At 40.8% G+C, this 69,900-nt stretch overlaps 1 protein-coding gene across 1 annotated transcript; it reads right to left on the reverse strand.

Annotated features, from left to right (window-relative positions):
* Positions 1-11,468: 11,468 nt before the first annotated feature.
* On the reverse strand, positions 11,469-31,482 carry hs3st2 (heparan sulfate (glucosamine) 3-O-sulfotransferase 2). The gene is made up of 2 exons (XM_035180987.2): positions 30,506-31,482; positions 11,469-12,745 (listed from the first exon to the last, which is right to left on the reverse strand). The coding sequence occupies exons 1-2, from the start codon at positions 31,018-31,020 to the stop codon at positions 12,127-12,129; spliced, it is 1,134 nt and encodes a 377-aa protein (XP_035036878.1). The 5' UTR covers positions 31,021-31,482; the 3' UTR covers positions 11,469-12,126.
* Positions 31,483-69,900: the final 38,418 nt, after the last annotated feature.

The following is a 69,900-nucleotide window of genomic DNA, read 5'->3' on the forward strand; positions in this document are numbered from 1 at the left end:
TCTGCACTGTCTGTCCTGTCTGCTTCAAAGTGTATATGTGATGCAATTGTGAATATGTGGCAATATATATATTCACAATTGCATTATATATGGCATGGTAATGCACTGCACCTTGTCCATGTAATTCAAATTTTCTACAAATTTCCTACATATTGTTAATGATGTTCGTATTTTGTATTAAAATACTGTCTCTCCTGTTTAGATAGTGTGAGTGCGATGTTTGGTAATCTGTAAAAAATATCGACCGTCAATGTCTCATGGTAACCCCCCATGTCCTTCGATGAGACAGAACACGGTTCAATTCAATTATTTCAATTCAATTCAGAAAACACAGCAGAGAGAGAAAAAACATCCAAAAGAAGCAGACAGAGCGGCCATCTTCCTCAACCAAGTAGAAATGAGGGGGAGAGTGGAAAAAGATGGTGAGAAAGGGAATAGATGGAGACCTTTGACCCATAAACCATGCTTCAATTACATTAAAAAAGGAACACATATATATATATTTTTTTTTTACAAATATCTTTTCATTCTTTATATTGTGTGCAAAATACCCTAACATCAGCCAAACCAAATTTAAGAAAGAAAAATAAACTCCCTGATGCAGATGGATTGATGTTCTACAGTTTACTACTGCTAATAGTTGCATAGTAGTGTCAGATCTGGATCCTGCAGCTCTGGAGTCAGAGAAACCTGCAGAATGAGAGAGACAGCACAAAGCTGACGACATGTAGTATGGGTTACTAATGGGGAAGAGGGAGATAATGTTCCCCCAGCTGTCTAGACCTATAGCAGCATAAGTAAGGGATGGTTCAGGGCTCACCTGTTTATTCAACGAGGAAAGAGTCAAGTCTGCAGAGAGGATGTCTGCCTCCAAACCGGGGGCTGGTTCCACAGGAGAGGAGCCTGGTAACGAAAGTCTCTGCTTCCCATTCAACTTATGGAGACTCTGAGACACAATGGAGCTTGGTCCTAAGGGCTTTATATGTATGGAGAAGGATTTTGAAGACTATTATGGATTTTACAGGGAGTGGAGTAATCCTCGACAAGGACTGCAGGTGTACATCAACAGTCTGTCAATAACATAAGAGGATACCAGGGAATAGATAGAAAAGATAGACAAGTATAAACAAAACACAAAATGATAAAACAGATGTAATTCATATTTCCCCTGTTGCGCTACACATTCATACGATTTTGGTAGAATGACTGAGATAGTAGAGCAATACAGATTGGTAACAAAAACATACACCTTCAATTATTCCTTCACCTTAACCTACACTGCACTAAGATATTAATGTGGGAGTTATTGAGACATCCTGATAATAAGGATTTTCCGGTCTAGAAGTAACAAATACATGGATTCGTTTTTCAGTGACTTCTTGAGGATATTTCTATATTCTGTATATTGTACAGAGTGAAGAATGCTGTCCTTGAGACTTCTTTCATATTTGAATAGAAGGACATTCCTCACAGTCAAACCGGAGAAGAAGTCGAAGCAGTGCTTCTCAGGGAAACTTGTTTATAATCAGTTCTGTTGATTATCAGAAGCTTCTCTGACATCTGAAAAAACAACAAATGAGACAGTTTTCAGCAAATCGCACCCAAAGTAAGAGGATGATTAGTTACTGTGGGACTCCTGGTAACTTTCTATGTAAAAAAATGTGTTTGGTGACGAAACCCCTTCAAATAATGCCTTGTCTCATGGGATGCCTCGGAAGTATTATTTTTAACATTCTGTGTGACTGTGAGACGAAGCGTGAAAATGTCACTGTTTCAGTTGGTAGGTTTGAAAATAGTGTTTTTCGATTTCCATCCAGTAAAGTGTTTTAGAGCTTGATTAGAAATCATTTCTGTCAGTGCTAACACACCTGAAGATCACATCACCATTCACGTACAGTTGAATGAAGGAAAAGCTATGGGGAAAAGTAGAAGCGTGTATTTTCCTGGACCTACGACAAGAACCACAACTGTTTCTGAGAGTATGGTTTAGTAGTTCTTTGCATTCACTGGTAGTCGAGTTGTGACTGGAAGTTTTGACTGGAAGCGAATGTAAGAGACGGCGACATCCAAAAGCTGCAATGTTTCCAAAAGTCTGTATTTCACGGGCTTAATCATTGTGTGGACGATCCTTTAGGGAGCAGGAGCCAATCCCAGCTGACATTGGGCGAGAGGCGGGGTTACACCGTGGAAAGGTCACCAGCGAATCACAGAGCCAACATGCAGCGACAAACAACCAGTCACATCTACGGTCAATTTAGAGTCTTAAATTAACATAACACTAATCTGCATGCCTTGTGACATGTGGGAGGAAGCCGGAGTACCTGGAGAAAACCTACACAGACATGGGGAGAAGATGCAAACTCCATTTAAAATTTAAAAAAGTCTACCATTGCCGCCCTAAAGCGAAAGTCGTGTATTTTAAAACTAACATATAATAATGTGGATGTTGCCGTAGTGTGTCGTCTGTGATTTAGGTGGCTGGCCAGATCAAGGAAAAGAGCAAATAAGATTTCCAGCCTTTTTAAGATCAGTACAAGTCTGTATATTACAAGGTGAACTACGGGTTGATATCACGATTTGAAGGATGAGAAGTGTTTTTTAATAATCTGAACCAAACTGAAGCTCTGTGTTAAACTGCAGTTCCTGTCGACTTAACACGGCCCCTCTTTGGATGCTCATCAGGGCCTCGGCGCAGCGATATGTGTGACCTTTGCATGATAAACCACGAGGGGCCACGGTTCTGACATATCGTTTTGTCTTGGGAGTCTTTGGCAAAGAGGCTCAACTCTCCTCAGTGCAAGAATGCATGACAGCATTCTGGGATTTCTGAAAGGCCACTATCCGTTTCCAGAGCATTTATCAAGCAGCGGGGAATCACTGTATTTGCTTGGCCCCGCATGCATCATATCCGTTCACCCACATCAGACCCTTTATTTGCTCTATCGTGTTCTCAGCCTAAGGAGAAAGGAGGAAACATTTATGGCCGTACTTTGCTATTAACAATTGTATTCGGCCAATGTACTTCTATATTTGTTAATAGCCTGTAATGCAAGTGATGTAAATGACTGAGACTTGTTCCACTGCTGCACAGGGCTGTGGATGTGAGCATTATTTTAAAACCTGAAATCCTACAATAAAAAAAACATCTCTTCTTCTAAGTAGACATGTGTGTCTGTTTAAGTAAAGACAAGAACAACACCACTAGACAATGTTATAATATCGGTAGGGTTCTTGCCAAGACAAACAGACATCACTCCCAAAATGAATGAAAATACTAGAGACACAGGGCTGGAGAATGTGTATTAATGCAATAAAGTACTCAAATCACCAGTGGTTTTCTCAAGTATTTCATTTTAATTCTTGAATCCTAGACACTCCAATTACAATAGTCCATACATGCAGTAATACAGAGAGGAAGAACCAAACCACGAACCTCTAGGCTGAATTTATCTGCTCAAAATGTATTTTCATACCAATCTAAGAAATGATACCTCGAGCTGTCTGAAAAGTTGTAAAAAACAAATCTAACATACCATAAAACCTTTGAAAGTAACTGACAGTAATAATGATTATGTGATTTGTACATCAAATACAGCTAACACTGGCAAAAACTCCCATGTAGTTTTTGAACCTTGAAGTGCCATCAGAACATTCCTCTGTACCGATTCTTGCTTGCCGGATGCAGCTCACAAGTCATTTATTCTGAGCGAGAGAAAAACACGTTGAGAAACTTTCAGCTTCAGCGCCTTGAAGAGGCGCGGAAGCGTTGGCATGTCTAAAAGAATAAGACATTCACTTCAAAGTCAACCAACGATATGTGTCAAAGCACCAGCGTGACTTTGACAAACGGAAAAAAAGGCGGCAGCAAACAGAATTGCACATGCTTTCTCTTGACACTTTGTGGTAGGTCATCATTCGATGCTCACAGATGACACAGGGAATGGAAATTCGTTTAAAACCCATACCATTGCAAGGACATTTATGAAGCACTTTTTATAGATGTGAAACGCAAAGAGAATTAGAAATAGAAATCAGAGAGGAACAATTAAATAAAACTGAGATGCGAAGGATTAAAACACGAGATTAAACTGTGATTGTAACAGTTCATTTCACAGTATCTGGAAATCGAGTGCCAGCGTGCAGCCCTGCAGTGCGATTTCTGTCTCTGCATGTACAATATTTATTTACTGACGGGTTCACAAAGGTCTCTGTAATCGCTCACTGTAACTGAACATGTCCTCAAATGAATTATTACAGTATGAACTCGGATCTCAGTGTCGTTTCATTAGCAAAGCAGACCAACCAGTTGTCTAATAGTGCGCAGCATACTTTCTGTGCATGGAGCTATGCCATGTTTGACTGAATTGGATCAGACTGAATATTGGTGATGGACCGGTTTTAATGAGTCAGTAGTCAAACAACTTTGATGCTGTGAAACACAAAGGCTGACAATTCCAGTGGAGCTCAGTGCAAGTCCCAGTTAAGTCAGCAAACATTAATAATCCTCTTACATTTTGAGCCCATGTAGTGCAACTTGTCATGCATTTCAGATTGATTCTTTTGTTGCCTCCATATAGCTTTAGAGTCTCTCTGCCAACCTCACACCATTAGGCTGTGCCCATTTTGCAGGCTGACAGAACAGATGAGACCTGTTATGTCTTTTACTCTTTTTTTTCTTCTTCTCAGATTTTGAGGGTGTGTGTGAAGTCATTCAGATGTAAATTACAGTGCTTCCACCAGAGGAGGACTGTTAAAATCGGAGGTAAATGTTGAGTGGGTGATTTTCAGCAATTTATCACGAAGATGACAGGCTTGTAGATTTATGTTTTAAAGGTGCATTAACACACCATTTTTCAGTTATTGTCTCTTCCAGCACATCATTTTGAAAGAGTGTCTTACCGTCTGTGTCAGTGATGACAGAATGATGACAGATCACATTGCTCGACTTTGGGGTGGTAATCATTCTCTGACAGCAAAAATATTTGATATTTGCCAAAGGTAGAATGTCTCCCAGAATATCAATGATTGGGTTGTGGCCAAAACGTGTAACAAATGGAAAAATTTGAAGCCAACGAGCACATGCAGCTCATATTTAAAATACTGGGACTGGATTAATCTTATCATACATTCATGTTGACTGGTCAGGATATCATTTAGTGTTGCCTCTTTTTCTTGGGGACAGTATAACTAAGCTCGTAATGATGTTAAGAACTTTCCAATTTCACCCACTCTTATTTTGAAATTACAAACTTTCTGTGCTGTACATTGATTCATTTTCTCCTCTCTATTCTATTTATTCCTGCACTCTTTCTGTGCAAACAAAGCAAATTTCATCACCTATTATACTAATAAATTTCATTAAAATAATTTTTGATTGACTGTTCAAATGTTGTTTAATGCACATTTGTGTTTTATATCAAACATGTTGAAATATCACTTGATTGTCCGCCCCCCTGGCCCCTGCAAGACACCATATTTGGTGGCAAAGAAGAAGAAATCGAGGCAAAACAAAACGTTACATTGCTGTTGCTTTCCATCACTGAAGGCAGCTCTTAGAAATTAACTTTTCCTCAGGTAAGTAGGCTGGTGGAAGGTCAACCGTCATGAATGCTAATGCTGGTTTCATAAAAGATACTTACATTATAGCACATTTAAAAGAATCCTTCAACAATTAGAGGAAAAGTGCCAAAAGGATATAAAGGGTTATTGATTGATTGGCTAGCCGCTTCCCAGTTTCCCGTCTTTTTGCTGAGGTAAATTACTCACCATTTATTTTAAATGACAGATATAGGAGAGGTATCAAGTTTAACACTTTCCATCGGGAAGATTTCTGAACGTGTTATCACTCCAATTTCACAGAAATGTCAGTCACATAATGCTGCCGCAAAGTTTGCAGGAGACCTTCACAACCCTCTGTAAAAAAATAAATCTAATATCAGTTTTCCTTTTTAAGACTTGGTTTTTTTGCACATGCAGATTATCATTTCTTCATTTACAGGCATACAAACTCAAATGGCAAAATTGAATGAGTAAGTGAAATCAGAGCAGAGAGCCGGCTGGAGTGAGCAGGAAATATCCTAAAATATTTACTATGTGGGTTGGGGGCAGTTTGAGGGCTTCTGAAAGAGGAGACGGTAAAAGACAAGAGAAGAAGTGATACTGACTGAATGAGCCCATTGTCTCTGGAAGCCTGGAAGTAATGACACAATGGAAATGCTTTGATAAGCCACATTATACTAAACCAGGGCCGGTGTGATTGCAATGAGCTTCGCCACGATCTATGATAATTTCCCTCTGAGAATCTATCCCAGGCAGACAGAAGCAATCTCATGGTTTTGCACTCGCTGTCATTATTGTCTCCAGTTTTCCCAAAGTAAGGGCATTAGTTCCCCAATTTCACAGAGTCACGTTTACGAATGATTTACCATTATTTATTCCAAAATGCCCACACATTAAGGGTCAATGAGGCATCGTATCAGCAGTCCACATCCTTAATGCATGTTTACACCACGGATGGTATTTTATTCACACAAAACACTGACGGATTTATGATTTCATTTCATCAGAGATGCCAATGACTCTCAAATTACATCTGCATTAACAACACAAATGTGCAGTACCGACCAAAAACGCAAATTGAAGCATTATTCTTACAATACATAACTGTAACATAGAGACTATGAGGGTTTCAAAACTGTAAGTCTGCAAAGATTTTGTTTGTATCATGTTCTCAGTAGCTCATCTAACTAAAGCCCCTTTTCCACTGGTCAAAAAAAAACACTTATTTCCATTAACAGCCACTAAAATCTGGATTTTGTCTGCAAAAGGAAAGGATACATCGTCATTCCCTCCTGGGTCAAATGACTTCTCCTTCTACTTTATTTTGACCGTGTAGCCGCTGATGCTGCACCTGCATTAAACTTCTGGGTGTTGCCATGTGAAAATAGCCACGAACTTATATTTTTTTTCCATCTTGGGAACAACATGCATTAGCTATTTTTTCTTCATATCGTGCAAGATGCAGCACAAAGAGACGTTTGCAACATCGAACATGACCAGGAATAAAACACGAAAAGGCAATGGGGGAGGAGTCAATCGCAAAAACCTGCTAATTTTGGCGTAAAAGAGGTATTAGGTGGTCAACTGTTTTATATTTAATTTATAAATCTCGAATTTGCACATATTACACATGTATTAAAGTGATGACAGAATCACAAATAAATAAAAGCCAATATAAGCAAAGACCCCTGTGCCCTTGAAATGTATGATGGTGGAACTCGTGTCTATGTGGAAGTTACTGTTCAGTGACTCGCGGTAATACTCGATACTTTCCCATTAGTGGTTAAGTGAAACTCTTAGTGTTGTTCAGACTGAAGTACCAATGATTTCCACCACCTGCTGGGATTTTTAAAAGCTTCAGGATCTCTAATCTTGAGCCGCTTATAGCTGCATGAGGCCAGCGGGGTTTGGCGAGAGTGACAAAAGTGGTGAAAGTTTGTGGAAGTGGAAGTCATTTGGCTGAGATCCTTATTGTGTTCTGCTCTCCTGAACTTGCTGTTGGGCACAATCCCTCAGTTGAATAAGAGCTTAATTATCTAAGTTACAGACTCAGACTGACTGCATTTATCAGGCGTCCTGGAGAGGGTGTCTGTTATCACTGCGTGCCCCTTCTTTTCCTCTGGGGCTCCCTCGGGCGCAGTCCTGTGCACTGAAATGACTTCCTCTGTGATCCCACATTTAAATGGAAGGCAGCGGGCAGAGTCCAGCCCTCAGCCAACACTGAAAAAACTTGTTTGAATTGCAAAACTGCAGCCTCCATAACAGTTGTTTTACGTTATCATTTGTCTTCCAGTTTCAGCTTTCTTCTCCGGCAAAATGCCATCGGAATATAATGTGGTTTAGCGGATGACCCGCATGTGCCGGATACTGCTGCAGTGGGAAAATGGACGTCAACCAATGTGGTCTGATAGAAAAGTAAAACCACAAAGAAATAGTTCTTGATTTTAAGAATCATTGAATAACAGCAGTTGTCATTGATCAAAAATGAAAGCGAGGAAATATTGTGAGCGGAATCAAAGTTCAAGTGAGTTGCATCAAAGTTCTTGTCAGGGAACATTTGCTTTAATGAGATATAATCTGACAAAATTAGATTCCGCAGCTTCATTTCCTGGCCTTGATTAAAGTTTCAAAAGGCAGAAGTGTCGTATTTCAATTACTGAACATTTTCTTTGATTTGTGCTTGCAAACAGGAAAAGAAACTAACGAGAGAGTATGTTTTTACCGCCGTACGTATTCTTTTCCTGCCACGGCGTAGAGCTCTTTTATGTTTTGCATGAGAGCAATGCTATGCAAATCTCTACCTCGCTTGCATGTGAAACAATCTATGCGTTCCCCCAGAGGGTGGCTACCGACCACTGCGGTATCCCTGCGGCAGGTACGCACTTTCCACCACTGCTACTTAATTAGTTGAGTGCACGCCTGGAGACCTGTTCTGCACTTGACCTTTCTGAAGGTAAGGCAAGCAGCACATGCTCAACGGACCCAAAGGAAATGAGGTGAGGGGGAAAGGTTTTCACATCGGTTAGTGGTTTGGGTGTACATACAGTAGTTGTGCATGTGCGGCCGCGTTAGTCCATCTTTCCTAAAGAATACGTGGCTCCTTTAATGGATGGGGAACCTTTCATTAGTATGGCACAGAGCTTGTGGGTTGTATTACATCAAGCATGAAGCAGCACGGCGGCGACACAGGAAAATACCAACGTGCCTCTGCAGACTAAATAAATCAATCTTTCTGTAACATCTTTTAATTTAGAGACACAGCTTGAAGTGCGATGCTCCGTGATAGAACATGTTCCTGGGAAAAAGCAGGATGACATATTCAAAAGGTGCACTGATGCAGGTAGGGGTTAGCTCGCATGCCATTTTAGCATTTAATGAGATTTCCTCTGGAGGGGTTTCTGGCTGCCAGGTTTCAAATCATCCAAAGGGAAGTCTGCTCTTCTCATTGTCCATGGGAGAAAAAGGAGCCTCCTCATTATCCTCCATGGCGTGGCTCATTAGGGGGGGCAAGGAGGTGTCTCGATGCAAATACTTCAACCCCCAAATGGAAACTGTCTTGTGGGTGAAACCGCCCATTCCAGGCTGAAACAAGCAAACTTGATGCATCGAAAGCAGCGAGCAAATAAATAATGTAAGACTTGTTTTTTTTCTATCATGTTATTGATACATTTTTTTGAGACGGTATAAAGCTACTGTGTTTTCTGGGACACAGCACATTTGCAGCTGCTTCTCTTTGGATGCTGTCCCCACAATGCAGAGATTATAGACACGAGCTTGTAAAGTGTGCACAGTGTCAGGGTTGGCGCATCAGTAGAATTTCAATCGCTTTTCAAGGCAGGCCTCATGAAAGACCTCAGCAGTATTAGGAGTCTGTAATTTGAAGCACCCTTCATCATTTATATATATTTAATAAAAAAGTAAAATAAATAGACACTGTTGGATAATTTCAATAAGTGGAAGAGGAGTGTTATACCCAAGAGTCTTTGAAAGTTCATGACATTTACAACAGCGTCTTTGGTATTTGCTTTGAAGGTTAGAATGGTCAGTCTGACAGCTTTTAGTTGCCCGGTGAATACTTTGTTTTCATCTAATGAGGAGTAACTACATTATATACATCTGTGTTCGTGCGTTTCTCCCTTTGGTACAAGTACATGTGTGACAGTGCGGATACTGTGAAGCCTACAACTTTAATGATCACATGCATTCAAGGGAAATAATTGCAGAACTGTAAAGGAATGCCATTTTCCTCTCTGTAAATTTGTATTCCGTTGAGGAGGCATGAAGACCCCCCCCCCAAAAAAAACCTAATACCCTTCAACAAAAGTTACATGGATGGTCGCCAGATGCAGGACAGATAACAAATCAAAATATTCATTGGGTATTACACTGTGGCAGTGGCGTGGGAGACTTCATTTTCCGCCGCCATGTCATGAAGCCCTAAGCATGCCGGGCGAAAAGTTATAATTAACTGAGCTGAGATAAAGTTGAGCTTCTTGCTAAACTGGCATGTGTGGTGACGGCTCACTAAGTAGCAGGCAGTGGCAGACGGCATTGGCAGGTTAATGAAAAATTAATGGAGAATATCACAAATGACAGTTTAAATACGGCTGCTGGCCATCGGACATGTGCTGGAGGAGCAGTCGGAATGCAAGCGAATGTGTAATTTCCTTAATAGGTGGAGGTCACATTGTCACATTTGCACATTAGCCTAAGTGCGACTAGATAGCGCCGCGGAATTCGCCGCCCCGTAGCAGAGGACTTAACAATGCACTGAGGGAAACACCTATGCAAGAGGTCACAGAAACAGGTTCATACTGTTACACCATTAGCGTAGCATAGCATATTAACATAGGTGAAAAGATGTTTTCCTCGGATAATCGTTTTATCTTATCTAATATTTTCATTAAATAGCCCCTAAGAAAAATGGATAGCATTATTACATTCGTAAAATATAGTGTTGAGTGGCATCCCTTCATCACTCACAGGTGTTTGAAATATTTTAGAACGTGAACCTCATGTGACGCACTGACGTTAAAGGCTTTGACGATTCTACCAAGACGTCTGGTTGATTTAATGGATTCTTTAGTGAATGCTCAAATTATAACTATTCTGACACATCCGGAATAAAGTTGAGTGTTGATTCAGTGTTTCATGCTGCAAAAAAAACGCAGATTTGCCAGAGAGTAAAAAAAGATCACAATAACAATTCAGGGAAACAATATGTCAGCATTGATAGTTTTAGCAGTAATGGAATATCATATTGAAGTCAGTTAACCATAAAAATAAACTCTTTTTTACCCCAATGATTATTAAAAGCTGAAATAAATATCTTCCCTGAATTTGATTAAATAATTGCAGAGGTCATCGATGTTCCTAATCCTGTGCTATAACGACATTAATGTAATGTTCACATTAAGAAGGTCACAGTGCCCTTTTTGTCACATTTCGTAGAACACCGATTTGGATGGATTCCTTTGTATTAAAATCCCTTATTGCAAGGCTTCCAACTTTCTGTGCCGAGACTTTTGGAGGTTTCGTAGGGGAAATTGTCAATGACAACTCTGATTGGCTTTCAGGTGCGTATTAAGGAGGTTAATCTGGCTGCTTATCATTGAAACCCATTCAGAGAGGGAATGAAATCGAGTCCATCAAATGAGGACATTTTGAACATTAATGAGATCAATGACACGCATGGCAGCACTTGGTAAGAAACATTTTAGCTCTCAAGAGACTATGCAAACTTCTTGGTACTACATAGTTATAAATTCTGCAGGAGAGTGAAAGACCTTCTCATTCTCCTGTAATCATAGTCCCTCAACCTCAGGGTACACGTCTGATTGTACTCGGTTACTAGACTCTATAACTAGATACTAGGTTTTTTGCTGAGTCGAGAAAAAGTGGAAAATATCTCAAAGGAATACTTCAACCCTTTTGCCTTTTATTTCAATGATCACAACAAAAATACTATCACAGAAAAAAGCTGAATTGAATTCAACAAATGTTTAACTTGTATCATCTCTCTTTATACAGGTTCAATTTCTTTCTTTCTGAGTTACAGCACATTTATTATTTTTTAATTTGTCATTTGAGCTTGAGTCAACAATAAATGGATACATTTCATTGCAGAATAGCTGATAGGGTGAGTTTATTATTCATTTTTTGAGATTTTACCGCAACTCCAGGTTGAGATCTCATTTTAACCGTACACCAGTTGTTAATTCTGACTGGAAATTATGAATAATATATAAACAATCTAGATAATGAACATTCAAGCATTGCATTAATGTAGCTCTGGTGTTGGTAGTAGCCGGTTGATGAAGTCACATGTCATGTTCTGTTTACAGTAAAGAAAAGTCATTATTTCATCTTTTAAAGGAATGGCACTTGTTATCAGAGTAACTCAGCATTATATGAATCCATGTGTATGATTATTTTCTAATGTCTGAGCTTTTATATTCAGCTTGTCAAGATAAACATAGATCAGTAGATTTTTTAGCATTTTTACCCTCGATCGTCTACATTTTAAAATGTCTCTAGAGGTAGCCAGACTGTTTCTATATGGCACCCTCAGTCCCACTTGAAGTCCTGTCCCACTGTTTCATAGAATTTGGTATTAAATGGCCTATAAAACTCCTGCAGCTGCTCTATGACCTCCTCGTCGATCAATACGTGAGTCCTCCCCTTGGATTTGCCGAGGCAGCGTGGCTGGCTGCTGCTCTCCGGCTTCTTCAGACAGGGGAAGCCTTTGGTTCGATTAAAGTAGAAGTGCTTGTCCGTGATTATTCGTTTCAGTCCCAGGAAGTCCTGAACGCGGCCCATCTCCCCCGCCGGGTCGGTGATCAGCCGCTCGCCGCTCACAAAGTGCATCTGTGACGGGCGAAAGTACTGCAGCCAGTTCTCCAGGTGCAGGATGTACATTCCGATCCGAATGGCGTTCCAGGAGGTGTCAACGAGACCTAAACTTCTGTTCTTAAAGGCCAGGTCCTCAAACGTGGGAATGTCTGGCTTCTTGGAAAGAGTCTGCGTGTAGTCGGAGATGGCTCTTGTGACCGGGTTACGCACCACGACAATCAGCTTGGTCTCGCGGGACATGCTGGCGATGCGTCTGGGTGCCTCTCTGGTGACGAAGTAGCTGGGAGTCTTCTCTAACGTGATCTGGCTGTCTAGTGTTCGCGGCATCAGTCCCCTTGGGAGAGGAAAAAAACAGAATGAGACGGACAGGATGAGTCAGCAAGAGTTTTTATTTTCCTGAACAGGAGTGTTTCACATGGTGTTTCTGTTTTGTGGATGATAGTGGTTATAGAGATGTCGACGTGACCTAGGAAGTTTTAATTTTCATTAATCCCTACTTGGATCTCTCATATTTAAACACATGTATTTTGTGTTGTGATAAATGCAGATTTACCAAGTATTAGATTATATGGCTTTTCAAAAGCAATGCAACAATATGAGGGAAAACACACTAAAATACAGGTTATAAAATATTAGTATATTCTATGTTTCAAATGTATTTTGCTTTGACTCATGTTCCCATTAAAACGTATTCAACACTCACACTTCAGGTGCAGAGCTGTAGTTCTGTACTATGTACATATTACATGGCCAAAAATGTGAGTCTAACCAATGCTCTGCTGATGTTACAGGATGTTATTACCAGAACCCTTGTGCTTCAAAGTAGAATAACAAAAACAGAATCCTAACTACATGCGTTGCTTATCTTGTTAACTTAACACATTTAGAACACAAATAGACATGTTTACAATGGGCCTGTGGTGATGCTGGTTGCAGGTTTCCCTCTGTTGTAAAAGTGAGCTGTAGTAATTGCACCATGGCAAGTACAGGCCAACTGCTGGACTCAGTCCACAGAACCTTGAAGCGGCACCACTGCTGCTACAGACTGCTGGTCGCCTGTATTCAAAGCTTATTGATATTATCATGTCCAAATCGCACCAAATTCAACACTGCACTTCATTGGACCCTTAACAATACACATAGCAAGTGTGAGGCCGATAAAATGAACTGTTTTTGAGATTTCGGGAATTGGCTGTTAGATATAAAACATGACCTACAACCTTTCATCAAATAAACGTTAAACATTTACGTGAACCTTACTGTATGTCAAAGAAATATTCAGATCTGTTACTTCGAGGAAAGTATTATTACTTATAAATAAAGTTTAAGGATATATCAAAGAATTGAGAACCATCATTCCATCAAACTTCCAGCAAACACAGAATATATTCAGACCAAGACTCCCAAAACAAAATGTGATTCATTGATAACTGGACAGCTTGTACAACAAATACATGGATCATAATTATCGTCATAATACTGCCAAGCTCCTGGCTTTGAAAACTACAGGCAAATATTTACATTTGTCATGTGCGTTCCCCTTCCCAGCGTAATATGTCTTTCTGCCTCGGCACTCTGCTTCAGTTAAAGTTGATTAATGGCCATCTGGTGTTGGCTGAAGAGACACTTCCATATCATCCACTCTGTTTCCTGCTTCCTTTAAATAGAAAAGTGACTCCGCTGTAGCGTCAGCACAATCACTCTGCAGTTGGTGGAAGAATAATTCCAAAACGGGGGCCATTAAACTGGTCTTTTACTTTTATGATTACAGAGGATATAGCGGCTGGATTTCTCTGTTTCACAGCGTGTGAATCAGTCTCTGGATTTCAGGTATGTGACCGGGCAGTTCTGATGATTAAATACCCCACTTTCTTTATTATTACTGTGGGAAGGCTTCGATTAAAACCTAACCTTTCTCAAAGCATTCTCTCTCAAGGTAGGGGTAGCCATAGGTTACCTCTAAAGTCTTGGAAATATTGATCCATTTAGCTTTATTTATGAATCCTGAGTTTCTGGCTCGGGTGCCTCAGGGCCACTAGGCAACTATTAATCTTTTATGAGAACAGCACCTTTTTCGAGCAAACAGCTTTGCAACACACTAAAAAAACTCGCAGCCATCTTCCAGGAGGTGCAGAATCTGAACAGATCTTAGGTTGTCTGCTGAGGAAACTGTCTTCGTTATCTGCCTTGTCAGTTCCATATATTCTTGCCGTCCTCTGAGATGAAGATTGTGGAGATGAGAAGAATCTCCTGCATGCGCCGGTTCAGAAACTGCAAAACGGGTTAAGACCGGGCTGACAACGTGGAACCCATACAGCGAAAGGTCACAGATGGCTCCGCTTAAAATAGTGACTGGCAAATCTAACTTCATAAACTATACACCTAAGCATGAACGATGGATTGTTTCCCTCACACAGGATGTTTTTGTTTGGATACGGACTAAAAAAACTCTGAGGTGAGTGTGTCCATCAGAGGAACTTGCAACATATGCTAACGTACCTTGAGTTATTGATTTTTATAGCTGTTATGTTTGTTTACTCTGACTGAGTCTCGGCACCGGATAAAGTACGAGACTGTTACATGGAGGCTGTAGCAGGCGGAAGGGATTGATATAGACAAGATGGTAATAGAGGTGTAAAAAAACTCTGACTGGAACATGTGTGGTGAGAGCAGCGGCACCGATGGGATCAATTATCGCAGAAGTGTCAAGAAGGGTTAAAAATTATATAACACGGATTTGGTTTCATATAACAGACACTCTGCTGCTCTCACGGATTTCTGTCCAGTTTCCTTCTGTCCTGCTGTTGTTGTGTGAGGTTAAAATGAAGACTTGAGACTATCGCATTGTCTCAACCGAACAGTACATTGAACTTATAGTCCCAGGAACTGTTTTCAAAGAACTGAAAGGTACATGCACACCGCTGCACACTTGCAGAATAGCCTGCTGACGTATGAACAACACGGCTACAACAAGCCACCCCACTCCAGTCCACCAGGCGGCAGTAGTGCATCAGTCTATACAACAATAATGACACTATATGAATAGAGCAACACTACAACAACTGTAAAGATGGAGAGGATTCAAATCGAGCGGATTTTACCAGCTATAGCTGAGATCGACCAGCTACACCAAACCTCCAGGAGTATTTGACCAATTAGGTTGAGTACTGCGCTCTGCAAGCCTCACCCCAAAGGTTCCAGTACCCCCGAGGGAAGGGACTTTTTTGGGGGTAAAAAAAAAAAAAAAAGGTTTCCCCAGAGATTAATTTAGAGCCTGGTCCTTGCAGATGAAATGAGTTTCTGCAAAGGTTCCTATTTCCTGAGGATCGCTCCTATGATGGAAACATTGTGTATTCGAATGTAACTTTCTAAAACCACTATGTTCTGTCCAAGTTGTTATTACTTTATTATTATGTCACTTCTGTGTCCACAACAGTGGACATTTAGGTTAAAAACACGGTGTCAATGATCGCGTTTCGAGTCGGATTTGAATGTTTTTCTGTTCTTTTTTTTACGTTAAGTGGTCACCATTTACTTCAATTGTATAGGATTTGGCTGCAGTTCTGTTTACCCGTGAAGGGTTTTGTGGACTCAAACACTTCAACCATTGGCATAGTGGTGAGTAGATAATAAGTGAATTTTCATTGTTGGGTGAACTATCCCTTTAGCATATAGTCTGAATACCTGACTTAGAAAAATAGGTTTTTGTAAGGAAGTAATAAAAGAAGTCCTGACGGGATCCATTTTTGGGGGGTTTTCTGCTTAGGGTTGATTTTTGGGAGCAATGCGAAAATTTGTGTAAAAACAGATGGATAGAAACATTCTCAAAAACAATCTGCAGTAATTAAATTTAATTGTGAGTGAAGGTTGAATAAATCGGCGGAGTCTCTTCTGAGATAATTCCATCCGTGACAGAACTCTGCACGGAAAAAACAAGTTGTTACCAATTAAGTGACAAATTCATTGTATCTTCAATATCCATTCGCACGACATTAGATGAAAACAGAAGCAGACGCCGCTGCTGTGCATCATCTCGCCGTGACTCTAATCTCGCTCAGTGACTCATTAAATTGACACCCACAGCACCCATGTCCACTGTGCTCCCGGGTGTCTGATGTTTCACCAGCAGTCAGGTGTCCAATCAAAGGCTTGTTTAACTAGCTGGAACTGCAACCAAGGAGGACAAGGCGCAATCCGATGATCAAAGCATGGCGGTCTTTATGGTTTTTAGCCGAAAGCAGGGCCATTTATAACAGATGCTTTCATGAGAGTAGGTGCAGCTTCGACCAACAACTTCCAAGTCACCTGTCTTGGAGTGATGTTAATGAGGAACACTGCGGGGATGCCTGTTCTGTCTATAAACATGTTTTTTTTAAATCGAGCCTTGATAGTCGCGGCTCATATTCATATTCATTTGAGTGGTTATAAAAAAGAAAAACGATTTTAATGGCTACGCATTTATCCTTAATGGCCATATGTCCCCTTTTAGGTGATATAACAAGTAGGATGCAAGTGAGGAGATGAAATTCACCATTTTGAATACATACTTTTCTTTGCTGGCTCAGACACATGGCAGCAGCAGCCTCATTTAACGTATCTGTTCGTTACTGAGATAACAGGAATCAGCCCGGGAGGGGGACACGTGATACCCGAGGCCCGGTGTCTGAACCAGCCGTCAGAAATGTGCTTTTCCTGAATATTTCTTTTTTTTTTTTTTTTACTCCTATGCCCCCAAGAAAGTCTCAGCACTGCACACAGCATCTGAAACCAAAAGATAAAACCGTGGGGTCTTTTCTGTGGCAGGTTCTGGTGTGTTTTTTAGTTAAAGCTGCCCATATCTCACTCTGTAATAATTATTTGTAATTAGAAAACCTACATGATTGTAATTCCAGCGGAACTGCCTGGAGGATAATCACTGATCCTTTTCTCAGCGTCTTTGTGCACGTAGCAGTAGAAACAAACTTTAAAAACTCACTTTAATGTGAGGATGTTGCTTTTTGGGGACACAGGCGGTCCCCGACACACGATCCTTGATTATCTGACATTTGAGTGAAGTGCTCTGATTGATCACCACCTTCTCACACAGCGTCAACACTAAATTCCTCGGGGGTAATTTACAGTTTTCTTCACAATCCTTGGTAAAACTTAACGTCAGGACGCATTACAGGCCCGGGAGTGACATTTTAATCACTCTGGGAAAATGAAGTCAGGTGTGGAGGATCTGTTCAGTACTGTGGATGAGTCCTGTTCCTGGTTAAATAAGATAACATGGTGGAAAGCTGGATGCGTCAGCGTTGCATTTGATGCTGTAATTGCACAATTCTAGTGGTAGTTTGTGTAAGGAAATGGCAAATTTAGTTTTTTTAAGTTCTTTTTCAGTTAATCATTGACACATGTAGCTTTTATTTATCATTATCATATCTTTCTTTTTTTTATAATACTTATTCCATTAAATTAATATTCCTTAGTTAATATAATAGAGATAAAGCTGTGAGCAGCATTAATAATTAACCCTCAAGTATTGTTCTTTTGTTTTCCTTTGTTGAAATGCAGTCGACAGGAAGTCAAACAAAATGGGTGAAAGGAAACCACTGATGCACTGGGTGTTCTTTAATTTGGATACTTTAAAACAGGCAGGTATTAAAGTACATGTTCCAATTTGTATCAAACTATTTTATTGTAACCAAAAGTCGAATAAATGTTCAACAGGTTAAGCAAACACCGAAACTGAACAGACTTATTCAGAAGTGGCATTTAATCATCATTAATTATGACATTTTAACTAGAATTTGTAAGAAAAAAATACAGGACATTAAATGATCACATTGTCATCTTGGAATATACTTTTTAATTTTCTAACACTTCTGGTCTGTACAAATTGTATTAAATGATTTATGAGCTTTGTTGTCTCCAAGAGGAAGAGTAAAAAAACAATAAAACTATCACCCTTCTGCAAAGCTTATCTTCAGGTAGTCGGGGTCAACAGTGGAAACAGCCATTGCCACTCATTAATTTGCTACAGTAAGCCGTAAGCTAGTCTGCATATTGTAGTGACCCTGAAACAGCCTGCGGGCCATCTCACTGAACGATTTATCTCTGTTGGTGCAGTGGAAGCAGGAGGTCTGGAGTTCACACTCGGTTCCCTCTGGAGCTGCTGTATCATTATGGAGGAATACGCCACAAACATGGTCGTCTTTGTCTGAGAGGAGCAAGGACTTTCCATTATGCCCAGATAAACCATTTTCTTGCAGTATTGTTTTCCACTGGGAGAACACACTGCACTTTCTACTGCTGCAGCGTTAAAGCAGGACAACAATTAGGTTGGATATTTTTCATTAAAATGAATGCTGAAAATGTAAGTTTATAACATTTGAAGTACGTGGACTAGTAAAGCAAAAAGGAATCGATGAAATCAGTTTTTTTGTACTTCTGTAGAGAACTCTGCATGTGTCAGTGGACTGGTTTATAAAGGGTTAAATGAGCTCACACAGATCTGACGAACATCTAATCAGGAAACAGGAAACTGAGTCCTTAATGAGTTTCATGCATTAGTAGCTACCGCAAACATAAACGAATAAATATAATAAATCAATAAATCTACTGCTGCGATCAGAACGAGCTAATGTTCATGGCGACGTGATCATTATATGAAAAGGAGGAACAATATTTTAGCCTCTTGCTAGTGTCAGAGAAAATACTTAGAAGTCAAATAACATAAGTGATGAACATAATTTGTTCAGGGGGCAAAAAAAAGAGGGCAGATGAGAGGTTGTGATGGAATTAAAACAACAAATAAGAAACGTCACAGTCAGATAAAACGGAGATGTCCAATCAGAATGTGTATCTAAATGAGAGTGTATATGTATAAAGTTTATATATTGCTGCATCACTTCCAGGATGTAAGTTTTCTCAATGCAGTGAAACAGTCGACTCTTCGGCTCCAGACAATGTGTCTTGTTGAACCAGGGAAACTTCTAAAGAGCAAACGCGGGTTCATCGGGGATGCAGACCATCAGAACAGATAAAGGTCAGCTTTGAATCATCTGCTTGTGAACAATCAATGAACTCCGAATTTATTACTGTCATTTCACTCTGGTCTGAACTTAAAACAGAATGTTGCATATTGTGAGTCCGAGTTGTCAGTGGATGTTTGCAGCAGGGCTACGCTTGCAAAATGCAAGTTTCATCTCCAAACAACAAAGATAAGAGGTTGAACATTACACATACAGTCAAATATATATATGTGGTTTTCTCACATGTGAAATGAAGACATGTAAAAACACCAGTTTTGCATGTTGTGAGGTAAAGAAAAGGTTTAATCTTCTTGTGTTTTCCCAACTCACACCTACACTCATCTACTTACTCAACTGGAAACTGACCAGTGTTGAATGCGCATCATCTTCCCTATCACATACAATTAATCAAGTTACGTTGTGCAAACAGACAATTACTAATATTACAGTTTAATGAGTTGGGAGATTTCAGGCGAACGCTGGTCTGAGGAGGGTTTTACTCAGAAGCCATTAACCACAATGTGAAGTGTTTCTGCAAGGCCAGGGGCACGGAGATTTAGAGAATGGCCTTTACCTCCCACCGGACAATAAATGTTTATCATTACAAGGGCTAATAATGAACCCAGACCATTAAACAATATGCGGGCATATGCATAGGCTGGGCCGGAGAGAGAGGTCCAAATCAGAGTATCTATTACATGCTGTGTTTGTCCAGTCTCTGGAGTAATTTAACAGCAAAACAGTTACACAGTAAATTACAAGAAGAAGGCTCCTGGGCTCTCATTGCCAATGTGCTATCACAGGGAGCAGCATGCAGTGTAATGATAGTCAGTCCTTGGGTTATATACTGTACACAAAAGGCTTTGGTGTGGAGACAAAATGTTGCTTCATGGTGACATTTCTAGTACTTTAATATTTTTTATCAGAGGATACAAAAGGTGAAATGATCAAAATTGCATCTTTATGTTTACGAATCCTCAATTACAGCAGCACAAATTCATGCAGCAAAGTGCAAAAGTAAACCGCACATTGATGATGAACTCAGGAGAGAATATGAATATGCAATATATTTAAATACAGTGCAAAGTGGGACTTATTTGCAAAAAATATTGTGGTCTGGTTAAGAGCACATCAGGCTTATTAAAGTGTCTGAGTTGTGCACTGTCCTTAGACCCTGTCACAGCAACTTCAGGGTAATTGCTGTTCTTTTGGATACATAAGTAATATTTTTAATCGGAGCTTCCAACTGCTTGGAGTGCGAGTGAATTCTGTTTTTTGTTCATTTTTCTCAAATGATTATGTAGGATGAGATTTGTTTTCTACATACATGCAGAGTTAGATCCGCGGAGTGATATGATCTAACAGTGAGGTGATGTATCACGTTTGTTGTGAGTGTTCTGTTGTCCTCTTGTCGGAGCATTAAAGTGGAGAGTAATTCAGTATCAATTAAGTTTATAGGTAACACTACATTTCTAGAATATGCTGTCACTTTTTTATTGTTTGTGTGCTGGACATTATGTGCGGTGCTTTTAATAAACAGTCTATGGTGCAGAGTGAAGTTTATGTTCATCCTACCTGGTTTTTCTGCAATGAAGATTTTATAGTCAAGGTTTTTCATAAAATGAAACAGAATTTGCTTCATTGCTGTTCACATGTGTGGCTTTTATATTATCTGCGACACAATCGTCAGAACCAATGTCACAATTTTTCAATACAAAAGCTCTGTAGCTCAATACAAAGCATTGCAGCAAGAAAAAGGAAAATTGTGCTCCTATACTCTGAAGGCAACTTGCGAAAGAGGAAATTATTCTATAAATGTCGCGGCCATGACGGAGATCAGCAGCCTGTCTATGGTGAAGTAAAAATAATCCGATCGTCAAAATGATGTGGCGAGACAGACATTATTGGCCTCAGGCTTCCACTGGCAGACCACTGCTGTGGTTTATCTGAGGACGTAGAAGAAGGTTCAACTCGGTCCACAGACTGACGGCACTCTGCCCATCCCCACTAAGTGTCCCTAATACTCCGTCTTAATTCTGACACATTCAAACCTCTTTTTCTTTGTGCAAACTTTCTTTCAATACTTTTAGAAACTGACTCTGGGAAACAGTGTTTCATACAAAGCATTTGTCCTGAAATGTCCTGAAAAGCCAATACCACTCTCAGACCCGCTCCCTGCCGTCCAAACCCATTAACAGTTTATTTTGCGCAGGTAGACGGTGCAGAGAAAATGTTCTTACGCTGCGTGGTTCCTCATAATGTCTGTGCCACCGTTCTTCCTAAAAATGTCATCTTGCTCTCGCCTGATATGACGACATATAGATCCGGTCGCCGCTGGAGAGGCTGCTCCATTATTAAAGTATCACTCACTTGGATTACACCAGTGATGACATCTGATCATTAATCACCGACAACAGAGACCTGCTGCCTTGAAAGTCTATTAAGAGTTAACAAAGAGCAGTCCGGACGAATGCAGCGATCCTTCGGCCAATTCATTAACGAACAGAGGTGAATAACAATTCAGCGTCCCGAGAATCAAGCATCTATTTCTCTAATTTAATGGGAGACAAATTGGTTCCAAATAGACTGTCTGAGCGACTTCAGGCCTTTTCTTAGCCGCATAATGGTATCAAAATATATTAATAGCAGTACAACACAGTACTGTAATACTGTAAAAAAAATAATAAACTGCATAATGTATTTAACCTTGGACCAAATCCTATTTAATCGCTGTCATTTCAACTCCAGTCTCTTGTTTTCCTTGAAATAACAATTATTCATGGTTTGGGCTGCAGAAGGGAAATGACTGACACTTGCTCTCCTTGAGCAATAACACGTTTGAATTGATCTGAGCAATGAGCTGTCACATTAACATATGGCATGGGAAAGTGTCCGGGGACAGCGAAATAAAGACACCCAGGCCGACAGTGAAAGCCTCTGAAATGTTAAGCTGTTTCTAAACTCGCACTGTTTATTTTGTGCATATTTTACAATGAATTTACAGTGAATTTCTGGGATGAACGGCTCTTTTCAACAGACGAACTCATAAAATCAGGTCTTTAAAGGCTTTTGGCGACGCTCTAGTATCATGTGCATGGCAGCTGAAATAAAAGTGTTTTATAATAGTATAATTCACATGAAGTGACCTCCATTATGATAACATTGACAATATAAATGATCGAGTGACTCAGTGATGGGCAGATTATATCCTGCCCCTGCACACAGTCAGTAACACCTTCCGTTCCTTTGTGCAGTTTTACAGCGGCATCTTAACTGACATCATCATCCGTGGAGCTTTTAGAAGTTCATTCCTGGTTTACAGTATCGCCTGAGGCAATGTGACGGTCAAGGGTATTTTAAAACGGAGACTGGACAGTCCACACACCTTTAGAAGGTCTGAGAAAGAACAAAAGGAATGGGAACGGGGGAGACAGACGAGGAAAAGCTTACACAGGATTTGATCCCTGGTCAGCAGGGACACGCTGGGTTTGCCAAGAGGTGAAAGTGAACAAGCTGACAATCTCTAAAGGTGAGATAAGGCTGGTTGACTTTTAGACGTGTCAAGAAACAAACTAGATGGTCGTTAGTCACGTACTACTGTTTGGGAGTAATGGGTGTACGATGTACAGGAGTACTGGTTTGTTCAGACAACTCATACACTTTTAAGAAAAGATTTAGATTTCTGTTAATTAGTGAATATGTCATCAAGATTTTCACATCTCCCCCATGTTAACTTAAAGGTACCTATAGTGATTTAAGTACCTAATACCATTAGATACTCAAATCACTGTAGCATTAGGACTAATATGTAAAAGTGTAATAATGCAGTCACCACAAATTGATATTTTACTGCAAATAAAACAAATAACAAGTCTGGCGGAAAAGAGACTGATCATCTCTTAACAGTGAGCAACCAACCAAATCAAAATTTGCTTAAAAATAAATGTATTTTACATTAGTAAACGTTAAACAGCTGAAGATATCATTGGGGAGGTTGAATAATAACAATAATAATAACATAATAACGGTTGTTAATGAAGATCACGTAAGGTTAAAGCACATTACAGGTAAATACTCCAAGATAACACCTAGATCTACTTGAAAAAAAAATGACATGTGAATCCCACTTTCTACAATATGAGACCTTTTAAGTAGCGGTGCAGTGTTTACTCCATTCACCTTCTTTTAGCAAACTAACCTTTAATTTGAAAACAAAGTGCAGTTCAGGCTGATGGGAATGTCATGCATCTGCATTTTTAAAATTTGACCTGATGATGGTGATACAGGACAATGCATTTAAAGCCTCTAATAATACATTCAAGCCTGGACTAAAGTGGCAGACTGACCAGCAGACTAATCAATATCAAATTGTAAGTCGTTAATGTATCAAATGACTGGACTTTCCACACCAGCTCTGATACCAGATAGAACTGGTACTATTATTTTATTGCAAATAGTAATGCCTTACCATGTGATTAGTTCATAACAGTAAAGTATTTATAACCACTGCGTGTCTCTGAGCTGCACTGGATTGAAGACAACTCATCAATAATGCAGAGTTACGCCGGACCATCCCTCGCTGTATAATGTGCAGTTTTCTGTGTTAAATGAGAACAATCTAACTTTCTGTCCTCATCAACCTTTCTGATGGTACTGTTCCAGAGCTCCCTGCCTCCCCAAGCCAATTAATGTGGACCTGGAGAATATTCGCGGCTGCAGCCTCTCATACAATTTCAACACTTGTCGGGGAATCGACTAGAAGTGCCTCTGACTCGCGCGAAATCAATAGAGCTGAGATGCCCTTTTAAGTCTTGATGGTGTACAGCGACATGTTTTTGTTTGATCTTTATGATTCTGCAGAGAAATGGAAAGAGTGTTGAGAAAAAGTTCAAGGAAATTGGTGGTGGTGGAATGTCTGTTTTATCCGGTGCTGCGTGGTTTCGTGCGGAATAAATGAGGCCGTGTGTGTGTGTGTGTGTGTTCTGCTCAGGAGGCGGCGTAATGAACACTGCGCCATTTTTATTCTGATCCTAAATGATCTGTCGCATGGTTAATGTAACAGGACAGATTGTGTAACTGAACCGAACAACTGGCCACTTCACTGAAAACTGATGGGGGTGTAATTCTGTGCATGTTTCTGCCCGTTCAGCGGATATTAGCTAGTATTTTAAGATATGTTAACTTGGGAGTATTTTTAAACACATGAGTGCTGAAAATGATGAGTCACCTAATTAGCACGTCCACGTTCTCTTGTGATAACACCAGAGGCGCTTTGCATTTGCTAATGAAGATTGTGAGATGTGGTTGATGGCTCGAAAAAAAAAAAAGAAGAAGTTGGTCCTCGTGTCGAGTCTTTTATCAAATATAATTACACCTTGGTACTTAAACCAAGGTCAATAATGAACCTCTGCGCTCGATCGGAACATCAACAGAAAATTGATGGATGACCATTTTAGCCCTGCGAGGCTATAATAGTGATTAAAATGATTTGGCCAATCTGCTGTGGTCAAGGTCAAGAATGACCCCGAGCTCAAACTTTGCCCGTCTTAGATCATTACATTAGCATGGTAGCAGTTAATAGCCAGACAGTGACCATGCAAGGTGCTAATGTGTAGCGTGTTAGCATTCTATGGGAGTAGTGATATCACATCATGATTTAAGACATGAGAGTAAGGTAGGTAATTTTAGACAGAAATCTTTGTCTCTCTGTTTTAGTGCAGTGTCGACTTGAATTATTTATTGGACGAGCAGTTGTTGAGAAATGACGTTACGTATGTAGGCGCCGCCCCCTCTCCGTCATGTATTGAGCTCTTGTAGGTATTTTTGTAGTTAAAGGAGGATGTATGGAACCACATGCCTGATTGGACACAGCCTGCAAGTGTGGTTACGACCTTCCTACTTTCTGTTGGACCTGATTGGTCTTAAACGTTGATTGCCGTGTCACTGGAGGCAGCTGATCTTAGCAGTTTGTTATGTAGCATACTTTGTTAGAGAACCAATTGTTAATCCATTTGTGATGGTAAAGAATTTTTGGTAACTACCTGTGGATAGTTTTAGCTACTGCCTCATTGCAGATACATTATTGTATAGACACAGAACAGGGGTTGTTTTGGTTCCAGCAGAGTAGTTAGCCATGTTATTTTTCTTTTTGGAAGTTAGGTAGATCTATAAATCCTCTTTTTGTAACACTTTTCACCTTCTTCAATGAATCCCTCTATTTTAACCACCAACATCTTGTTTTATGTTGCTATCCTTAGCTTTACAAGCTGGGTTGGAGAGCCACACCATTAATGTGTAACCATTAACATTATTAACATTTACGGCTTCCTAAATATTAAGTTTTAATATTGCTTATTGTTTTATATGTTCATAATCAGGCCTGCTACAAACGGTTATACTCATTACCTCCACCAAAGAGGCTATGTTTCACAGCGTTGGTGTTTTGCCCATTCGTCCATCGATGAGTTTGTGCATTTTGGTGCGGATCCAAATAAAAATCCATATGTAGTGAATTTAAATGTGGGTGCACAAGGGGAATGTTAGGCTTTGGTATTAATAGCCATTCTAGTTATTGATTAATGTAGATTATTTTCAGGTTTCTGTTGTTTTCTGTGGCTCTTGAGATACATCTCCTGGTCATTAGTTTTCTTATGTTTGTAGCTTGTGGACTGAGCACAAAGTGATTTCTGACATTGCGGGTTAAAACCCCAATGAAAAAGTAATTGAAATAATTAATCAAATAGATAACCGAGTGATTACCCATTGATAGAAAGACCGACATACAGATATATACAGTATATGAATTGAGTTATTAAAGAGAACTCACGGTAGCTCACTGAGACAAAGCAGAGAAGCACGTGTCTTATGCACAAATGCATGATGCTACTTGCTATAGAGACAAATGTGACAGTTAATCAAAATGAAAAGATACTTTACGTGACGTGCTGCCAACACTACAAACGCGAGTGACAGATAATCACTGAGGGCTGGTCTGAAACAATGAACATCACTCAGTCACTCGTCAAGTTGAATAACGTGTGCTGCAGCCCGGATTCATCCAGTCTTTGTAGCCATGGCGATGTTTACTTATCTTACGTCTGTGAACTGTGTTGCAGTCGTCACCTCAGTGAGGGAGCTCGATTAATCTTTACTTAAATCTAGAGCGACACCGAGAAAACAAAATCGAACGCCTGTGAGGCCCAAACCTCTGGCCTGACGGTTTGTTTATTGATGAAGTAAACAGTTGCTACTCCATAATTAAACTGCATTAAGATGTCGAAGGATTGATGTGATGGATGGTTGCTGTTGTGGTGAGTGGATATGGTTCGGAGCAGGAGGATATCTGATGGGCTGATGTTTGATTCCGTATGTTGGAGGATCTGCTGCACCTATTTCTTCCTGGATAGTCTGATGTGTTCAGTCGACACGGTCTCATGGGATTGTGTTAAGATACCATGTCACTGTTGGGAATTCTATACGTCAGCAGTGTGTCATGTTTGGTCATTGCAGTAAAATCCAGCATGTCCTTTAGCATGTTAGGGTTCAGTCAGTGGAGAAATGACAGGGTGTGGAATGATTTTAAAAAGTGCGTCGTGATAGAATTTGGAAATTGGAGTGTTAGTTATATCAGTTTGTTTCAGTTATTACCTCCGCAGAGGAGGTGATGTTTCCATCTGCGTTAGTTTGTTAGCAAGATTACACAAAGTGATTTCTGGAGGGTTTCGGTGGGAAATGTTGGTGCAGACCCGCATTGGGGACAAATCCAGGAATTTTGCGAGATAGTTTGCGTCTTTTAAACATTTCCATTGATCCCTGAGATAATAATTATTAATGGAAAACATCCGGCATGTTTAAGGGACTGATATTTATGAGCAATTTGGTGCAGACCCAAATAGAAATCCGGATCTAGTGAATTTAAAAGTGGTTACATAAGGGGACTTGGCGGAGGTATGAGCTCTCTGAGTACAATTCTAGTTTCTATTCATTTTCAGCTGTGAGTGTGTGATGTCATGCAGTAAAATCCAGCATTTCATTTAACACTGTTAGGGTCAGGGCTCACTATTGGGAAAATGACAGGGCATGAAATGACCGGTGAAAAGCAAAAAGTACGTTATGATAGATTTCAAAATGACTCAAGGAAATTGGTGTTTTACCCCATTTGCTGTTCCAGCTGCATTTCAGGTGTTTACCTGGTGAGTGTGTGGTTAAGCTTTGTCAACGTGATGCATTGATGCTCGTTCGTGAGTGAAAACCTACTGTATCAATACACAATGACTCCTTTACACTGTGTCAACATTAGGCCTGATGTGTGCATGTGTTTCCATAAATCAATCTACCCTCGCACCACTGAGAAGGAACAGCCTCTGAGCCCATATTAAATGCCTCCATGTGCCAAGCTGTTTCGTGAGGTATCTAACCGGCTTTGCAGCTCACTCTGTTAATTATTACAAAGACTGACACCTTTGTTTGTCAATGTGTTGTTTCTAAAACAGTGTAATTTGTTAAATACACAAAAAACGATAAAGACTGACAGCCAGTAAAGTGGCCCCTTAGGAAGTTTTACATCCACTGTTTAAAAGCAAAAACGACGCCTTCCTGTGAATGCAAATGAAATGGCAAACCTTGCAGGCTCAACAGTGTAATACATGGAGAATTAAGATTAGAATCAGAAATGGCAATTAAAAAGAGGCCTGATAAACAAGTGTTAGGAGGTTGGATTTCGACAAGGAAGTTCTGAGTGTTTTTTGTTTAACATTAATACAGGTTTGAAATATTATAACGTCTGGTTCATTAGTTTGGGATAATTCTGTTTTCAAACTGATAAATTGTCTTGAGTCTGAAATAGTTCAGTGATATCCTGTCATGAACTTGTATCATCTTCAGTGGATTTCTATTTTATTTGGTCTAAATATTAATCTGAAAGGAAAATACTGTATTTGCAGTGGGATTTAAAAAAATGCATGTTTTATCAGTGTTTAAATCCCAAATGTAAAAACCTGTTTTGCTACCTTTAAAGACTGGTCGTATGTTTTTGAATGAAGGAAATAATTCTTGGTCTAAATTGAGGCCCTGGGAACGAGTAGAGTTAAAGTGGCACAGTGATTTTAGTTCAAACCCATTGATGAGTGTGCGCCATTAAACAGAATGGCTTTCTTTGCAGAGATGTGTTGTCTAGCTGTTTTGTGTCCAGAGGAGTATAACAGGAATTAGACAGGGTCATTTCATCGAGTAAGTCAGTCCTTCACAAACCAGGGGTCAGGACCTTCTATGTGGTCGTAGGACACTGAGGGGGGTCGTAAGTGTTTTCTACAGATTAAAAAAACATTTAAAAATGATTAGAAATTGTCTATTTCTCTAATTAGCAAGAAAAGATATAAGAAATAACAGATAAACTATATTTAAAAAAAATCATCCTCACCCTCTTTATAATGGGGGTCATGAGTCTCTGGCACCGTTATTTTGGGGCTCAGACACTGGAAAGTTTAGGAACCCCTGAAATATATAATATAACTTAACTATTCAGTCTCAACATAAACTGAAGCTAAAAGTTCTATGCATGTGCAGGACTACAGGAACAAAATTGAACATGCACAGCCCGTCTTTAAAACCATTAATAGTTACTGAAAATTGTGCAAACTCAGGCTGCTGAAAGCCAAACGACACCTCCTAGTGTGCATGTCTAATGGGACCTGAGCAAACTATCAGCTGAGCCATGATGGGCAGGTTCTCATATACATGATAATTTCCTGCCGCTTCTGCTGTTTATTCCTGCAGTGCAGCCTGAGAGCAGACATTGTCACTTGTTCCGTGTTCTTGGAAGCGTCGCTCTGTGGTCTGTACCTGCCACGCTGGTGACATTGTGGGTACGTGAGCGGAAAGCTGGTTGGTGGCTCCAGTAGTCAGTGTGTGGTGTAACACAAAGCCATCAAGTCTGCTGTGGAGGTCATCGAGCAGACATCCGTTTCAGTCAGCACGGTCTCAGCCTCGCAGTGATCTTCAGGGCTTTTGTTGAGAGAAACCTTGGATTTCTTCTTCGTGATTTATTTCACTTATCTGAATTTAAGATTTGCAGATATACTGAATAGGTTAGAGACGGGAAAATCTGAATCGGAAAAGGTGTCGATATTCACAGGTGAATACGTCTACATTGGAATCTGGTGAAGTGACAGAGCGTCACAGAGGTGGGTGGGCAGGGATGAAGCTGTGGGCTTGTTGCACCTTGTGAGCGCCTTTGTCTTCACCAACTAAAGCAGGAATATCTTGTGCCTGGGTGTAAGCCTGTTTGAAGGCAGCTGGTAACCTGGGGGCTGCCCATGTCATCATCTGAGCTGTTTGGCTGCTATTGTGTGAACTGATCCCGCATCAGCCTCGTGGAGCTGTCTGTTCAGCACCATGACGCCCGGCTGACAGCTCACATCTGCAGCACGGAGGAAAACAACATCGCACAAACTCAAGAGAAGAAACTTGTGATCTTAGAGGTGAAGCTGAAGTGTGTGTGTGTGTGCGTGTGTTTGCATGTGTGCAGTGTGTTGCAGCCTAAAAGATCTGGTGCCAGGCTGTGGAGTTATTGTACAAACGTGTCTGACGTGACTGAAGTGCCTCAGACTGTGACATTAATTAAATTACTTAACTCAGGGGAACATACCTCCAGCAAGGATAACAACCCTACACATCAAACTCTTGTTCTAGAAAATAAATGTATCTGCACCACCCTGTCCTAACTCATAGACCTAACACCATAAATATCTGATTGTTTTTTACTGTCAGATCCATACATTTTGAGCATGTTGAAAGTGAAAAAAGCAGAAAAAACAAAAACATATATTCTTTAAAATGGATTATTCCCTAATCCATCCCTCCATGCATCTAGTCTGGTGTATAAGCACTTTCCTGTATTATTCTGTTGTTAGGCATGGATATGTCAACACCAGGACCCCAGGTGAGTGGGGGCTTTCACATGCAGGGCTGAGGGCCCTGGTAGAAGTGACAGCACTGCGGGTCATGGGGGGGATTTATCAAAGAGTATCTGTCAGACAAAATATTAATGACCATCATACTGTGTGTTTTGTTTTCTCTCTCACCTGTACCAATCCAGCCCCCTGTCGTAGTTTCTGTCGAAAAAGTGCGGCTCTGTTCCGAGCGCGCGCACATCTGGATGTATCCGGATGAACTCCAGCACCGCCCTGGTGCCTCCTTTCTTTACCCCGACTATCAACGCGTTAGGCAGCTTCTTATTCCCATATTTCTGCGCGACGCTCATGTTTCTGAACTTCGTGTCAGCCCAGTGACTCCCGGACGCGGCGGGGGCTTTACTTTGGTCGCGGAGCTCACTTGATCCTCGCTGGGCAGCGGTCTCATCCAGGGCGGACCGGACTTCCAGCGACGCGCAATTCTCCACATTTCCAAGAAGTTTCTTCCCCCCTGCTGCGGTCTTGCTCGGCGGGCACCTTTTCCCCTCGTATCCCTGGTTTGTCATGATTGTGCCCCGGCAGAAAAGAATACTGTAGCACAGATAGGTGCAGGACAGTGACACGGTGAAGATGAAGGCGAATCTTGCGCTGAATCTGTTCGTAGATGAGAGGAACCTATGTGCCATGTCTCCATGGGTTCAAAGTGCTGCATGGTTTTCCATCGAAGTCCTCCTCCTCCTCTCTTGGTCTGCGGTGGGAGACTGGCAATAATAAAATCGGTTCCAAAGTCAGACAGACTGGCATGTGAGGATAGGGGCGGCTTCTTGGAGGCACCAACTGCGCGTAACTGTCATTATTTCTTTTCATAGGCTGCAGAAAACTTCCAAGTATAATATGGTTACGCACAGGGAAAAAGGGGGGGCAGCCCTCCGTCAAACAAGTTCTTCTTGAGTTCCTCTTGAGTTGCGTCTTAAAATGAGTCCCACAGGAATTTGTCGTCCATCTCTTCCCTCCTGTCTCCTTGTTGCGTCGGGTGTGAGAAGAGGAAAAGTGCAGCGCGTCCTCAGTTTGCCCCAAAACTCTCACCAGCGCGATCCTGCTCGCCTCCGAGGGGATTGGGAGGCAGAGCCCACCTTTTCCCTTTCATAATGAAGTTGCTGAAGATATATGCACTTAGGCTACAGGCTGTAAATATTTAATCAACCCCCTGACGTCATGCACATGCTCATAATTCAACATGCGTTTTTATCTTTTAAAGGAACATCCCGAATATGTTGTAGGGGAACATCATGTGTGTGGGTGGGATGATTTAAAGATGCCACATCCTGAGTGACAGAATCGTTTCAGCATTAGCTCCATTTCTTCAGGATGTCAGAGCTGCAGGAGGTGTGTTGACTGACCCTTATGTTCAATGTGTTTTATAACATGCTCCATTTCAGATCCTGCACATGGGTTTTGAAAGCAGCCATCACCATGTTTGTAATCGGTTTTCTGCCTGTGTGCAACATGTTTGCTCTTCACTTGAGACAGAATGATTTATCAGGGGCAGAGCTGCAGTCTCCTCATGTTGAGTTCTCTCTTCACACACACACACACACAAACACCCTGGCATTAAAAAGCACTGATGTTAAGATCAGACTTGATCCTCCTGTGTTGTCTCGATGTTTGCAGACTGGAATGCAGCGTTTCTCTGGCAGCTCTTTCACTGTCATGCCGAGAAGAGAGAAGCGGCAGCTGCAATGTTCATGGTCGTCCATTTTTTAATCACCAAAATATGAATGAATTGCCATTCTATCTCCGTCTGGGACCCTGCACGGAGGCATAATCTCACACTGGCTTTTGTTTCAAATCAATTTACTGTGTTTGTGGTTTGTATTGAGGAAAATGGAGTAAATTTGTTTGGCATTGCACGCTGACTATTTCAAGGCAATCAGTTCTTTCAAAAAAAAGGTGAAGCTCACAAGTGAAAGAAGTTGGTTTTCTGAGGGATTAGAATGATTTAAGTGTACTTATACTGTCGGCTATTAGCAGGGAAGTGATAAACAGAGGAAATGCAGAAGGGTTGCAGATGCTCTATAACCAGCCTTTTCTTATTTCAGCAAACTCAGTGCTCAGAAAAATCACATTTGACATTAAAACAACAGTTGTATCCTCATGTTGACGCACAAAAAATCCTACTGAACTGGTTTTCCTAAACAGAATATTCAAGGTCTCGTTTTTAACGGTACACCGTTTCCTGATCATTAAATTTTGTTTACTGCAAATAACGAAGGGATGTAAATCAGTTTTATGCTGTGCACTCGGCTTCAGAAGGACACTGAGAGGTGCTTTGTCACATTATACAAGTAAAATGTCTAATATTCAACGCTGCTTAAACAGACAACAGCCTTGGCTCCTCAGGGTATGTACCGCTGCACCATACCCCAGGAAACAAGTTGAGGTTACTTTATTTTTTTTATTTCTGTTACACTATTAAAGCCTCTGCACTTTTTTTATGAAACCATTTGTCAGGCCCGTTGAGCTGGCCCCCGGACAGCATCGTTTCACCTGCAGCTCCATTTCCGTTTGCTTTTACCTTTTTTGGGATTTGTCTGCCTTCAATTCAAAGATCGCCACTTCAAAGCAAGAAGGTTCTTGGTTTGGATCCCGGTTCTGTGTGGAGTTTGCATCTTTTCCTTCCCACAATCCAACCTCTTTTTGGGGTTAGGGTTAATATGAGACTCTACATAGCTGTGGATGTCAGTGTGGATGGTTGTTTGTCTCTGTCAGTCGGCCCTGGGATGGACTGGTGACCTGCCCAGCACGTCGCCCGCCTCTCGCCCAACGTCAGCTGGGATTGGCTCCTGTTCTCCACCTCAAAGCCTTTGAAAGATAAGTCATATGGATAATGGATTGGATGGATAAGAGTATATTATCACATCTGGCACGAAAAAGCACCAAAAATGTGTTTGTGAGAAAAGAAGCATTTTAGTTATTGACTCACGCCACGTGAATCTGTCCTCTGTAAAATACGGTCAGCAAACACGTCGATCACTCCAAGGTCACGTAAAGTCTATCAAGGTCGAAATGACAGGAATACGAAACGGGAAAAAGTTCCTACTCGAACAGTTTTACATTTCAAAGGGATGGTGAGGAGTGGGAAACCGCGGAATCTGCAGTGGAGGCAGTTCTAAAACTTCCATACTTCTTTGTTTTGATGTGTCACTCATGCACATGAGAGAGTGGCCCTGGACCCACAAGGACGCTCATATTTGTAGCTGGTGTGAATGAATATGGGCTTGGAACAGAAATTCAAGGGACACGAAAAGAGATTTTTTAAAAAGGGGAAACAAATCGGCGTGTTATATTCATGCTTTCATGGTGGATTGTTCAGATTTTTGTAATTTCTCTCATTCCCTTGGACTTCCTCATTCATATTAATTCGTTAATAAATTGGCAATAAATCATGCACACACACTAACTAAACCTAATTTACCTTTAATAGTAACATGGACAGCAGCAGACACTTCCCATAACACCTCCCTGAACACTTACACCTGTGGACAACACTGCACCTGTCCACAGGAGCCGTGTCATTAACAGTCAACGGGGACGGCTCCAGGTTCCAATGAAGTCTGAAATCACTCATGAGCTGTGTTCCATAAAACCTCAGGAATTACAATTTTTTTTTTCTCACTCCCCCAGTCGGGAGAACTTTGATGAAGCTGAAGTTTCTGTATTCTGTGCGGATGTATGACTAATAGAGCAGAATGTGTTAAAACCTTTGCCGGATGTGTGCAGGTATCCCAGAAATTGCCCCTAATCACAAGCTTCTGCGATACGTGATAGTTTGTCGTGCCGCGAGCCTTCGGAGGAATATGACATTTGTAGAGCAGCGAGCTGACTTTCATGCCGTGCCGTCGGTACTTCTGTTCGACACAAACATGACCTAATCATACACTTGATATACGTCAATGTTATATCAACACAGCAATCAAAAGCAACACTTGACCACTTGCTGTTATGTGATAAGTAACCTCACTGAGTGTCTCTTTGCTGCCATATTAAAGCTGCCCTGGCTGAAGCTAATGTTTCCAGCAGGGAATATTGTCCCTGCAGATTCAAATAATCTTCCCCTTTTAAATTGACCACTGAGGATATGCAACCTTGCCGAGCTCCTGCACAGCGGTGCAGTAATGAAACATCTTCCCGTCCTATAATACCAAGGATATCAGTAAATCTCTTTTAGTTTTTTCATTTTTTTTTTCGCTATGCAGAGATTACAGGATCACAGTATCAGTATGATATCAGGACTTGACAGGATTTAGTTATTCCACCCACTGTATGTGATAAAACCTGACATTATCCTGCTAAATTATGTGGCACACTGCAGGATGCTGAAGATGCCAGAGTAAGGACAGTAAGAATTGTTTCTTTGGGAAAAAAAAGAAAGTTTGACAGCAGTGATGAGTTTCAGAATTCACGTTGCCGAGTAAAAAAAACGACTCATCTTTATTTGTGGTAAACACCCACTCAGTATTTCCTACGATTCCCATCTGTCTGCTGGAAATCAGATTGAGAGTCGACGGTGCATCTTTACGACCTCAGAATCAGTCGGAGACAGTTGGAAACCGGAATCGTTTGAATTTGAAAGTCACATTTAAGTTAGAAATAAAAGCGCAGGCTCGATGTGCACTAATGTTTTATTTCCCCTCCACTGAATCCAAATTATACGAGCACTGAACAAACCCAGTTCACTGAAATGTCCCAGCAGTGACAAACATGTGGGCAAACTCCGATGATCTTATTGCTGCTGCCTCCGTTAGAAGAGTGAAGCCGTAATCTTCCCTTTTTTTTTAAATGAGCCTCGTCTTTTTCTGCCATCACTCACTCCTGCACATTTCCAACAATTAAACCAGACCCAAAGACTGACATAATAAAAAAAAAAGAGGTTATAAACATAAAGCATCCTTCACACCAACAAATCTTTACAGCAGTCGTTATGCAGTGACATCAAAATTTATATCAGAGCGATATTTACTGGATCATTTTCTGCACATTGGGTGTTTTAGGGTCAGAAAAACACTGACTTACTAGCACACAATGTTTATTTTCATCATTATTTATCATTTAAAATTCTTTCACCTAATTAGCGCCTGTTTTGGAGCTTTCTCTGCGCTTGGCAGGTAAAGTAGGCATTATTAAAAGGATATGTTTTTAAATCCTCCAAGTCTGACATATAAAACTATTATTCACATGCACATATGTACATCAAAATGGTTTGAGCTTGATGCAATCGTTCCTCCTGCATGTTGATGAAAGATAATTTCCTGAGACACTTCTAACGTAAATGTTATGGGAAATAATCCACTGTCCCGTTCTGTTGCAAAAATACATTACAAAGCTTACGTGCAGCTCACACGAGGCTTCAGCAGTCGGAGTTAATCAAAATAATTGGGGATCTTTCGAAGTTTCAGGGTTTTTTTATTCAAATTTTCTTCTTTGTGCTTCCCTGAGCAGTGTTTCCTTGCTGAACTTTGGTGGAGGGAAAATAATATTTTCAGAACTAAAAAAGGCTTTAAAAAGAAACCTGCTGGATTTGTTCAGCTCAGTCTGCTGAAGCCTCATATTAGTTTTAGATTGATTTTTTTTTCACACCAAAAAAAAAGGACAGAGGATTTTGTTCCTCAAAGTTCATCAAGGACAGATCTTCTACCGACTTGTATGAGAAGGAAAAATGATAAAAACAATCAAAAACTGTTTCAGTGAACGTACACTCCCTTTGCACTGCATTAGTGTTTACATATGATTTTTAAGTTGGGTTAGTAAGTGAGGTGCGAGAGGTCCTCAACTATCTTCTAGAGGGACCACTTCTGTTTTGCTGTTGTTTAACTGAAGACAGCAATTTGCCATCCAGGCTTTTATCTCCTGAAGATGAGACTCAACTGTGTCATAGCTGCCATTGTCACCGGGCTCTAAAGAGAGGTAAAGCTGGGTGTCGTCTGCGTAGCATCGTATAGGAGATATTGTATTTCTGGAGAAGTAATTAATGTATTAAAGGTTGTAAATGAAAGACATTTTCTTTGAGATTGTACATGATTGCATCAAATGATCTTCTCAAATTCATCAGCTGCACATTTGTGACATGGTGAATTATAAACTGTAAGACATGGTTAACTTTGATGCAAATAGAAATCTAAGTTATCCAGATTCTAGATTCAGATTAATATGTCAATTATGTTTCTCCAATAACTTCTACTTTTCATGAATTGAAACTTCCTTTTACTGCCAGCACAAATCCTGCTACAACTAATTCTTCTTTTTGCCTTTATCTTCATCTTCTTCCTCTTCATCCTCTTCCCCCCCAGTGTATTTGCTGCTGTAAAAAAGAGCCAACAAGATAACAAGTCAAGCTCTGACTAAAGGCCATTGAACAGCAGGTTACCTCTCTCATTGCCAACCGCAGTGTCAGCTAATTGCTGCTGACATTTTGCCCATGTTGTTAAAATCAAAACTATTTTTATGCATTGCTTTCTTTGTTTCTTCTCAACAAGGGGACGCGGTTTACAAATGCCATCCTCTCCGCCCGTCCGCTGAGCGTCTTGATAGTCGACGTTATAGTCTAATTAACACACAGTTGGCTTTGGCAGGGCTCAGCAGTTTCCTGAACACAGCAAATGAAAATGTCTGATCCTCTTGCACGGAGGGTAGAGTCAGCACCCTGAGATGCGGCTGCCACCAGGTAAGAAAATGAAATCTAATATGTCAGGAAGTTTAAAAAAATTCTAATTAAGTCCAATTTTAACTTGAAAAGAAAAAGAGACCCTCAGTTTTCAACTTTTGGTTTATTTTGTCAGTGTTGAAATAACGGAATAAAGGAATCTGCTCAATGGTTTTCATGGGAGGGAGCCCTATATTCCATTGGAACAGCTGAACATGGCATGAACACGCACACATGGAAGTGCAGCGCGGCCACTTTAATACCCCAAAATACCAAATGAAATGACTGTTTTCTAATTTAACGTTTAGCATTAGAGTACCACAGCCGCGCCCACTCAAAGAGAAGTCCACCAGGCGTCATAATGTTATAACGTTGGCCTGAGAAAGGCCTTTGCTCAAAACGTTACCTACCTGAGAGATGAAATAAAGAAGTTTATGGGAGCATCAACTTGTGTGCAGACATTTCTCTGGTTTTTGTCACTTCAGTTCAGCATCTAGTGGTTTTTCAAGTTTGGATGTGTGTGCTTTTGTATATTTTCTGACACAACTCTAAAACATACTATTTGAGGGCAACGCCGCCACACACGGATGCCCAGAGGAGGAGCAGACACAGCATTTGGTTAATTAGTGGGTTCATCGGTTCAATATCGATATTTTAATAAGAGAAAAACAAACAATGACATATTTAGCTCTCCCCAAGAATCTTCTGCATTTCTTGAGAGATGATTAACTGCAATGATCCCAAGCAGCAGTGACCCAACGGTAAGTAACCAAGATTTCTGAAATGATTATTTAAAATAGGAATTATTGATTGTTGATAAGTTTTTCCAAGTAGTATTGTAGTAGTGCTGAATATATTCAGGTGTATATATATTTATATTTATTATTATAAAAAATATTAAAACCCCTCTATCACTGACGCTCCATTGATTGAGATGAGTGATGGACAGCTGCCATCAGAGGAGGGGACGAGTGTTGTTAAAAATGAAGCCGTTCACTTAGCTGTGAGCACTTCTGAACACAGCCGCATATTGATTGAGACAAACCACATGGCTGATGGATTTTGTGCGTTCTATTTAGGTTTCTGTGACTCAGACAAAGGGTTGCTTCGGCGAGTGATTGATCACTGTGCATAGACGGCAACACCTCTGTTTCTGTTTCCTAAATGCGACACGAGTCGATTGATGGCCGCGAAGTGGGTTCCAGTGTCCTTTCAGTGGCTCTCCGATTCCTTTTTTCTCCGATTGTATTTCCACAGATTCTTTATTCTTGATGACCAGCGCCTCGTGAAAAGCACATAAACAGGAGGCACCTTATCCCTGCTGTTATTCTGAGGCTCAACAACCCTGAATCCAAACAAAATGAGAAGTGCTCCTCAGTGGGGCTCCTTATCACCGAACAAGCTTGGCCTGGGAAATGGGGAAAAAGCAAAGATAATGACACAGGATGCAAGATCTTCTCTTGGCAAACAAACCTGTTGACGTTTCACGGTTTGGAAAATGACTTGTCAGCTTCTAATGGGAAATAAACACACATTTAATCAGTCAATGTGAGGATTTCATTCAGTATGTGTTACTCTCTGTCGAAGTCAAGAGACAGTTCCATCTCAAAAATGCTTAATTTCAACACAGTTAAGCGCGATAACTTTAAATGTCGCCTGTTGCTAGCACACCTCGGTTCAGGTTTACCTGTCTCATTTAAAGCCCTGAGAGAGAATTAGCAGAGACAAATATTGATTTGAAAGTCCTGTGGCGTGTTTTGTCCGACAGAGATGAGAATAATTAATTTGATGATATTCTGCTTCGAGCCAAACTGTGAAGTGTTTCATTTTTACACAGTCTGACGTGACCGCATGGACAGAATATTACGTGAAGCGATTAGAAGTTTTCCACAGTTTCCTAAATAGACGAAAACTGGAAGAAGAAAATTATAGCTTTGTTCTTTAAACTGGCTTTTGTCAGAGTGTTGAAATTAAATTGGTTTCATTTATAAATACAGTGTATTAAGTAAGGGAAAAAATGGTTATGTGCAAAATGTTGCTTATTTCTAAACGACAAAACCCAGAAATCCATATGACATGGAGGAGATGGGATGTATGACTGTACTGCAGGCAGCCAACAGGTGGCGATCAAGAGGATTTGGCTTCACTTTTGAGGAAAAGTGTTGTTGTTCATCTTTATATGGAGTTTGCAGTACAAACCCAAAGGAGATGTTAAGTATAAACAATACTACAACTTTGAATGTCTCTACATATCACTTGAAGTTAACGCACAACTGCAGTCACTCACTGATATAGCAGTAGAGTCCCTTTGCTGCAGGGACGCCTCTTCGATCTCGCATTTAACACGTGGAAAGAAAGTGTCTCATCAGTGCGACTGAAAGAAACTGGGCCGAGAAAGTCCCCGGGCTTTTTCTTTAAAGTGCTTCCATCACAATCCCCTCAGAGAAACTCCCTCCAGGCACTTTGTTGGTTTCTCTTTAATCTATTGCCCCCTGACATTCCCAAACCACGTCCACACACCAATGTTTCCCACAGTACTTCTCTTGTGTTCTGTCATTTCTAGTTAGGTTTTGTGAACAAGCTACACTTTACATACTCATCGTTGCCCAACTCATACTATAGGTTTGGCTTTGTTGCAGGCAAATTCTCAGACCTAGAGACAAAGAGATAAATTCCTAAACAAGCTGATGATCAGAGTCAATTCAGACTTTTCTCTCATAAAGAACGAGGAAAACAAGTAGTTACTCCTCAAATTCATTGGTGCTGTTTAATCTTAATTGAGGCAGTTTCATTTTAGCAGCTGATGCTGTGTAGAACTCAGATCATTGATTTTTCTTTGGCTGCGGGTCACTTCAACTTTCACACTTGAAATGATGCTGTTAGTCATTTCTTGTTATAATTCTCCTATATTTGTCTATTTATAGAGCAAATGAGACTTTGAATGTGTGCACCACAAACAACCATTTTCAGAAGCACTTAATAGTGAGCCATCAGCTCCTCCATACTTTCCCTATGGACCTAAACAGGCTACACCCACACTTCTACTTTTTCATTTAGATACGCACCAACTCTGCCACAGATACACCTATTGTCCTACACTGCAGAGTTTTAGAGCTGCTGAAACAGAGACGTATGGAAACACTGCTGAGTTCTTTTAAGTTTGAAAACCCCAGGGGTGGATTTTAGTCTGGACGAGCAGAAACAGAGATGTTTGGATACGATGACGTAGCCACACAACCACTTGCTGATTGGGTCTATTTTGATCACGATGTAGCTTTTCGCTGATTCGTCAGGCTCCTATCACATGACCCCTTACCGGGAATAAAACACCCGACATTAGCCTCGGCTACCAGTGAAGAGTGCAACATTGAAAAAGCTACTTAGTAGTATATATGAAGCCTAAGAGGCTTAAGTCCACATAACAGATTTCAGTGAAGAAGCAGCATGACAATATGGTGCATGAACAGTATAGGTGTATAGTATAGTAACAATTGGTGTCTGTTACTATCATAAAAACAGACGTGTGACTTTTACCTACATTCCTGCACAAGTCAGCTCCCGCTCAAAACGCTGAACATTTCGTCTGTACTGACTGAGGTGACGGAGGCAGGCAGAGCGTCTCTCTGCCTGCATTCACACACTCATTCATTTTTAAAATACCTGATACCGACGCCCCTCCGCCAGCGCTCCTCCTTGAACAGTAGCTTTTCGGGGATTTTGCCGAGGAGCCTCGCAGCTCATCAGACATCTCGGCGAATGAGCGTTGTCAGTGCGGGAGACAGACGCTCGGCTCCTGGAGAGCTCCCCGCCGTGAAAACAAAAGTGAGACCTCAGCTTCCAGCAGCTGTTTGAGAAGGTGTTTGTGAAAAAGTAACTTTATAGGTTCTTGTATATTGCAGAGATCCTGCAATCTCCTGCAACCGCACAGAGAGGTGGCATGCAATTCAGGGCAAATCCTCATGTCTCAGTGCTATGTGGGATATATTTGATATACTCAGAGTTTTGTTGTCTGACGTGTGCTTTTTTTTCTTAGTCCCTCTCCGATCATGCAGATGTGATTCAAGACGTTCCACATCTTCCCAGAGAAAACAGGTGGCAAAGCTCAAGTGAATAATCTAGTTGTTAACGTTTACAGAGCTTTAATGACTCTAAAAAGGGCTGAGCTGGAAAATCAAATACAGCGTCGTGATTTTATTTCTACTCAGCAGGAAAAGTTTTAACTATTTTGTCTCATTAAAAAAAAAGGGAATAGATATTATTTGTTATAACCCTCCCAAACGGCAGTGTATAAAAGTGGATCCCATATGGTTCAGCGGAGCACTGAACCAAATCTATTATTGAAGTGTGAGGAAGAATTTTTAGAGCACTCTGAATTTCTGTGGTATCTATAATTTATATTTAAATCCTTCTTGGTCCCTACTACATATTCAGAACTCATTTACTGTCATCCGTTCAGACTTGGCGCCTTTTATCCTCCAGGAATCCCGTCTCGATTACTGTTCTTATCAGGATTTGGATGAGGATTTGAGAGGGAAGGTGCTCGGCAGTGACCATGGAAACATGCAGCAGAAACAATCCGTGTGTTCTTACACAGACGGCGGAATGATTAGATTGTGTAACATTGCTTTAAGTGCTTTTTTTTCTTTCTTTTTTTAATGAAATCACATCGTGTTCACCAAGTTCCCCATCAAAGCCTTGCATGTCTTATCACAGCTCGGTTAAACCAGATCCACATACATGACGTAGGCTGGGCTGTATCCACACGAAGCCTCGGGATCGGGCACATAAATATTCCATTCAAACATATTGACTGTGGCAAATTTTGATGGAGGTGTTCAATTTTCTGTCTAGTTTGTCTTTTCACAGACTCGGTATCCATATACCACCCCAGCTCTGCCGAGGGTAAACTCCACACACAGCCGGCACCTGTCAGAGGAGATAGTGTGGCCACCATATAGAAGAATGAAAAAAAACAGGCGGAGAGGGGCGCTTCAATCATTCATCACCTCTTCCTGCACCACTGTCACAGGGGTAGAGATCCAGAATACAAAAAAACAAGGTTCTAAAACTGCAGAAATGGCAGCAGATGTTTTGGGCTATTTGTTAGGATTTTGCATGGTAGACAGAACTCCACGGCGCTCTGGGAAAGCTCTCGCAGGAGCACGAGATCAGAAGTGTCAGATTTATTTCCACTTGCTTGTTTGTCTTGTTCTGAAAAAAAAGAAGTTTCTGTTGTTTTCTGTGCCAGAACAGTAACGGGGCCAACAAACTGCAGAACACAACGAAGAAAACACTAAATGAAATGATGGAAAAACTGCGTCAAATATGTTTCCTCTGTCAAGTTGATTTCATCAAATTTTAATTAATTAGATGAATCATCTATCGTGAAAAACAACAACAAGCTAGCATATCATAAGATCAGCTAGTTAAGCTGCTTTTAAACAGAGTAATGTTACTTTGTGTTTTAATGAGAAACACATCAGTGATAGATTATGTCACTGGAAACACAACCTTTGACATTATACCCATTTCTGCAAACTCTGATATAGAGTAGATATTGTTTAGAGATTTTATTTAAATAAAAGAAGTTGAATGAATATGTAACTTTCAATATTTTTTGCAGTTTTGTCCTCAGAAAATTTGAGACAGGAGTTTGTTCCTCCCTCATCTGCTACCTGTTAGTTGATGTAGAGCACGTCAGTGATATAACTGAATTATTAAGCATGAGATAATGTTATACAGGATATTTAATTATTGATTAATGGGAATGCACATATGATTTCTGTCTTTGTCCCTTGCTGACCCCTGCTAGATAAAACACACCTTGCAAACCGAAGTGGTGATGCGCCCTCCATCCATTCGGTCAGCGCTGCAGTGTGAGATGGATGAACTCATCAAGCAAATCCCAAAGGCACTGAATACAGCTTTCTGCTGCTTGTAGCTGATGAAGTGAACCTGCAAAGTTGCATCATCAACAGTATCCACAAGAGGAAGAAACTTTCCAGAACACATCACCTCTTTGGACCGAGACAACTTAAGGAGAGTCCCTCTGAACAAGTGTTAAGTCATAAATCTGTTATTTAGCTGTTTGTTATTGTGGCGTTTGGAAGAAATACAGCAGCTGCAGAGTATTTTTCTTTTTTTTTACGTACAAAAATTACATTTTAAAAGAGTTAAAGAAACAGAAAGAGCAAGCACCTTTTTTTTACATGCTCAGTTTCTGTGACCAATAATGAAGGGTTACTGTAAATCAGTACAAGGACACCATCAAGCAAGGGAGATGCATAAGGGCAGAGTCACACATACGAGAATGTAGCGGTGATAAACCTTTAGCTTCCCGTTCACTTCCAATCTGTGCGAGCGAGGAGGCGAATGAAACCCCACAACGCTTCCTGTGGCAAAGCAAATCTCCTGCACGGCTTCATATGGAGTTCAACTTTGGTGAAGTTTGACCGGAATATTCGCTTTGTATTCCCGTACGTGTGACCATGCCCAAATCCTTCACGTCAAAGAAAGAAAATACAAGTAAACTGGGTTGGCAGATTTTATGGCATCACCAATGTTCCCAACATAGGACATTCCAAAAGAGGAGGATTGTGATGAGAACTGTAACAGTGCACACACACACACCTCAGTAAACCGAGTGTTATAAACATGCTCTGGAGGTAGTGAAATAAAGTTTACTGCTCATATAACAAATATTAAAGGTACTGACTGCAGTGCACAACAACAACTGTAAAAATATAAGCATTTCTGATATAAAAGTATTTTCCTCCATCTTCCTTCAAAAGTTAAAAGGAAAGCAAGAGGAAATTCATGCTCCTTTCAATGGATTACAGTAAAGATCTCAAAACTTAACTTTGTTTCCCTGTTTGACCAACAACTTTCCAGCTTCTGTTCATTCTCACCGCTCTCCCAGTCAGCAGTTCTCTGCAAAACAAAGCTCTAAAAACTCATTGTAGTCCACCCACTCAGCGCCGAGCTGCAGACAGACACTGCTACAGACTGCAGCTGGTGAACATTAGCCATCTGGCTGCTGAAGAGCCCAAAGAGACCAAAACTTGAGCAAACATTGAATGAATGTTGGAAGCGTAGATTTATTAGATGGCCAAAAGAATGACACTAAAGAAATGATGCGTTGTAATGTGTCCTTCAGAAGGACCTCACCTGTAATTCTAACGCGTTGCTCAATACAGTGGTACTATCACTGAAGTATTACAGTGTTCCAATGGATGGAGAGAGCAACCCTAAGTATTTCTTTACTATCTGAAAATGATTAACAGTGCGTCCTAGTGCTGCTACACTGCAGGATGCACATACAGTTGTTTTCCCTCTTGAAAGGGAAACTGCAAATGAGAGCACGAGAAGGAAGTTGCATGACCCTAAAAATGTGCACCGACGACTTCCCTAATGCACGGACTGAAATGCAGCCCTCTCTATTCCCTGTCTTAAGCAAGCTTAACACATCCTATTTAAAGCAGATGACAACTAAGAGGCTCCAGATGATGGAGCTGACACATCCGCAGAGTGCAGGCTGTGATGTTCCCGTATTGAAGCTTGAATTTTTGCCACGGCATCAGTGCAACGCTGCTGTTTTGAAGTGAGTTGAAAGAAGTTAAATCCAGAGATGACTGGGTGCCGGGTCCTCATCTGTGACCAAACTGAGAGCGAGGGTGGGTACACAGCAAACCTAATGAGGATGCTAATATTTCACTTCTCTTCCCAAACAGCCTTCAGACTAATGAGTGGGTTTTCCTCGCACTTACGTAAATAGAATATTTTTTGAACTGAAAAAAAAAAGGTTTACATACACAAATCTACAAAGTGTCGGGAAAATCCAATTAAAGAGTAATCTAATCCCATCTTTAATTTTGTGTCCAGCCACTAATTGAAGATCCATTAAATCCCACTCAGATCTGGCAACAAAGAAACAGTGTTTTTTTTAATTCTTTTATTCTTTTAATAAGAAATATTAAAACTTTCCAATCCCGCTGCAGCACAATGGCACTCTTGGCCTCTTTTGAGTGTCAGGCTGTGCAGGAGGGACACAAAAGGGCACATATTCATAATTTAATTGTTGAATTAATGGCAGTCTTCAACCTGTTAGTCCATTGGCGAGCTGCGATGAAATGAGATGGGGCTGTCAAGTTTAGAGAGAACAAAAGAACAGTAAAAATCCCTTTGGCCTGAGGAGACAAAAAGCTAATCACACACTTATTAGGCTCCTAATGAGGAAATGAAAGCCCTTGCTCTTCATCACACCACATCATCATTGGTATTTTTATGTCGCTCAGCATATGCAAAGTGTGGACTTTATTATTCCGGTGCATTTTTCTTTTTACAGTCAACTTTGTGGTTGTAAAAACACACAAATCCTCCGTCCTCCTCTACCGGAGGGTTTTAAGGATATCTTTTCATGGGGCCTAAACTCCTGGTTGGAGCCCCTGCCTCAACACATTTAGAAATTGGAAGGCAAGATGCAAAAAAAAATTGTTCCTTGGCTGCAGCTGAAAATACTCTTTTATTCTTTTATTATTTATTATTGAAGCTGCCAGTCCACACGTCTACCTCCCACGTTGTTTTATAATTCCACATGCAAAGCAATGACTGGAGCGGTCAATGTCCAAATATTTAGTCGACTCAGACGTCGGCACTTCGCTGTTCCAAATATTTAATTTCCCCCAAACAACATCTCCCCCAGGTTTGGGTAAATGACACGCTGCTGTACATTGCAGGGCGGTGGAGGATGAGAGAAGATGGAGGGCAAAGGAGCAAAGAAGGAGTTTGCAAGGCAGAGTGCGGGAGCATAGACAGCCGAGAGTTAGCGGTGCTAATGTGGGGTCTGAGTGTGTAACCTCACTCTCAGTGCGCTCTGATTAAAGAATGATTTATAGGCCTGCTGGAGAGCCCTCTCAGCAATCCGTCTCCTCAATGAGATTTTTTTTTTTCTCCCTTTCAAGGGGTTTGGTAAATCAAGCCGTCTTGGAGAAGATCTCGGCTGGACAATGTCAATGTGTTACTGAGAGGGAGACGTTGGATGTTACAATCACAGAAGCATGTGGGGGTTTGCAGGGGCAGACGGACACTTGTTTGTCACATACGGAGTTGACCCCGACTCCTTCAGTGAAATGAATCAACCTGGAGAGACATTATTTCTTTCATTTTAGTTATCGTTTGCATTTGAGATGTCTTTGATGTGGGTTTCCTTTCTACATATGCATCACCTAAGTACATAACCTGTATTAACCTGAGTCCCAAAAGTCTCATTGTCTTCAAACATGATAACATTTAAAGTCATGCTACGTTATTAAAAAGTTATAAAAAAATGTATCCTACAGCAAACATGAATGAATGTAGACTGTATATAAAGATGGACGACTCGTCTCCACTTCCTCACATGATGCCGAAATGAAACAATAACATCCAAGATCCCATTTTTGGGAGTCTGCACAGTAGCAATAAGGGGATGGAGCTTGGTAGTCAGGTCCACCAATCACGAGTCAGTCTGACCTGTCAATCATGATGTTTCACCCGGTTCTTGTAGCATCAAATAACAAATTAAAAGCAAACTTGGCGTAAAAAGTGAACACATATCAGTGTGATAAGAAGTACCTATAATGCCAGAAACAAATATTTATTTGCACTTTACTTTGATTCTTGAGTGTGATCAATATCCCATCCACTAACATGGAGGAGGCAGGATTTATGCTCTGTATTGCAACCAACCAGCAGGTGGCTGTCAAGACATTTAGGCTTCACGTTTGTGGATCTGTCTTGTCGTCCATTATTATATAGCCAACAGTCTATATAAATTAAAAATGACAAACTCATGGTGGCGCTAGAGGACAAGTCGACAGACAGACAGAAAGACAGTCATTGCCATGTGTAAAGCCAGGTTTTGGCAAATCCAAGAGAAAATCAAACTTGTTTCAAGCATTCAAGGAGAATCAATATGATGAAAAAAGACAGAATAAGATAAACGGCTGCAAAACCATATCAAAATAAACTTTTATTTGTATTGTAAACAAGTCTAAACTCTCTCATTGTACTATTTATATACATATATACAGTGGGGATTATATAATAGACAGAAATACTTGATATGATAGAAGATTCTCTTCTGGTGTGGAGACTCCTGCGGCAGAGTGGCAGCACTTGCGATGGAAAAGTCACTGCAGAGCTCTGTGACATGCCCATCAATCATTAACAAATCATCTGCAGACTGAATCCTATCTATCAGATGGTGCCATGATGCCATTTGTCCAGACTATGCTGCATGACACTGTGGTCTGAATCACAAGTGCAGCTACAGCGGCTGCAACATTGTTGAGCTTTTTCATTTCCATATTATCTCCAAACAGTACAGTATTTATCCGAGCAGGGCCACAGTGTAAAAAAATAAAATCAGGTAACCGGCCTTTTATGCTGCGTCCAAGTTTGAACAGTCTGTGTTCGTGACCTTTTTATTAACTGGAGGCACACGACTGCTGTGTGTGATGCTTCCCAATTATCTCTTCCTGTTTACCCAATTACATTAATTAGAATGCACTGTATTTACATAACCCAGAACAAATAAGCCATCGAGCTAAACCTATTACAAAGCTTCTGTGGAAATAATTACTCCACCTACTGATGCTGCTGTTATAATGTTGCTACATTCAGGCGAAGAGAACAGGCTGTACTTTGTGTTTACAAAGGGAACAAACACAGTGTTTGGTTTGGATATTTTTATTCTTACAATGTTTAGATTGTACATTTGTGTGCAAGCTTATGTAATCATGATGTGGCAAAACCCCTCCCCGTAAAAGGTATTTATCAGTGATTTAATACTTTCCACCACTGATACACAAAAATAAAATAGAATAGTGTTGACATTCTGGAGTATGTCCTGCAAGATTTGTATTTTATTTTTTCTATTCATCTTACAGGCGTCACAAAAGCCCTTACAGCAAATCTCTGTCCTTCAAAAAATAAAAACTCAAACATTGTAGTGCGGCGGGGTAGCCTATTTGATCCAGTGGATAACAATGTAAACAGAGCCAGCCCAGAGACACGGATGTTTCCTCAGTGTGCTTCACTCTATATTTCGAGAATTGGCTTTTTACAATGTAGCCCACGTACAAAGCTAACCTGCCTGAATAACAGTGATTAAATTGGGCAGACAGCTTGCTCATCATTATGGCACAAGGAGAGGGCAGTCAGAGAATGCTTGAAGGTGCTTAACAGTCACCGAACACAATATTTCCCCGCGCTGATTAGCCGACTTAGACCCGAAGAGCGCAGGCGGATGATTATTCCCGAAGATGACAGTGGCAACATGTTGGAGCCGCGCTGCCTCCATAAATGTCAGGCTAAGCGCAGTCATTTGATCTTTTTTAGCATCGTGCCCCCGTTGCATATTCCACCTTAAATGGATTCAAGTTCCAGCTGAAAACATGCTGTCCTTGACTATTATACAGAATAAGAGGGTAGCCTTGGTGAGGACACAAAGGGCGCCTCTCAGAATGCTAAGAGAGAGAAAAACAAGTTCACTACATAGTTGCTGTAGCCGCTCTCGGCTTTTTCTGTGTGAGCAAGCGAGTGGTCCATCTCGTGTGGATGTGACAGTCCTGCAAACATTAGGGTCCGGAATATGTTACAGTTTGTGTGTGTTGTAGCTCCTTCAAACTGAACTGTCTCCCTGGGAAAAAAAAAAAAAAAAGAAGTACCAATTATAATATTATAGCTGTCTCTAGCAGTGACCTTTTTGCATTTGCTCTGTATGCTATTACACTCAATCAAGAAAGGTCAGTGGACGTGGGTCCCATGCAAAACAATATTTTTTTCCCTATATCTCGTCGGCTGTTTGTTCAATCTGATTCCATCACTCCGGCACTTCGCGTGCACTGATGTGACTTGTTGGAATATTGTAGAGAAAGTAACGGTACTTTTTTTTGTCCATACAGCTGAAGTGTAGAAATATAACATATCAAACCACATAGAAGTGGTTTGGTAAGGATGTGTGTTAAGTTTTAAACATTTTGGAATGTATTTTTATATTAGAACTTAATCACTTTTAATTGCACATGGTCAGTTTCATAAAGTTTGTAAGTGATAATAAGGACATGAGTTATAATTGAATGCAACCACAAGATGTTCAATTCTATTTTATTCTATAAATCAGCTTTTTTACAGATACTAATAGGTTATTTTAACGTACTTTTTATTGTCCCTCTTACCCATACAGAACAACATGACAGGAGAGAGTTCACGTATATCAGATGGAAAGATACATAGAAATTAAACATATATGCTAGAATCATTGCTATCATACATTCAGTATAAAATATTTCCAACATTTTCAAATGTATGACAAAAATGAGGTCATTACTTTCACCCTTCCTGTTTAATCTGTTTTTTTGCAGCTGTATATAACCGATCTGTCAGACCACTGTAATGATCATGGTTTTCTTATGAATATGAACATCCCACCGTGACTGAACCTGCTGCTTTGCATAGTCATGTCAGTATTTGAGAAGGGAGCCCCTTGGTGGGCAAACTCTGAATTTCTCTCTAAATCTTCCTGTCAGATAAAGTGAGCAGCACTGAAGACGGGCAAAACTTCACATCCTCTTTTACCCTTACAATGAAAAACAACATATATCACAAGGACTGATGATACATTAATCCGTAAATAATTTCATCATTTTCAGTTCGTAAAACTTTCTGATTCCACTCGTTTACACATCATAACTGACATAACAAATATACTTATAAGTGTTAGTCACTTACTTTTCATTTACTGTAGCAATCAAGAATGTGTAAAGGCTTCAAATGATGTGCTCCATCCTGCAAAACTGGCCCAAATTAAACATCTGTGGGTCCAGCATGCAGAATAAGATATAAACAATATTTTTATGATTTAAGTGTAAACACAATAATAACAACAAACATTACAATAATATCACTTATAATAATAATACACCTCTTTTGCAGTGCACTTTACTTAACAATGTTAAAACGTGCAGTACAAGTGAGAAACCATGATAATTATGAACAGAGAAAATAGAACAGTAGAAAAGATATAATTAAATTTGTATATTACATATATTAGACCTAAATAAATAAATATAATCAGTCAGTGTAAATAAGAGCCAATGCCAATTATTTAAAAGTTCCATAGAAGTAATTACATGAAGGAATGAGCATCTATGTGGTATTTCATGTGATAAACTTTTTTTTTGCATGTGATGTTGCGCGTGGCTTTTTCATCGATTTTTATTTCTTGGAGAATCAAGTGATGTATGTTTTTAAGATGTTCACACTGACATGTACAGTTCAACCACTTAAACACAAGCTACAGATTACAACATTCAATGGCATTGGAAAATATTGTCCTCTCTGATTGGCTGAACTACACACAAACATTATGCCCTTTGAGGTACTTATCAATGTTTCTATGATTTGTCTGTGTTCAATATTTGTCTTTCACTGTGCACATTTAAATGCAAGTATAGATTGTAATGATTGGGAAAAACAATGTGTCTCAACATATGGTTCATACTTTGCATCTTGTATTTAATCACATTTTGATAATATAAAGTAGGCTCCCTCACGAGGAGTGAGGCGTCTGTTGTTAGAAACGTGGCTGAGAGTGATGGACTAGAAGTGGAGGAGCTCAGTTGTCCTTGTGTTGATTTCAGTGACCTCTGCAGGGGTTCATTCACGTCTAATCAATTCCCCCGATCAAAGCCGGCTGAGCTCGAAATAACCCCTGCAACCGCATCCCAGGCCCTCGCATTCCTTCATACAGATGCCAATATAAATAAATGCTCACTGAGACGACACCAGGCATCAGCGTATTAGGTCCCCGCTCACTTCAATACGCCATAACTTTGTGAGTTCTGTGTATATTGGCCCAGCATTAGTTTGTGCTAATGTTTCGCAAACTACAGTATATTGACACAATAGTCCATCGAAGATTGAGCATGGTTGGGCTGCACGAGTAGATAATACAGCAGCTGAGCAAATACCAATACAGGTATATTCAGTAGAAACTAAGATGAAAGTATTGATCATACAAAAGAACTTGACTTTCTGACCTTGAACAATATATGTCTGCACGGTGTAATTACATCACAGTAGTGTGAGGCACCATTTTCCAATGTAAGTGAATGTTAGTGATAATGTCCATGTGATAATATGTCATAATATCAGGACAGTTATTTTTTCATTGGTCCTTTTCCGTCCAGGATCAGGGTCTTGCTCAGCTCTACCTCAGCAGAGGCTTAAACACAGAACAAGAACACGCCTCCTCTGCCCCAAAGCCTCAGGCTCTGATGAAAAATTATACTCGACTAGACATTAACCAGGCTCTGAGTCATTAGACAGTTTAAATTATTAGTTGCAAAGTGGCTTAATGGAGTGTTTGATGGATTCTAATTAGCTACCATGCAACACACTTTACAGTCATACACACATACTTAAGCTATTATCATTGTTCCCATGATTACGCTTTCCTTTTAACCCTGTCTTGTTTTTAAATATGTCTCTGTTTTTAATATGTGTCTCTGATGTGAGCGTTTATTATGGAAGTGACAATAAATCTTATTCTTCTACGACAGATATGATGTAAGCATTTTTAATGTGGTGTAGAGAATGTTCTTGTGAGATGTGTGTGTGTGTGTGTGTTCTGTGTAAGGTCAGAATTTACTGTCACCTGTTTCTAACCAGGGCCTTTTCCTCTGCTGTTGATGTAGATGTAGTGCCACCCATAGACAGGTCAATATATTACATCTCCATCTGCAGTGTGTGTGTGTGTGTGTGTGTGTGTGTGTGTGTGTGTGTGTGTGTGTGTGTGTGTGTGTGTGGAGATGGTAATCACACAGACACCACCAGGCTGAGGAATTAACAGCAGCACCATGTTTCCAATATGTTTTATACAGTGGATTCAGCACGAGGGACTGCAGTCACCATGAGGTGTGTGACAGAAATACATAATGAGTCAAAACAATGTTACTGCTGCAAAGCCAATGTGGAAGTGGTACATGCTAGTATGAGTCTGTTCTGGATGTAACAGTAAACATGATCATTTACTGGTTGCAGTATAGCCTGTTTTATTTAACAGGAATTGTGTTATTTAATTAAAATTGAAAATATATGCTCAAATTTCATCTGAATTTAAACAATTGGAAATTTTTCATTTGACTATTTATGATTGTGCCATTTGTATGATTGTTTGTATGCCAATTTGTATTACCTTTTAATAACTGACCAAAACAACTAATCAATTTGTAAAACTTATTTCAGATACATTTTTTTGTTGATGGACGTTTGATTTATTGACCCATCACTTAATCTATAATAATATATCTTAAAAGAAATAAATATATCTTGAACCAATCAAATCTTAACACATATTCAGCCCATTGGTTTTAAGTGGATGATCTGTAAGGCTAACCATTACTTTTTGGTCAACTGTGCCGTTGGTTTAGTAGAAAATAAAACGGTTTTAGAGATCAGGCGAGACGGCAGCAATTTTCTACTTCCTGTCATGCACAGATCCCCACAGCAGCGGCACCAGCAGAGGCATAGATATAGACACGTCCTGCTGAGTGAGAGGAGAGAGTGTGTTCACCATGTATTGTGTTGAAAAACCTAACGTAACAAATGTCCACCAGGCACGAGTTTCCCTAAAAAAAACATACATATTTATAGTTTATTGTCTGCGATTCCTCCATAGTGGCTGTGGATTGATCTGTTCCTACAGTAATGGGGAGAGAATTCACTGTCAGCCTCCAGCCGGTCGGTGGGTTCCACCACATTGGTTTTGCTTGACGGTAGATGTCAGTAAGACCATAGAACAAAATAGTTTTGAATGAATGCTGGCAAATTGAATTCCTTCCCCATTTGTTGGATGCCTCAGTAAATGGATGTTTATTGACAACCGTAGTGTGAAGGCCAAGATGACCGACCCTCGACATCATAGCTCGATAATATTAACTGAGACATCCCTGCGGCGGGTCTGCTTGAATAAACAATGAGGGGAAACAACAGAAGTATGAACAAAGAAGCACACGGTGAGAGCGAGTTCCCATATGGACTCCAGTGGACCGGTGGCGATTCTGGCGTCTTGTTTAATCAGTCCTCGTATTTCACCTATTTGTCTTTGTCATCGCAACGACATTGTCCATCGATCAATAACCATAGAGCAGAGTAGTCAACATGAATAATGTGCTAAATTAGGATCTTTAGCAGTTATTGATTATGAATCTGCCCCTGCCCTTGAACCCGCTCGCCGCACTTAACTGGTTTATATGCAAAGAGAGCTTTATGTCCTTTTATCACCGCGAGAGAAACGTACAGTATAGGTCAAGCTCTACATCTATTTTTGGTATTTGCTGATTGTGTGCAAGTCTTTATGGTGAGCCGACTGAAGCGCTGCCCTTTAGAAAACGGAGAGGCGAATAAAGCATACAAAGCTGCAGTGATTATCTCCGTCCCTTACCCTGGTGGTGAATGTGATACAGCGTGCCAGAGAGACAGGCCTCATCAGGCCAGAGCATTTTCTAGAAAACCGGCTTTGCAGCAATCATGGCATGGAGCTGAGGCGCAACGTGGCCAGATACATGCAGTCAGAAATTATGTCTCTGTCTCCACAGGGTAAACAAGCCAACACACATTCATTAAAGGGCTCTCGGCTGGACCTCAAATGTGTATTGACCAGCTGGGGACAAATGGGAACCATTTCCCTCTATGAATTGCAGCCATTTGTTACAGTTTAGGATTGATTCTTTGTCATGGCAGCCACCAGCGTGTGGTCATGAAATAAGAAATTGCATTTCATATCTCAGCTGAAATTGATTCAAGGAGAAATAAAATGGCAGTGTTTTGACAAAGTGAATGGCCTCATCAAGATATGACCGAGGATACATGAGCGTGTCTGTGTGTCAAAAACGGAGCAACTGAGCAAACGACTTTATCACTCAATGCATTTCAAGTGTTTATCATCTGTCACGGACTTGGTGTTCTTCCTCGGTTATTTTTACTGCTACTGCTGCAATTGTGATCCCTCTATTCAGAAATATATTTACTCTTCTCAAAAAATGCTCTTATTCATATTCAGTGAGAAGAAACGATGGACTAAATTCCATATTATTTTCTCATATTATTGTTGTATATTCCCAAATCTAAATCCATATTATTTTGATCCCAGTGTTAAACACAAGAGTTGTAGTGTATGTGTTACGCAAGGAGCTCCGATGAGAAACAATGATGATGTGGTGACTGTGCATTGAGCTGGAGTTTACAGTGTGTTACGGATTCTGCAATGCAAACATGGCAAAGAACAGGAATTAAATACAGGTAGTATGCTAACAATGAATATTATCCTCTTTATGCGAATGACTACAAGTAGAACAATGTGTTTTCACAATGCAAAGGCATCATGTTTAATGAATCGAGGGGTTTGACAAGCTAACGAGAACCAAACGAGAGAATCTGCCTGTGAGCAACTTGACCACGAATAAACCAAACCAGTCAATGCTGGTGGAAAAGAAGGGGAGTTAATAGAGCCACAGGCGAGCTGGTGGCATGTCATTCCATGATTGGTTTCACCGGCTCTGCCATCCATTGCTGGAACTCTGCGCAGGTTCTCTGGTGAAGCCTGAAACAACAAGAATGGCACTGGAGCACATACCTCCACCAAGGTCGAACAAGACTACACAGGATCGTCTAGAGAAATGTGCAAGAAAAAAAAAAGAACTGATCTGAAATGATTTGAAAGAAAGTGAAAAAAGATCATTACAGCATGGTTTAATGGGTTATTCCAAGGCCCAGGCCCCGGCCGAGGCCACACCCCTCTCAAGCTTGGTGGAAAGTAGTTTTTGCGTACGCATGCAAACAAATATACCAACAAATGGACACGATTGAAAACATAATCTCCTCAATTTAGGTCCTTAACACAAAAAAAAGTACAATTCTTGAATTTTTCCGCTTCATAAATCTTGGCCTTCATGGACCCTGCTCAGTACTTCAGAGGTTCGACATGACAGTCGCCGTTGAATCCTTTAAAAGGGGGGGGGGTCTCGGACCTGCAGGAATTGGGTGGTGGCAGCGATGGTCAGCATTTTTCATGGGTTTCTGTGGCCTCATGGTTTTGGCTGGATGCTGTTACCAGTATCTTTACCAGTAAATTTTAACATCTAAAAGAAAACAGATTCCTGTAAAATGTCCAACTGGTTCATGGACTGTTTTATTTTATCTACTCTTTCAACTTTTTCCCACAGTTGCTTAATTACTAAAAACTCTACATGTGTTAATGATGTAATGGCAAGAATAAGGCATTGAAAAGGTTAACCTGACATGTAAATGTTTTATTACTTTGGATGCTCTTTCTATTCTTAGACAAAACGCAAAGTACATTAATTCCATTTTCTGCTGACGATAAGTGTTTTTCAGTGTGAACCAGACCTCAGTGTCAGATTAAAATAGTTGTATCATATCACAATATTCATACATGAATGCATGACTTGAACCTCTGCAGCTGTGAATGCATAAATATGCACACCGTGTTTGATGTTTTCACGTAAGCCGCCTGTGACACAAAGCAGATGTTCCCGGCCCATTTGCCATCTTTTCTGGAACAAGCCAAACATAAGGAGCCTAAATCCATGTTACATTTTTATAATAAGTCGCTGGGGTTTTTTTTTAGACAGGAAATGTGTGGGATGCAGTGAACACCCTGTTTCTCCCAGTATTTCCAAATACAAAACCTGTGCCTATCAGGATCAGGCACTGAAGAAGAGGTGTTGCTGTGTTTCTGACAAGATGCCAAAAGCTAATACCTGCAAAGAACAGGTCTAAATATACCAGACTGCTCTGTTTGTGCCTTTTCTTTTTTGGGGGGAGGGGAATCTACATTTATATTTAATGTGAGAACTGAAAAGGAGTAACACTAAATTAAGAATCCCTTAAAATAAGCAACTGTTTTTGCATGACCATAGAATCCCAGCCAAAGCACTGAGTGTATATGTTTATGTCCAGTGGTTTTAAAATGATAAACACACCTTTCTTTCTGGTGCTGTGGTGCACACTTGAAACTGAGGGAACATCCTCGGAGCCCCCCCTGGACCTTGGACCGTGACAATCGCAGCTGGAGCCCTACATGCAATGTGTGCAGTGCTCTCCTCGTCCAATACCCCGGACAGAGTTATCCAACAAAGCAACACTGACACAGAATCAGTATTGCATTTAACACTGGTTTGAGAAGCCATTACCTTGGCACAGACTAGACAGCTTAATTTAATCTACAAGCTGCCAGCTCCGTCCCCTTCCCAGACTGGCACAGCAGGTGCTTGTTCATTCAATCTGTGAGGGCTGGCATGAGTCAGGGAATCTGATTATATCTGGAAGCCCCGAAAAAGCCTGGTGAGGAGCAAAGTTCAAACTGATGCCTATCTGCATGAGTACTGTGTCCTCATTGTTTTGGTTCTCTGATTCACACTGTATGTTTATACAGCTTCAGTGGGAAATTTCAGTGCAGGACTACTTGAGAGCCCACAATTCATTTTATAATTTCCATTTTTATTTATCTGTTCCCCCTGCTTTTCCGCTCGCCTGTCAGGTCGAGCTGATGTTAGAAAAGTGTTGGTTATTCCGGTGGTGACAGGACTCTGCAGCCAATGAATAACATAGATCTTATCTCCCCAATCCGCCAGACACATCTGACCGCTCGCCCCGCCGCTACAAGTGGTGTTATTTATTTATTTTTTTCACATTTAAACAGGTGTAAAATGCGAAGGTGACAGGAAGCACATGTACGGCATGTATGGCGGATCAGAGGTCAGTAAACTGTGTGTGCAGTCTGGGATTGAGGGGGATAAGGGAGCACATCCAGGCTACAGATGTGCTCCCTACAGTTTAAATCCACAAAAAAAGGAGAGAGGTGCCAGAAATGTCTGAAGTCAGACAGCGAGCTGCTCAACAGATTTATCAGACTTAGATGGGATTGTGGTCTTGCTGACCTGTTCTCTGGAGCGAAACGTGTACACATACAAAGATTGAACCCACATAGGCTAACAGCAGAACCGATTTTAAGCGATCATTTCTAGGCACCTAGCTATTTCATATTTTAATGACCTTTAAACTTCCTGAAAAAAGCTACTCTTACTTCTCTTTACTGTTTTCTGAAACTCATTCATAGTCAAAGAGCAACACGGTTAAGGTTAAGGGTTTTACTGTTGTATTAACATCAAGCTGAGGCATCAAGGTCACTAAATAGTTGGAATTTTAAGTGGGAGATCAGGCAATGAGCAGAATTTGCACACAGACACATGCACAATGAATATTTTTCAGACAATTTTGGCTTTATTCAGCCAGATATCCCTGATTCGTGCGTCCTCACAGCATTGCCACTGTGGTCCCATTTCTGTGACAGACAGAATATAAATTGAAAATTTATATTGTCTTCTGCTTTAGATCCTGATTTGTGAGTCTTGAGGGCAGGAAAAAGAACCAAGGATATGCCTCTGTCATTTGACACATGAGTTTTTGAATTTTTCCCCCCCCTGAATAAACATCTTTAGTCCTCGCTGCTCATGTATTTGTTCTGGGATTTTAGCAGGTGTAAAGGCGGCGGTGTCGATGCCCAATGAGTCGCCCTTCTTAAACCATTACGGGTCACGTCTGTTCTCATTCTGCTCACACTAACAAATTACACTCGCTTGACACAGTGAATAAACATAATAAGGGCTGTTTGTTTTTCAGCGTCCTCTCCGAGACAAAGTCACGGCTGCTAAGTGTTTGTTGTAGCTGTGAGGTATTTCTCTGCAGACTACGCCTGAGGTCTACTTAGTGTGGGCTGTTCTATATTTCATGCTTGTTGGTTCTGCATATAATAGACACTGATCACTGAGCCACTGCACTATTTCCTGGAGCAGTCAGGCGGCTGTGACCGTAACGTACTGCAGATGGCAGTAGTTGAACAGGCATACGCAACCGAGCCGTGCTCTGCCTTTCTCTTTTTTTTTTTTCTTGTGTTGAATCTCAACTCCTCCACAGGTGACGGATGAGAACACAGAGCCTCCCCAACAGTGTAGTAGTACTTTTAATCCAATTCAGATTTATGATGTCAACAGCGGGAAAATTCCTCCTTGCCTGCAGTCTGAGACAAAATGGAACACGCGCGCAGACATTAAATAAAGAGGAGGCTGTTTTGGCGGCTGATAGAAAAGGAGGGTTTGCCTCATATTCGGCGGAGTGAATGCCCCCGCGTGATTCATCCAGCGGGCTTTTAGAAGGCTGACTGAGGCAAAGGCGTGAGGTGAACTGATAACCAAGCGCCACATCAGACAGGAATGAAGTGAAAGACAAAGTGTAAATTGCGGCAACTCCAGGAGAGATGAAAGGCCGAGCTGGAGAAAGTTCAAATTGGAAGTTAAAACAGGGGCAGAAAAAAGAGAAAAAAAGAAGATGATGAACAGCCAATATAGATCGACTCCATCCTCGTGAACCATTCAACATGTACACCCTGTGGCTGGGTTGCTCATTTCCATAAAAGTCTGGGCCTTCATCAAACAAGACAAAAAAAAAATTATATGCTGCTGCTTCAACAGAACATAAAGCACGGAGGATATTGCATCATGCCCTTATCCTGCAGACACTCCTATGTGGTTACACTTGACATATCCGTCCACACATCTAACCACGCGCACTAAATCACGCCACAGCGCCGGCTTGAAGCAAAGCCAATTAACTGCACATTTCCATGGAGCCGATCATCCAAGTCAACGTTGGCCACAAATGAGGGGTCAACCTAAAGAAAAGAGACATGATCTCCAAAGGGCTGGTGAAGACAGAGCATGAAAGATTTATATGCGGGACCGAGCCAATGATTTACAGTCCTGTCTGGATTTGAAGTTTGTCTGTCCTGTCAAACGCCGCACAGCTAAATCCCTCACGATGAAACATGGCCACATCACACTGCCAGCACCAATTGTTTGTTTTGCGTCTCGAAGATCAGAGCACGACCTTTAATGATCTGAGCGACGGTAAGGGCTGGATTACCGGGTTACTTGAGCCAACCACTGAGAGGCTGGCTGCATGTTATATTTTGATTGTGTGGGCAGGAGCTGATACCCTCTCGCCCCCTCGTAGACCCTGACGCCAGCAGCAGGACACTCTGGGGAGGCACGGGGCAGGAGGCGGCATTCAGCCAAACAGCAACGCCACACCGCTCTGCAATTTGTCTTCCTCCTCCCCTGGACACACCTCATGAAAACAAATGAACTCTCACCTTTGTTGCCACAGCCAGGAAGCGCGCAACATTGTTAGAGGCAACAATTCATTGTAGGACGCACCGGGTTGTTATGGGCTCTTGAGCACCGCTCCCCTCAAGGGGCGGATCCGGACCCCTCTTCACTTGTGATTGGATGCAACTAAAAATTGGCTGCAGTGAAAAAAAATAAATAAAAGTGAATGATACTTAGGGACCTCTGATGTCTCGAGATGTTAGGCCTGTAGGGTTTGTGGACTACATAAAAGACAGTTACAGAAAGCAAGCGTTGGAAATTCACTTGAGGGTCAGAGGCCAGATGCTACATAAGCACTCCTGCTCCACAAAGATCATAAAGCACTAGGTGGCCTATTGATTTCGCAGTCTTTATCAGTGTTTCCATGTGGCCGGTGGCCGACACACTGCGGGATAGACACGTCTGTCATCTTTATGTGTACATTTCCAGCGCCGAGGAGAAACAATGATTGTCAGCGCCTCATCTATCCATTTCTGTCACGGAGTAAAAAATGTGTCATTTTCATTTTTTTCGTCTTCCTCGTTTACGACAGTGATTTAACAGATCTTTCTCTCCCTGCTCCCCGACAGCACAGTGAAGAATAATAAATACACCGTGGGTAAAATGTAAATCGATTTCCCAGCATCTGTATGAGGACAAAATGGTTACAAGGGCTTTATTGGCTAATTTCAGTTTATTACACTTTGGGTTTTATCTCCATAGCCTTGGTCATCATCGCTGTCACTTATGATAACATTGTCCACACTGTTAATTGCTGAGAACGTGGCAACAGCGCTACAACAAACAATGACAGGAGAGGAAACATGAGCCGTCAGGTTCAATAAAAGTCACGCGGGTTGTAAAGCAAGACGACAGATTATCGGGGCCACTTTATGTTGGAGGTAAAAGTGAAAGTAAGAGCACTTTATGTTGATTATAACAATTCATTGCACATCAAAACTGTGAGCGCACAACTATGGTAAGTATAGTCGATGTGGAACTTTACTTGAAGATCTTTGGTGTTAAATTTACTGTTTGTCTTTGCTGTATCTTCCAAATGTAGTTTACATAACCTTTTTATTTTTAAGTGTAGTAGCCTGTAGTCAGCAGTTCACTAACATTCTGCCACCAGTGTCATAATAGTTACTCTCTATTGCAATTACCCAAAGCAACAGCTTCCTCACAGTTATTTTAATGTGAATCCATGTGACTTAACCTCTATAAAATGTTCCTTGATTTCTCAGAGACCAATGTGTGAATCCTAAACAAAAACGCCATCTTGGGGGTTGGTATCAATGAGTGTGTGCAATTACATGCAGTTTCAAATAAAAATCTGGATCTAGTGGATTTAAATGGAGTTTCATTGGGGTTTAGGCTTTTTGTCAGCTGCATGATGGTAACAAATAGGTGATGGAAACCTGTAACTACTGCCAGGGTGTAGCTGAGAAACATAATGTGGCTTTACCCATCAGGCCTGCTTTGATTTAAGGGGGCAGTTGGGCTTTGGGGGAGGTACACACTCTACTGAGTCCAGTTCTAGTTAAATTAAATCATCAGCTAAATAATGTAATTGAATTTCAAGATCCAATCTACAGTATTCTAACCGATAGAAATAATAAACAAACACGTGAAATTTAATTCTAAGCTGTAAAAACCAGAATCCTCCTTTGAGATTTGTATTTGTGTGTAACTGTTGGGCTATATTTGCTTCTCAATTGATTTGTGCTGCGTTAAGCTACGACTTGATGTAAAAGCCCACAATGGAAGCCTTTTTTTTATTATATGGTCAGCTGTAAAGATACAGGGAGGTCAGTGCGGGGCTCAATGTTCCAATACTTTCATCCATTGTGGATTAAATGTGGTGGCAGACTTCTATCAGCGAATCGGTTCACTCGGCAGCCTGAGCTCATCTCAGCGTTGTCTGAAACCGAATGAGTTCAATAACCCAAGTTCATATTCAGGTTAATTATGTCTGCGTCTGTAAATAAATGCAGGGAGTGGCCTCCGTAACCTGCAGCTGCTGCACCTACTCAATGTGATTGACTTGCAGTGTAGGCTTTGGGGATTAGGTTGACCTGGTAGATGAGGAGATGAGCCCAGTCTGTATACTTCTGTGCTGTATGTCTACGGGGGGAGGGGGGGAGCTCAATTTACTGAAAACTTCAATGCTGTCACAATTATGCAGCGATTAAATGGCATGACTTCCTTTCTCACCAGCAGCCTCGCAATCAGTTTCTGTTTTGTACTCGCAAATCACAATGTCATTGCTTTTTTTCTTCTCCCCACCCGCTCTGCATCTCGTTACATCTTTTCATTACAAGCCATCAAAGGGTGTATGAAAACAACATTATGCACATTTCACTGTAATGGTTATGTTTAGGTAAACTGCACTGAATTAATGCACTCGCAGAAGTGAATGTACAATATACTTCTACCCTTTTGGAAATTTTAGATGTGATCTTAAATCTTCCAATTTCAATTGTTTTATATAAACTGTGTTTTTACTTTAAATTTTTGTTGTTTGTGATTTCTCAGATGAATTTTATTTTTCATTTTAAGGTTGCTAGATCCTGTTTTTACCTTACATTGTGATATCCTTGATTGTTTTCATTGTTCTAATGCAAAGGTTCTTTAATACCTTTTATTTAGGATAATTGTATAATTATTTATGAGTATGCCCATATGGACTTTTTGTTGTTGCTTTTTCCTCCTCTTTTTTGTCTCTCTAATTTCACTCGATATCTTTGCTATGATTTCTCCAGTAGAAATAAAGGTTGCAATGCAACAATAACATCAAACTCACAAACACTTCAATAAAATTGTACACTTTAAGAAATCTGTCCTTTTCAAATCTACAGTATATGGAGGCAGACACATGATCGAGCATTACAACGCATCAGCTTCACTTTGTATCACACTGTGAATGCATCGAAGGTGAATGTCTAAGAAAAAGTGCTCCGCAGCAAAATAATTGTGTTTTCTGTAGATTTCATTACACAGATCTCTCTGATAGTTGTCTCCTTGACCCTGTCGCAGTTCTATATAAGTAATGGATACGCTCTCAGTCCCATTAAGACAGCAGATAAGGTGCTGAGTGTTCGACTGCTATCGGCTTTTAATCCTCCTCTCCTTTTATTGTAAGGTAGCTACACTGCCGGCTCACTGACAGAAGTGCAAAGATTAAGAGTGACAGTAAGTGGTTCGTGAATGTCTAATATGTTATCTGTCTAAGCCTTACAATTATAGTTTTGTTTGTTGAATAGTGTGGTCGAATAAAACGGGGGATGATTTTGTCAATTTGGTTTAAAATGTGAAATTTGATTACGTTTGATTTATAACTGAAACAAGTAAATTGTGTTTAAGAAAAGGAGGATAACGTAAATGAAACACAGCAAGTTTTATTAAGGAAGAATGAATAGAAGTAAGAAGAGATGACTCAGCACATTTTTTAAATCAAACGAAGACAAGCTGTGATGCTGTTTACCAAGGAGGTTACGTTTTCACCCCTGTCTCTTTATCTGTTGGTTGCTTTGTGAACAAGGTTTCACAAACACTGCTGTACGTATCACCACGAATCTCGATTTAACGATGCCCTATGAGTCAGGAAAGAACTCATTAAATTTCAGCGCAGATCCTGATCACGAGGCGGATCCAGGACTTTTCTTAATTCCACTTTCTTTAACGTAGCATTTTACAACAACAAGAGCAGAGACTCACAAGCAGGAATCAGGAAAAAGTCAAGGTTCAAATCAAAACAGTCCTGATTTCAATGCAGGCAGAGTTCATACACAGGAATTTAGTCAGCAGTGACAAGGGTACAGGAAATCCACAGGCACAAACCCCCCCCACAACAAACCAAAGCAAGGCAGCAAAACTTACAGGGCATTAACTGTCTTGGAAACGACAACAAACAATGGTCATACTCGGGAGGGCTACACAAGGAGTGGAAAGCTCAACACACAGTACAGGGACAAGGTGGCAGGCAAGTGTGTGTGAGAAGGTTTATATACACAGGGCGACTGATTGGTTGATTAGGTGGAGGTGTGGTGAGTGACGTGGCGGGAAACTGCACAATGGGAGGAAGTGATGCTGGAGTCCATGAAGAGAGGAAGTGTTAAACAAAATGTAACAGGAAGTGAGAGTTCCGTCCAATAGCTGTAACACAACATACATCTTATTTAGGAAGTCGGAATAGAAGTTATGAGAGATGATTCAGCACATGTAATTATCAATTGTTAAAAAGACAAGAGGTGATTGTGTTTTGAGGTTATGTTTTCGCCCCAGTCCATTTATTTGTTGGTTGGTTTGTATGTGGGTTAATTTTTATTTTTAAGATTATGCAAAAACTACCATGAAACTCGGTGGAAGATGATTTTGATGAAAAAAAGGCATATTCAGGATATCAATGAGTGTGTGCAATTTGGTGCAGTTTGATGTGCTCTATTGAGTGCCATTTTAGTCTTTCGATTGAATCGCCTAAAAAAGACAACAACCTTATTCTATAAAATTGCATTTTTCTTAAAGGTAAAAGTTCTCACTGTGTCTTTGACGTTGTCCGTTTTGCTTTCATCAGTAGCAGTTTATTTTATTGGTTGGTGATGCATTTGAGATATTGACAGAAGAATAATTTCAGTTTCCAAAAACCTGAGGAAGAAAAAATCAAAGAAACCAAGGCAAACAAAGGCAGGCTCCCTCGAGACTGTATAACCTTGATTGTAAAAAACGACTTCTCGCTGTGCTTTCGATGAGTCAAGTCTTTAACCCCGGAGTTTAATCAACTTGTTGACTGAAAAGCTGCTATTCACGTCTCTGAGATTAACAAATAAACCTCTCTTTGCTGCGAATGTGTGTTTTTTTGAAAACTGTTTTGACAAAAAAGAAACAGAATGATTTTGCTCGGGCTAAAAAAAAAAATCGCTGCACTCGTGACTAACATGGGTTTGAAAAGAGCACGTAGGGTAAACACATTCAGATATTTCGCTTCGCTCCGTCTCGTTCCCCTCGCCTCGGAGTCGGAATGAATGCGATGGAAGGCAGAGGAGTGGAAGGTCAGTGGTAGTGAGTGTGCAGGTGTGCATGTGTCAGAAGTTAATAGAGGCAACGGTGGCTCTGTAACAGATTACAGGAGCTCTGTCAAAAGAAGACGGGAAGGCAAGGCCCGCAGCCCATTCATCACCAGCGCTGTCTTCTCCTCAGCCTCTGTCTCCTTAAGCCATGTGATAAAGGTGCATGTCAGCTCCTCTCTGCTGCTCAACTGCATCCAGGCCCCTGCACAGTCCATACATAGAGGATAGGGTGCCTTCACAGCTTGACACTGTAGCAATAGGAATACTAACACAGCTGTCTGGCTGCTCGTGTCATGTATGCTGGAGCGGGACTGCTTCATGTACATGGGATTTTAACTCTCGAAAGCACTTTACTCGTTTGAATACCTTGAAGTTGCTGCAAATCTGCCACAGACTTATTTATAGAGCACCTACTATGTAACTCAGCAATCTTTATATTCACTATGGGAGATTATATATACGCCTGAGCTTAAAGTATAGAAAATCCCCCAATCAGCTCGACTGCTCCGGGGAGTCTGGTATTAATCTAGCCTCAAATACACAGACACCGTTTTTCTCTATATGGTTTTCTCATGGCATTAAAATCAGAACTATAACTTCATTCACACAAACAACCACTTGCAAGTCATTTCTGTTTGACCTAGATTGCAACATCAGCGGATATTTTCCCCCCATTAGTGACACAGGCTTATGCTTGCTCCCAGCTGGATGTGTAGGTGGCTGTTGGTTGAGTCATTTCGCGAAAGAACAGCCATTCAATCGCACCATGTTTCAATTTTAAGTGTCGCATTAACATATACTAAGTACAGGAAAAAACACTGTTGGGCTTTTTCTATTATTCTCTGTGTTGGAAAAGTGTTTGCACAAATGTGGAAATACTGTATATCCTTAAAATATTGAGTCGCAACAAAGCCAATATATAGAATCAACAACCAGTAATATCCATAACACAATCTGTGGCTTTGTATAAACCAGCTTTTGTTCTCTCCGTGATGCTCAAGATGGTTTCTTATCTCAGATTCATAAGTTGATTTCACCGTGTGAGGAAAAACTGCCGTGACCTTCCATGTGATCGCTTGCAACAATGGAGATGCATATATGTTTTATCTTTTAACAAGATAAATTGTTTCAAGATAAAACACAAAGACCTCTTGTGTTTTCTATGAAACTATTCAGCTTCTACAGAAAATTATATTCCATAAATCATGGAGGAGGGGGTGTTCGGTGTGTCGCAGCGCTGATGGCGGAATAACAAGCCCACATAATAACTGTGCCTACCACTTCTTTATAATTCCACGCTCCCTCATTTGTAAAGGTCTTGACATTAATCAGAGAGTTCAGGGTGTTTTGATATTTAGCAGCGAGTGATAACGCCGGGAAAACATGAAAACCTTGCTCGGTAGCTGTGCCCTCAAACTGTATATGGTGTTTCTTTTATCATCAATTGTAAAGCGTTTTATATAAAAGATGAGGCGCTGTTTGATATTTTCAACATCAGTGTTTGAACATTCGAAATGAAAGATTTGATTTCAGAGGGGGTTTTTTTTGTATTGTTTCACCTCGTTTAATTAGTGGCTCTGTGACATGTTTACTTTGCAGCAAACATCAGCTAATCCCAGAAATCTCTGTCTGTCTGCATGTGGAAAGCATTTCTCGAGAACGGTTAAACGTGTCGGCTTCACACTTGGCATGTCTATAAAAGTCCAGTGTGAAATTTGACGTATTTCGACAAACAATATGTCCAATATTCTTTGCCTGAATAGGTGACGAGCCCTGTGTAGAAGCGGCAGCAGCGTCTGTGACTCGTCAACGCAAGTGACGTTGTCACCGCAACAGCACACTGACGACAACAGCAACGAGAAATGATTTGCCAGTTCGATGTTCTTGCATACTGAGTCGAACTACACCTAACTTTGTATAAATAAGTGAATAGCTGTTTGTGCAGCAGCTGTGCCAAGACGTCAGGGTTCTGTGAACTGAAGCTCTAGCCTGTACTTACTGCGGCTCAATTACCGCAGGTCACTTTTACAGTTTCAGAAGGAAAGCTGCGACCGGCATCACCACAGTCCAGGCAAACAGCCCATTCCACATAGACATGTAGAGAACTGCATCTAGTTTGTAGAAGACAGAAATATATGTGTGAGCCATACAGGCTTTGATTAACGATCAGAAATATAAAAAAAATATTCTTTGGAGCTGCTTTAAATCCATGGCTAAGAAAAGGGTCCATATAAAACACGAACAGCTTTATTGTGTACGTCAAAGGAATATTAACAGCCATTGATTAGCACACACTGCAGCTCCCTACACACAGGTCCTCCTTAAAAATACGGCTATAACATGCGCCCACACAGTTCAAATTGCTCTGTGCTTTGATTAAGTGCACGGAAAACCAATCAATACCGTCACACTTTGCTGTTTAAAAATTGAGATCGCCCAATCCGACACATAATTTCCACCGCCGTTTATTGACCGAGGCCTTTAAAATGATTACCAGATGACCAATACGCCACAGACCCTGTTTGGACTGTTTAATAAATGCACCTATTTGTTTTTATCCTCTGTTGCTGCCTTTGCGTAATGTCTTTCCATTAAGCCTGAGAAACGTGGACATTAAGTTTGGCGCATTTCGGAATCATTAAAAGACATGTGTCACGGCTCCGGTAAAATAAATAGCGCTGAATTGATTAACAGAAAATAATGAAGCTATCTTTATAACAGGAAAAAGAGGGAGTAGAGGCAGGAGGAGCAGCATGATCGAATATTTCAAAAGAACAACAGTGTCTGGCATAAAGGCAGACGGCGATATGATGCTCACACCTCATAATGAAACTTTACTTTTCATTCTACAGTCCATTTCATCTTCACCCCTCCACTATGTCCCAGGTCCTTGAGGTGCGCTAGATGAAATGTTCCCCCAGAGTGAATAAATCTCGGGCAGAAACCTGGTTAGGCCTGCGTTCATTTTGCAGTCAGTTCCCTTCTGTGCCTCCAACACAAGAAGGGTACTTCTGTTAACAACCCTGCCAGCTGAAATCTAATCCTTGGAAGTCGGCTCTGAATTGATATTCCCTCCTCCACCTTACAACACATAGTCATAGAAATGTAGCTCATATCAAAGTAGTGAGTGCAATAGAGACATTAGAGGAGAGGCGAGGTGCACTGTCCTCCAGAGACAGCAGTTTTTTTGGACTGATGGGGATTAAGCTGGAGGAAACTATTTCTATGATGATAGAGATCAAGCAGATTGCATGAATTATTAATCACGGGCATTTTGTCCCTGATACCCCGAGGAAGAGGCAGCTACTGCTAACGCAATCCACATCTCATTTATTTGATGGAAAGTTATTAAAGTATATACTTGAAATCAAACTGTTAGTGCAAGGAGGGAAACATGAAAATAATGAATGTCACAGCTCCGGCATCAGATGATATGGCTTTGAGAAAACTGTGATTTATTATTGTCCTATGGCTAAAATAATACAACATATTTGTTGGTGTTTGGATTGTTTTACACAGAACAGTAAACAGTTGCATCCTTGGGGTCGTTCAAGGACAACTGGGACTCAAACCTCTCTAGCAATGATTCCCAGCATGTCCCACCATGGCTCTCCAGGTACCAGCAATATGGTCAATGGTGTGTAGACCTGTTCTCCAGGGTCCAACAGGAGAGATACTGGGTATTAAGAGTTGCAGTAACCATATCCACTTGCCTAACCCTACCCCTAACCGCTGAGCCAAAAATCAGCTTTTAACCTATTGGACACAACTTTGGACAAGCAATTCCCAATGAATCCATCCATTAGACATCATCCTTCATCTATACCACTTATGCTTTGAGGGTCATCCCACATGACATAGGACGGGAGGCGGGGGTATGCCCTGGACAGATTGCCAGTCCATTGCAGGGCCAATACATCGAGAGAAACAACCATCCAAGCTCACATTCACACCTACAGGCAGTGGAGTCTCTAACTAAGCTAAGCTCTTGTCTTTGGACTGTGGGAGGAAGCTGGACTTCCCAGAGGAAAACCCACGCAGACACAGGGAGAACGTGCAAAGTCCACACAGAACCTGCACCACTATCTCATCCTCCCTGACGAGGATGCAGATCTAAAAGCAACGGTATTGGCCATGTGGACGGGTGAATACCATACGGGGATCTTCACTGTGGATGAGTGACTATGTGGTCTGCGTGTTTAATTCACAACAAAGATTAGGGGTTTGGTCACTGGATGCATATTGAGGGATTGGGCCGGGTCTGGGTTTGATCTTGAGCTTATTGCTGGTAAGGGGTTGCCTCTGGTACTGAGCACTGCAGAACTGGACAAGGACTCTGTACCAAATCAGCCTACGTGGCATATTTTAAGATTGGTAGTAGAGAAAAAGTCAGGGAATCAACAAAATCAGTGAATGAATGTCCCTGTAAAATGTAATCTGTGTTGAATGTCTTCTGTCTGGACCAATGTGCTGGAACAATTGACCGACTCTGCAAACCCCAGAGCCCCGGCTCCAGTATGGCTGGAGGGCAAAATTAATTAAAATTGAACAGAAACCATTCAGCAACAAGATGACAAAGCAGGTATCTTCAAAGTCCTTCAATCAAAGCAGCATTCTGCTTCTGACGATGCAGGTATTCAGATCGTCTCCCTTGAGAATTGTCGCTGTTTTCAATCATTTTACTGTTGCTGTTATAAATGCACTTTATCTAGATACACACTTGTGTTTATTGTGGAAAAAAAAAAAATATTACCCAGAGCATGAGAGTAAACCTTGACTGCATCTCCGCTGCAAAACATATCTGAAAACCATTAAATAAAAATTGCTGCTGTCTCGGTGAATTATCGTCATCCTGCATTAACTGTGTGGAACTACATACGGGCTGTAGTTTTCTTCCATATTCATTAATATAATAGCCTTGAGAGGAGTATTAATGTGAACCAAACATCCAATCATAGTGGCCCAGCTTGCTTTTGTTGATAAAAGCCTGTGCCACATTACAGTGTGATGTAAACTCGCTGCAATCAAATTTTGTTTTTCTACCTCGCTGCCGGGGGCACGTCGGGCCTAAAATTTGCCAAGGAAACATCACCGCAATTCAAAGCTTTGCACTCCAGAGTAAAGAGCTGTTTTCTGTCGGCGAGAGAGGAGTTTTTGGTGCTCCCCCCCTCTAGTGAGGATGCGGATGGTGCCCTCAGCACTCGTCTGTGATGGGGGGAGCTGATGAAGAAGTACAATGCCATGGCCAGCGGTCAGCAGTGTTTATGAGAAGTGTCATCACAGCTGACAGCCTTCCCGCTCTATGATTTATACACTTCCAATCGCTACAGGCACCTGCCGAGAAGTAACAACTCGCCCGCGGAGGAGTGTGGGATTGTTTCAAGCGAGAGGTGTCCTTGATGCCAGCAGACGTAATGACATCGTTTGATGGGTGGAATTCAACACCTGGAAAACTGTGCAAACATTTGCCTGGGACGTATATTTCAAACTTGTCTATCATCCGAGGACGGCGCTGTCTTATTTACAACTGGT

Source organism: Hippoglossus stenolepis, chromosome 16 (assembly GCF_022539355.2).
Source record: "Hippoglossus stenolepis isolate QCI-W04-F060 chromosome 16, HSTE1.2, whole genome shotgun sequence".
NCBI lineage: Eukaryota > Metazoa > Chordata > Actinopteri > Pleuronectiformes > Pleuronectidae > Hippoglossus > Hippoglossus stenolepis.

Bases quoted from the DNA above. Each gene is read 5' to 3' on its own strand.
- hs3st2 (XM_035180987.2), bottom strand. From the start codon at position 31,020: ATGGCACATAGGTTCCTCTCATCTACGAACAGATTCAGCGCAAGATTC. The intron at 12,746-30,505 runs GTGAGAGAGAAA...TCCTCTCCCAAG, and splicing joins AGGGGGCTGGATTGGTACAG to GGGACTGATGCCGCGAACAC.